Raw genomic sequence first — 67,689 nt, 5'->3', positions numbered from 1 at the left:
GAAACTTTACAGTCACACATGAGAACTCACACAGGAGAGAAACCTTTCAGCTGCTCAGTCTGTAAAAAATCTTTTACACAGAGAGGAGATTTACAGAAACACATGAGAGTCCACACAAGAGAAAAACCTTTCAGCTGCTCAGTCTGTAAGACATCTTTTACACAGAGAGGAAGTCTACGGTCACACATGGCCGTATTCCACACAGGAGAGAAAATATTCAGCTGCAGTGTTTGTAACAAAAGATTTGCCTGGCGTTCTGATGTCAAAACACATAAATGTGTTGGTCGTATAAACACAGAAGCTGATGTAGAGGACTGTGGAAGACCAGAACCAGCCAGGAACTCGCATCCACATCCACTTTTACAACCAGAGACTGAAGACCAGACTGGAGACTCTTCTGATCCTGAGACTGATGACAGTGCTGATTGGAAGGAGACCAGAGAACCTCAGTCAGCTTTAAACTCTCTGAAACATGATTCAAGATGTAAGAAAACATTCAGCTGCTAATAGTACTGTCTAAACATTTGAAGTAGTTAGCTGAAAGTACTGACTAAACAGTTGAAATAGTTAGTTAAAAGTATTGACTAAACAGTTGAAATAGCTGAAAGTATTGACTAAACAGTTGAAATAGCAGCTCAAAGTACTGACTAAACAGTTGAAATAGCAGCTCAAAGTACTGACCAACAGTTGAAATAGTTAGTTAAAGTACTGACTAAACAGTTGGTTTAGTTATCTAAAAGTCTGACAAAACAGTTGAATTAGCTGAAAGTACTGACTAAGTTGAAATAGCTGAATGTATTGACTAAACATTTGAAATATTAGCTCAAAGCACTGACTAAACAGTTGAAATAGTTAGCTAAAAGAACTGACTAGAGTTGAAATAATTATCTAAAAGTACTGTCTAAACAGCTGAAATCGTTATCTAAAAGTACTGTCTAAATAGCTGAAATAGTTATCTAAAAGTACTGACTAAATAGTTGAAATAGTTGGTTAATTGTACTGAAAAAAACAGTTGAAATAGTTAGCTAAAAGTACTGACCAACAGTTGAAATAGTTAGTTAAAATTACTGAATAAACAGTTGAAATAGTTATCTAAAAGTACTGTCTAAACAGTTGAAATAGTAGCTAAAAGTACTGACTAAGCAGATGAAATAGTTAGCTAAAAGCAATGTCTAAATGGTTGAAATAGTTAGCTACCAGTATTGACTAAACAGTTGTCTGTATTTGATTTTGTTTCCTGCAGATGTTGAGCAGCTGTTGGTGGTTAAAGAAGAGGTTCCCCCTGAGCAGCAGGAGTGTAGCTCCAGTGTGGACCAGCAGGAGTCAGAGCCCCCCCCACACATTAAAGAGGAACAGGAGGAACTGTGGAGCAGTCAGGAGGGAGAGCAGCTTCAAGGGCTGGAGGAGGCTGATATCACCAAGTTCCCATTCACTCCTGTCCCTGTGAAGAGTGAAGATGATGAAGAGAGAGGTCAGTCCCAGGGATTAAAGTGAAAAAAATCTTTTGACTGAACTTTTTACAAAACTTTTTTTCAGGCCAAGTCATAAGCTGTTCACATCTACCTATACAGATAGCACCCCTTTTGCGATCGCGCCCTATTGGTTTTTAATGTACAAGATGCAAACGGCAAAATAAAGGGAGTATTGCGAGTGTTCTCTTTTCCTGATTAACAAAACAATATTTCAGTGCCATCCCACGACTAACCATTGCTGTTCTTTTCTACTGCAGCATTCATATTGTAGAAAGGCTTTACCTTATACTCTATTTCATTACTTCAGGCCAAAAATGTTTAAAGGGAGATTTTTTTTATTGTCAATATGCAATTCAACACCAAGTCAAATCTATAAGACAAGCAAGACTACACTGTTTTTATTCAAGGGCTACTAATAATGAAACATAGCATATATACTTTTCAGTGAAAGCTTTTTTATTATTTAAATTCTAACTAAAAAAATGTTTTTACAATAACAATAAATAAACACTGTTTTATCTATCTCAGACACGTCTGTGCCTTCTGTTAGCAACAACGCATCCATGACGGCTAGTGGCCTTGCCAAATAGTGGTTACCATTAGACGCATACAAATTATGACGCTAATATGCGAGGAAACTGGTTCCGGGTTTTGTGCTATAAATTAATATTTCATAGCAAAGGTAGAAGTTGACTATTTTAATTGCATGATTATTTTATGTCAACATACAGTCATAACCTACTGTCGTTATAAGTGAAACCAAAATAGGCTATAAGGCTGTCTGTGCATCAAAGCACAAACATGATTGACCCTCTTACACAACGGTTCGCGATAATGACAAATAGTCTGTTGCATGATTGTATTATTATTTTTATTATTATTATTTTATGTTAACACCATCCATCCATCCATCCTCTTCCGCTTATCCGGTAACGGGTCGCGGGGGTAGCAGCTCCAGCAGGGGACCCCAAACTTCCCTTTCCCGAGCCACATTAACCAGCTCCGACTGGGGGATCCCGAGGCGTTCCCAGGCCAGGTTGGAGATATAATCCCTCCACCTAGTCCTGGGTCTTCCCCGAGGCCTCCTCCCAGCTGGACGTGCCTGGAAAACCTCCCTAGGGAGGCGCCCAGGGGGCATCCTTACCAGATGCCCGAACCACCTCAACTGGCTCCTTTCGACGCGAAGGAGCAGCGGCTCTACTTAACACGCTCAGTCAAAACCTTCCGTCGTGAAATTGTGAAAGATTGTGGACATGTCTTAACAGACGGGATAATAAATTGCATTCGGTACGGTTTAACAGGGTACCCCCAGGATTCTTCAAGTTAAATTCAAGACTTTTTAAAACCTTTTTAATACCAACTAGGATGAAATGTAATGCCACCTTCACAGCCATATAATGAAAAATTGGTGTGGATTTTAGGCCTGAGAAAAGAATGATTCACCTTAATTTAATAAAACATTTTATTATAAAACTTAACAATCATATTTAGTTCACAATAGCTTTATAAGGCGTGTTTGTACTCTGATAATATCAAATAATCAAGTATTTGTTGCATGAATCGCTCTTATACTATGAAAAACCAAAATAAATAGGATGATAAAAAATAAAATGTGTGCATTATGGAGATGTCACAATTAGTTCCACCTTGTCTAGATAAGATAATATATAACGTAATATAATATGCCAATGTAAATGCCAATTACTTCAGTGATTGTTTCATCCCGTTCTGCTTATACATATAAAGGCTGCTGCAGCAGGAATAAAGAGTTGGGCACCGGGTTTTTTTTTTCTCACCCCGGCACATCTGGGTGATACCGTCAAATGTGCGTTAGCATGTTGGCTGCATTTCAAACATACCCTACCAAAGGTGGAGCACCGCCAAAAAACGTTTTCGTCTTATTCACAACCATCTCTCCGTTGCTAGCTGATCAGGAACTGGCAGGCGGGTCTTCCAGCTCCCCCGTTTCATTAGCGCTAGACTGACTGGCACACTGATCCACTTGTTGTGCTAACCTCAGCCACATTGCTCTCAGCCTCGTCCGCCAGCTGGTCCGCATCTCTGGCCAGACCTTCAGACACTTGCCCATTTTAACCAACGAGCTAACGTTAGCTTGTTAGTAGCACGGTGTGAGACGTTTTGTTTTCTTTCCTGACAACTGATTGATTAGCACCTGAGCTTGGATGTTGGATGTTATAGCCTAGCTACATGTGTGTGTTGAGTACTCACAATCGATCATACCCCAAAATGTTTAACAGTTTGGTCTACTTTATCAGCTGTCTCAATTGTGTCACTATAATCCAAAAACTTTTAGACCGTTTTTAGTCCTCCAGACGTGTGTTTTTAAGCAAACGGGCTAATGAGACAAGCGTGTAGCTAGGCTACAGCATAAACAAAGCAAAACTCATGGCTGACACATCTTATTGAGCTGTCACTGATTGAGAGGAGATTGAGACACAGAAAGTTCTCAAAAACACTATTAGGTCTGTAAACATTAAACATCACAAAATTCACATTCATTCAACGGACCTAATATTTGTAGTTGCCTTACAAAAAGATTTTATTTTTTTTTCTCATCGGATCTGCATCGATCTCAGATATGGCATTTCTAAAATCAAATTGACGGAAATCCGTCGTAGCGACGGATAACTTTAATCCCTGCAGTCTCAAAAGTACTGTCTAAACAGTTGAAATATTTTGCTAAAAGTACTAACTAAACAGTTGACATAGTTTTTTATTTTTTAAGATAATTTTTTGGGCTGTTCCGCCTGTAATGGACAGGACAGCTAGGTGAGAAAGAAGAGGAAGACATGCAGGAAATCGTCACAGGTCGGACTCGAACCCTGGACCTCTGCGTCGAGGCATATACCTCTATGTATATGTGCGCCTGCCTTACCAACTGAGCCAACCTGGCCACAATAGTTGACATAGTTAGCTAAAAGTACTGTCTAAACAGTTGTCTGTATTTGATTCTGTTTCCTGCAGATGTTGAGCAGCTGTTGGTGGTTAAAGAAGAGGTTCCCCCTGAGCAGCAGGAGTGTAGCTCCAGTGTGGACCAGCAGGAGCCAGAGCCCCCCCCACACATTAAAGAGGAACAGGAGGAACTGTGGAGCAGTCAGGAGGGAGAGCAGCTTCAAGGGCTGGAGGAGGCTGATATCACCAAGTTCCCATTCACTCCTGTCCCTGTGAAGAGTGAAGATGATGAAGAGGAAGCTCAGTCCTCACAGCTTCATCAAAGACAGACTCAACACATGGAAACAGAAGCTGATGGAGAGGACTGTGGAGGACCAGAACCAGCCAGGAACTCACATCCACTTTTACAACCAGAGACTGAAGACCAGACTGGAGACTCTTCTGATCCTGAGACTGGTGACAGTGCTGATTGGAAGGAGACCAGAGAACCTCAGTCAGCTCTAAACTCTCTGAAACATGATTCAAGATGTAAGAAAACATTCAGCTGCTCTGAGTGTGGGAGAAGATTTAGCTTCAAGTCAAATCTGAAGCAACACATGATAACTCACACAGGAGAAAAGCCTTTCAGCTGCTCAGTTTGTAAGAAAAGATTTGGCCTCAACTCAATTCTTAAAAAACACATGTTAACTCATACAGGAGAGAAACGTTTCAGCTGCTCACGTTGTGATAAAAGATTTGGCAACGAGTATAATCTGAAGAAACACATGAGAACTCACACAGGAGAGAAACCTTTCAGCTGCTCAGTCTGTAAAAAATCTTTCTCAGAGAATGGAAGTTTAAAGAAACACATGAGAATCCACACAGGAGAGAAGCCTTTCAGCTGTTCTGAGTGTGGTAAAGCTTTCACTGTTGGTGAATACCTGAAGACACACATGAGAACTCATACAGGAGAAAAACCTTTCAGCTGCTCAGTCTGTAAGAAATCTTTTTCACACAGTGGAGCTTTAAAGTCACACATGGCGGTCCACACAGGAGAAAAACCTTTTAGCTGCTCAGATTGTAAAAAATCATTTACACAGAGCGTATATTTAAAGGCACACATGAGAAGCCACACAGGAGAGAAACCTTTCAGATGCTCTGAGTGTGATAAACAATTTGGCCAGAAGGAACATCTGAAGAGACACATGATAACTCACACAGGAGAAAAACCTTTCAGCTGCTCAGTTTGTGATAAAAGATTTGGCAACGAGTATAATCTGAAGACACACATGAAAACTCACACAGGAGAGAAACCTTTCAGCTGCTCTGTTTGTGATAAAAGATTTGGCCTCAAATCAACGCTTAAAAAACACATGTTAACTCATACATGGGAAAAACCTCAGCTCAGCCTGTAAGAAATCTTTTACACAGAAAGAAAATGTATAGAAACACATAAGAACTCATATGGGAGAGAAAAGATATAGCTGCCCAATGTGAGTGTTAAAAGATTTATTCAGAAGAGACAACTGACACGCCAAATGGCAGTAGAGTTTAGATTCTCTGCCCGAGTCCGAACTTGACCCGACCCACAGGCCGGTTCGGGCCGATATTTTTCGCCGCTATCCTCGGGCCAAGCCCTTGATCAAGCATCTGTGTTTTTTTAATCATTACTTAATTAGCCTAATTGGTTGGGGAGAAAGCTATGCCTCTCCAGCTTCTCCAGTAGCTCTGGGTATATGTCCTGCAGACCAGAACCAGCCAGGAACTCACATCCACATCCACTTTTACAACCAGAGACTGAAGACCAGACTGGAGACTCTTCTGAACCTGAGACTGATGACAGTGCTGATTGGAAGGAGACCAGAGAACCTCAGTCAGCTTTAAACTCTCTGAAACATGATTCAAGATGTAAGAAAACATTCAGCTGCTCTGAGTGTGATAAAGCTTTCATTGAAAGTGGACACCTGAAGAGACACATGATGACTCACACAGGAGAAAAACCTTTCAGCTGCTCTGAGTGAGATTTAGCAATAAGACAAATCTTAAGGTACATATGATAATTCACTCAACAGACAAACCGTTCAGCTGCACAGTTTGTGGTGAAAGGTTTCTCAGAAGGGGAAGTTAGTTCGTCACATGCAACGTCACACCTGAGAGAAAATCTACAGCTGTACGGTTTGCGAGAGACGTTTTAAATTCAAAGGAGATGTCTGGAGACACATGACGATCCTCACACAAGACAAACGATCGGAGAAAGAAGTCAGCGATGATTCGAAAGAGAGCAGAGAACCGCAGTCAGGTTGAAAGTCTCAGAAAAATACAGAAGTCCCGGATTAGTGGATTAGTTGTCAACTATTAATAATATAAGATAATTGATCAATAAATAATGTGTAAACAGTGAAACTTGTGTGATGTCAGCTTGTTAAATGTGAATATGCTCTAGTTTCTTCTCCTCTGGGACAGTAAACTGAATATCTTTTGAGTTGTGGACAAAACAAGACATTTGAGGACGTCATCTTGGACTTTTAGGGAACACTGATCCACATTTTAGAGACAGAACTACTAAGATTGTTTATCTCGGGAAGAATCTAATCTAATTTGTTCAGCTGTCGGGTTCTTCGGGACTCATTTCAGTTTGGAGTTTTTCTTCCTTCAACAGACTGATGAAATGATGAAATGTTGAGAACTGTTGGATGTTGGATACGTGTAATTATTATTGATTTGACGATTGTTTCAGGACCATCAGACCTGCAGCAAGAATAATTTTTATTGTTCAATATATTCTTCTATTGTTCTGTTTCTTATTAATTTATATTTCTATGAGAAAGTGCTGAGAACATGTCACCAACCCAGGCTGGGAACTCTGAAGCGTGGGCTTCAACTACAGCTGAACAATTAATCAGAATATAATCAGAATCACAACATGGCCGACTGGCAGGAGCCACCCTATTTGTTAAGAGGCTACATGTGTCAAAATACCATTTAAATCAAATATTTCGGTGCTGCACAGAGGTTGTTTGGTACAAATCTCACACTATGATCTTTTAAATGTTTTCCAATGAAAATAAAAACAATGGTGTGAAAATAATCGTTCTCTCTGAAGCGATTTATACTTCTGTGTTAAATCTACACCGTGGCTACGTACGTAGGTACGTGGACATACCGACCCTACGCTGTAGCCGACATACTATACTATGACTTTATCAATTTTTTCGACAGACTGTACTATGACTTTTTTTTTTACTTTTTCGACATACTATACTATGACTTTTTTTCAACTTTTGTCGACATACTATACTATGACTTTGGTATCACTTTTTTCGATATACGGTACTATGACTTTTTATTTCTTTTTTTGACATACTATGACTTTTTTTATTTCTTTTTTTGACATACTATGACTTTTTTATTTCTTTTTTTGACATACTATGACTTTTTTCGACATACTATGACTTTTCTATCACTTTTTTCATCATTGTACTATGACGTTTTATTTCTTTTTTCGACTTTTAAAACAAATTTTTGGGGGGCTTTTCCCTTTATTGAATAGTGACAGTGGATAGACAGGAAAGGGGGAGAGAGATGGGGGATGACACACAGCAAAGACCAGCAGGTCGGAGTCAAACCTGCACCGCTGCAAAGGACTCAGCCTACGTGGGGCGAACGCTCTTACTGGGTGAGCTAGAGGCCGCCCCTACTAAGACTTTTTTCGACATACTATACTATGACTTTTCTATCACTTTTTTCATCATTGTACTATGACTTTATTTCTTTTTTCGACTTTTAAAACAAATTTCGACATACTACACAATGACTTTTTAAACTTTTTTTCGACATACTATACTGTGACTTTTTTTTAGTACTTTTTTCGACATACATACTATGACTTTTTTGTACGTTTTCGACATATACTATGAATTTAGCACTTTTTCAACATACTATACTATGAGTTTTTATTACTTTTTTCAACATACTATATACTAATACTTTTTTGTACTTTTTCGACATACTATACTATGACTTTTTTATAATTTTTTTCGACATACTATACTATGACTTTTTTTAAAAACTTTTGTTGACATACTATACTATGACTTTTTATTACTTTTTACGACATACTATACTATGACTTTTTATTACTTTTTACGACATACTATACTATGACTTTTTTGTACTTTTTCGACATACTATACTATGACATTTTTGTACTTTTTTCGACATAATATACTGACTTTTTTCGACATACTATACTATGACTTTTTTTATTACTTTTTTCGACATACTATGACTTTTCTATTACTTTTTCATCATTGTACTATGGCTTTTTATTTCTTTTTTCGACTTTTAAAACAAATCTCGACATACTACACAATGACTTTTTAAACTTCTTTCGACATACTATACTGTGACTTTTTTTTAGTACTTTTTTCGACATACATACTATGACTTTTTTGTACATTTTCAACATATATACTCTGAATTTAGCACCTTTTCAACATACTATACTATGAGTTTTTATTACTTTTTTCAACATACTATATACTATACTTTTTATTACTTTTTACGACATACTATACTATGACTTTTTTTTACTTTTTTCGACATACTATACTATTATTTTTTATTACTTTTTACGACATACTATACTATGACTTTTCTATTACTTTTTACGACATACTATACTATGACTTTTTTTTAACTTTTTTCGACATACTATACTATGACTTTTTTGTACTTTTTCGACATACTATACTATGACATTTCTTTACTTTTTTCGATATAATATGCTATGACTTTTTTATTACTTTTTTCAACATACTATGACTTTTCTATTACTTTTTTCATCATTGTACTATGACTTTTTATTTCTTTTTTCGACTTTTAAAACAAATTTCGACATACTATACTATGACTTTTTATTACTTTTTACGACATACTATACTATGACTTTTTATATTCTTTTTCGACATACTATACTATGACTTTTTTGTACGTTTTCGACATACTATACTATGACTTTTTTATTACTTTTTTCGACATACTATGCTATGATTTTTTTTTACCTTTTTCGACATACTATACTATGACTTTTTATTTACTTTTTTGACATACAATACTATGACTTTTTTTTTTACTTTTTTTGACATATCATACTATGACTTTTTTTTATACTTTTTTGACATACAATACTATGACTTTTTTTTTTTACTTTTTTTGACATATACTATGACTTTTTTGTACTTTTTCGACATACTATACTATGACGTTTTTAAAAACTTTTTTCGACATACTAAACTTTTTTCGACATACTATACTATGACTTTTCTATTACTTTTTTCATCATTGTACTATGACTTTATTTCTTTTTTCGACTTTTAAAACAAATTTCGACATACTACACAATGACTTTTTAAACTTTTTTCGACATACTATACTGTGACTTTTTTTTAGTACTTTTTTCGACATACATACTATGACTTTTTTTACGTTTTCGACATATATACTATGAATTTAGCACTTTTTCAACATACTATACTATGAGTTTTTATTACTTTTTTCAACATACTATATACTAATACTTTTTTATAATTTTTTTCGACATACTATACTATGACTTTTTTATAATTTTTTTCGACATACTATACTATGACTTTTTTTAAAAACTTTTGTTGACATACTATACTATGACTTTTTATTACTTTTTACGACATACTATACTATGACTTTTTATTACTTTTTACGACATACTATACTATGACTTTTTTGTACTTTTTCGACATACTATACTATGACATTTTTGTACTTTTTTCGACATAATATACTGACTTTTTTCGACATACTATACTATGACTTTTTTTATTACTTTTTTCGACATACTATGACTTTTCTATTACTTTTTTCATCATTGTACTATGGCTTTTTATTTCTTTTTTCGACTTTTAAAACAAATCTCGACATACTACACAATGACTTTTTAAACTTCTTTCGACATACTATACTGTGACTTTTTTTTAGTACTTTTTTCGACATACATACTATGACTTTTTTGTACATTTTCAACATATATACTCTGAATTTAGCACCTTTTCAACATACTATACTATGAGTTTTTATTACTTTTTTCAACATACTATATACTATTACTTTTTATTACTTTTTACGACATACTATACTATGACTTTTTTTTACTTTTTTCGACATACTATACTATTATTTTTTATTACTTTTTACGACATACTATACTATGACTTTTCTATTACTTTTTACGACATACTATACTATGACTTTTTTTTAACTTTTTTCGACATACTATACTATGACTTTTTTGTACTTTTTCGACATACTATACTATGACATTTCTTTACTTTTTTCGATATAATATGCTATGACTTTTTTATTACTTTTTTCAACATACTATGACTTTTCTATTACTTTTTTCATCATTGTACTATGACTTTTTATTTCTTTTTTCGACTTTTAAAACAAATTTCGACATACTATACTATGACTTTTTATTACTTTTTACGACATACTATACTATGACTTTTTATATTCTTTTTCGACATACTATACTATGACTTTTTTGTACGTTTTCGACATACTATACTATGACTTTTTTATTACTTTTTTCGACATACTATGCTATGATTTTTTTTTACCTTTTTCGACATACTATACTATGACTTTTTATTTACTTTTTTGACATACAATACTATGACTTTTTTTTTTACTTTTTTTGACATATCATACTATGACTTTTTTTATACTTTTTTGACATACAATACTATGACTTTTTTTTTTACTTTTTTTGACATATACTATGACTTTTTTGTACTTTTTCGACATACTATACTATGACGTTTTTAAAAACTTTTTTCGACATACTAAACTTTTTTCGACATACTATACTATGACTTTTCTATTACTTTTTTCATCATTGTACTATGACTTTATTTCTTTTTTCGACTTTTAAAACAAATTTCGACATACTACACAATGACTTTTTAAACTTTTTTCGACATACTATACTGTGACTTTTTTTTAGTACTTTTTTCGACATACATACTATGACTTTTTTTACGTTTTCGACATATATACTATGAATTTAGCACTTTTTCAACATACTATACTATGAGTTTTTATTACTTTTTTCAACATACTATATACTAATACTTTTTTATAATTTTTTTCGACATACTATACTATGACTTTTTTGTACGTTTTCGACATACTATGCTATGATTTTTTATTTACTTTTTTGACATACAATACTATGACTTTTTTTTTAAACTTTTTTTGACATATACTATGACTTTTTTGTACTTTTTCGACATACTATACTATGACGTTTTTAAAAACTTTTTTCGACATACCATACTATGACTTTTTTATTAAGATTATTTTTTGGGGGGCTTTTCCCTTTATTGAATAGTGACAGTGGATAGACAGGAAAGGGGGAGAGAGATGGGGGATGACACGCAGCAAAGAGCAGCAGGTCGGAGTCAAACCTGCACCGCTGCAAAGGACTCAGCCTACGTGGGGTGAACGCTCTTACTGGGTGAGCTAGAGGCCGCCCCTACTAAGACTTTTTTCGACATACTATACTATGACTTTTTATCACTTTTTTCGGCATACTATACTATGACTTTTCTATTACTTTTTTCATCATTGTACTATGACTTTATTTCTTTTTTCGACTTTTTAAACAAATTTCGACATACTACACAATGACTTTTTAAACTTTTTTCGACATACTATACTGTGACTTTTTTTTAGTACTTTTTTCGACATACTATGACTTTTTTTACGTTTTCGACATATATACTATGAATTTAGCACTTTTTCAACATACTATACTATGAGTTTTTATTACTTTTTTCAACATACTATATACTAATACTTTTTTGTACTTTTTCGACATACTATACTATGACTTTTTTATAATTTTTTTCGACATACTATGACTTTTTTGTACGTTTTCGACACACTATACTATGACTTTTTTTTAAAACTTTTTTCGACATACTATACTATGACTTTTTTTAACTTTTGTTGACATACTATACTATGACTTTTTATTACTTTTTACGACATACTATACTATAACTTTTTTGTACTTTTTCGACATACTATACTATGACATTTTTGTACTTTTTTCGACATAATATACTGACTTTTTTCGACATACTATATTATGACTTTTTTTATTACTTTTTTCGACATACTATGACATTTCTTTACTTTTTCGATATAATATGCTATGACTTTTTATTACTTTTTTCAACATACTATGACTTTTCTATTACTTTTTTCATCATTGTACTATGACTTTTATTTCTTTTTTCGACTTTTAAAACAAATTTCGACATACTACACAATGACTTTTTAAACTTCTTTTGACATACTATACTGTGACTTTTTTTTAGTACTTTTTTCGACATACATACTATGACTTTTTGTACATTTTCGACATATATACTATGAATTTAGCACTTTTTCAACATACTATACTATGAGTTTTTATTACTTTTTTCAACATACTATATACTATTACTTTTTATTACTTTTTACGACATACTATACTATGACTTTTTTTTTTAACTTTTTTCGACATACTATACTATGACTTTTTTTTAAACTTTTTTCGACATACTATACTATGACTTTTTTGTACTTTTTCGACATACTATACTATGACTTTTTTGTACTTTTTCGACATACTATACTATGACATTTCTTTACTTTTTTCGATATAATATGCTATGACTTTTTTATTACTTTTTTCAACATACTATGACTTTTCTATTACTTTTTTCATCATTGTACTATGACTTTTTATTTCTTTTTTCGACTTTTAAAACAAATTTCGACATACTATACTATGACTTTTTATTACTTTTTACGACATACTATACTATGACTTTTTATATTCTTTTTCGACATACTATACTATGACTTTTTTGTACGTTTTCGACATACTATACTATGACTTTTTATTTACTTTTTTGACATACAATACTATGACTTTTTTTTTTTAACTTTTTTTGACATATACTATGACTTTTTTTTATACTTTTTCGACATACTATACTATGACGTTTTTAAAAACTTTTTTCGACATACCATACTATGACTTTTTTATTAAGATTATTTTTTGGGGGGCTTTTCCCTTTATTGAATAGTGACAGTGGATAGACAGGAAAGGGGGAGAGAGATGGGGGATGACACGCAGCAAAGAGCAGCAGGTCGGATTCAAACCTGCACCGCTGCAAAGGACTCAGCCTACGTGGGGCGAACGCTCTTACTAGGTGAGCTAGAGGCCGCCCCTACTAAGACTTTTTTCGACATACTATACTATGACTTTTTATTACTTTTTACGACATACTATACTATGACTTTTTATTACTTTTCACGACATACTATACTATGACTTTTTATTACTTTTCACGACATACTATACTATGACTTTTTATTACTTTTTACGACATACTATGCTATGACTTTTTTGTACTTTTTTCGACATACTATACTATGACTTTTTTTGTACTTTTTACGACATACTATACTATGACTTTTCTTTACTTTTTTCGACATACTAAACTTTTTTCGACATACTATACTATGACTTTTCTATTACTTTTTTCATCATTGTATTATGACTTTTTATTACTTTTTTCGACATACTATACTATGACTTTTTATTTAATTTTTTCGACATACTATACTATGACTTTTTATTACTTTTTACGACATACTATGCTATAACTTTTTTGTACTTTTTTCGACATACTATACTATGACTTTTTTTCAACTTTTTTCGACATACTATACTATGACTTTGGTATCACTTTTTTCGATATACGGTACTATGACTTTTTATTTCTTTTTTTGACATACTATGAATTTTTTATTTCTTTTTTTGACATACTATGACTTTTTCATTTCTTTTTTTGACATACTATGACTTTTTTCGACATACTATGACTTTTCTATTACTTTTTTCATCATTGTACTATGACGTTTTATTTCTTTTTTCGACTTTTAAAACAAATTTTTGGGGGGCTTTTCCCTTTATTGAATAGTGACAGTGGATAGACAGGAAAGGGGGAGAGAGATGGGGGATGACACACAGCAAAGACCAGCAGGTCGGATTCAAACCTGCACCGCTGCAAAGGACTCAGCCTACGTGGGGCGAACGCTCTTACTGGGTGAGCTAGAGGCCGCCCCTACTAAGACTTTTTTCGACATACTATACTATGACTTTTTATCACTTTTTTCGACGTACTATACTATGACATTTTTTTACTTTTTTCGACATAATATACTGACTTTTTTCGACATACTATACTATGACTTTTTTATTACTTTTTTCGGCATACTATACTATGACTTTTCTATTACTTTTTTCATCATTGTACTATGACTTTATTTCTTTTTTCGACTTTTAAAACAAATTTCGACATACTACACAATGACTTTTTAAACTTTTTTCGACATACTATACTGTGACTTTTTTTTAGTACTTTTTTCGACATACATACTATGACTTTTTTTACGTTTTCGACATATATACTATGAATTTAGCACTTTTTCAACATACTATACTATGAGTTTTTATTACTTTTTTCAACATACTATATACTAATACTTTTTTGTACTTTTTCGACATACTATACTATGACTTTTTTGTACGTTTTCGACATACTATACTATGACTTTTTTTTAAACTTTTTTCGACATACTATACTATGACTTTTTTTAACTTTTGTTGACATACTATACTATGACTTTTTTGTACTTTTTCGACATACTATACTATGACATTTTATTACTTTTTACGACATACTATACTATGACTTTTTATTACTTTTTACGACATACTATACTATGACTTTTTTGTACTTTTTCGACATACTATACTATGACATTTTTGTACTTTTTTCGACATAATATACCGACTTTTTTGACATACTATACTATGACTTTTTTTATTACTTTTTTCGACATACTATGACTTTTCTATTACTTTTTTCATCATTGTACTATGACTTTTTATTTCTTTTTTCGACTTTTAAAACAAATTTCGACATACTACACAATGACTTTTTAAACTTCTTTCGACATACTATACTGTGACTTTTTTTTAGTACTTTTTTCGACATACATACTATGACTTTTTTGTACATTTTCGACATATATACTATGAATTTAGCACTTTTTCAACATACTATCCTATGAGTTTTTATTACTTTTTACGACATACTATACTATGACTTTTTTTTACTTTTTTCGACATACTATACTATGACTTTTTATTACTTTTTACGACATACTATACTATGACATTTCTTTACTGTTTTCGACATACTAAACTTTTTTCGACATACTATACTATGACTTTTTTTTAACTTTTTTCAACATACTATACTATGACTTTTTTGTACTTTTTCGACATACTATACTATGACATTTCTTTACTTTTTTCGATATAATATGCTATGACTTTTTTATTACTTTTTTCAACATACTATGACTTTTCTATTACTTTTTTCATCATTGTACTATGACTTTTTATTTCTTTTTTCGACTTTTAAAACAAATTTCGACATACTATACTATGACTTTTTATTACTTTTTACGACATACTATACTATGACTTTTTATATTCTTTTTCGACATACTATACTATGACTTTTTTGTACGTTTTCGACATACTATACTATGACTTTTTTATTACTTTTTTCGACATACTATGCTATGATTTTTTTTTACCTTTTTCGACATACTATACTATGACTTTTTATTTACTTTTTTTGACATATCATACTATGACTTTTTTTTTTACTTTTTTTGACATATCATACTATGACTTTTTTTTTTTAAACTTTTTTTGACATATACTATGACTTTTTTGTACTTTTTCGACATACTATACTATGACGTTTTTAAAAACTTTTTTCGACATACCATACTATGACTTTTTTATTAAGATTATTTTTTGGGGGGCTTTTCCCTTTATTGAATAGTGACAGTGGATAGACAGGAAAGGGGGAGAGAGATGGGGGATGACACGCAGCAAAGAGCAGCAGGTCGGATTCAAACCTGCACCGCTGCAAAGGACTCAGCCTACGTGGGGCGAACGCTCTTACTGGGTGAGCTAGAGGCCGCCCCTACTAAGACTTTTTTCGACATACTATACTATGACTTTTTATTACTTTTTACGACATACTATACTATGACTTTTTATTACTTTTTACGACATACTATACTATGACTTTTTATTACTTTTTACGACATACAACGCTATGACTTTTTATTACTTTTTTCGACATACTATACTATGACTTTTTTGTACTTTTTTCGACATACTATACTATGACTTTTTATTACTTTTTACGACATACTATACTATGACTTTTCTTTACTTTTTTCGACATACTAAACTTTTTTCGACATACTATACTATGACTTTTCTATTACTTTTTTCATCATTGTATTATGACCTTTTATTACTTTTTATTACTTTTTACGACATACTATACTATGACTTTTTTTTTAAACTTTTTTCGACATACTATACTATGACTTTTTTTTACTTTTTTCGACATACTATACTATGACTTTTTTATTAAGATTATTTTTTGGGGGGCTTTTCCCTTTATTGAATAGTGACAGTGGATAGACAGGAAAGGGGGAGAGAGATGGGGGATGACACGCAGCAAAGAGCAGCAGGTCGGAGTCAAACCTGCACCGCTGCAAAGGACTCAGCCTACGTGGGGCGAACGCTCTTACTGGGTGAGCTAGAGGCCGCCCCTACTAAGACTTTTTTCGACATACTATACTATGACTTTTTATCACTTTTTTCGACATACTATACTATGACATTTTTTTACTTTTTTCGACATAATATACTGACTTTTTTCGACATACTAAACTTTTTTCGACATACTATACTATGACTTTTTTATTACTTTTTTCGGCATACTATACTATGACTTTTCTATTACTTTTTTCATCATTGTACTATGACTTTATTTCTTTTTTCGACTTTTTAAACAAATTTCGACATACTACACAATGACTTTTTAAACTTTTTTCGACATACTATACTGTGACTTTTTTTTAGTACTTTTTTCGACATACTATGACTTTTTTTACGTTTTCGACATATATACTATGAATTTAGCACTTTTTCAACATACTATACTATGAGTTTTTATTACTTTTTTCAACATACTATATACTAATACTTTTTTGTACTTTTTCGACATACTATACTATGACTTTTTTATAATTTTTTTCGACATACTATGACTTTTTTGTACGTTTTCGACATACTATACTATGACTTTTTTTTAAAACTTTTTTCGACATACTATACTATGACTTTTTTTAACTTTTGTTGACATACTATACTATGACTTTTTATTACTTTTTACGACATACTATACTATAACTTTTTTGTACTTTTTCGACATACTATACTATGACATTTTTGTACTTTTTTCGACATAATATACTGACTTTTTTCGACATACTATATTATGACTTTTTTTATTACTTTTTTCGACATACTATGACATTTCTTTACTTTTTTCGATATAATATGCTATGACTTTTTTATTACTTTTTTCAACATATTATGACTTTTCTATTACTTTTTTCATCATTGTACTATGACTTTTTATTTCTTTTTTCGACTTTTAAAACAAATTTCGACATACTACACAATGACTTTTTAAACTTCTTTTGACATACTATACTGTGACTTTTTTTTAGTACTTTTTTCGACATACATACTATGACTTTTTTGTACATTTTCGACATATATACTATGAATTTAGCACTTTTTCAACATACTATACTATGAGTTTTTATTACTTTTTTCAACATACTATATACTATTACTTTTTATTACTTTTTACGACATACTATACTATGACTTTTTTTTTTAACTTTTTTCGACATACTATACTATGACTTTTTTTTAAACTTTTTTCGACATACTATACTATGACTTTTTTGTACTTTTTCGACATACTATACTATGACTTTTTTGTACTTTTTCGACATACTATACTATGACATTTCTTTACTTTTTTCGATATAATATGCTATGACTTTTTTATTACTTTTTTCAACATACTATGACTTTTCTATTACTTTTTTCATCATTGTACTATGACTTTTTATTTCTTTTTTCGACTTTTAAAACAAATTTCGACATACTATACTATGACTTTTTATTACTTTTTACGACATACTATACTATGACTTTTTATATTCTTTTTCGACATACTATACTATGACTTTTTTGTACGTTTTCGACATACTATACTATGACTTTTTATTTACTTTTTTGACATATAATACTATGACTTTTTTTTTTTTAACTTTTTTTGACATATACTATGACTTTTTTTTATACTTTTTCGACATACTATACTATGACGTTTTTAAAAACTTTTTTCGACATACCATACTATGACTTTTTTATTAAGATTATTTTTTGGGGGGCTTTTCCCTTTATTGAATAGTGACAGTGGATAGACAGGAAAGGGGGAGAGAGATGGGGGATGACACGCAGCAAAGAGCAGCAGGTCGGAGTCAAACCTGCACCGCTGCAAAGGACTCAGCCTACGTGGGGTGAACGCTCTTACTGGGTGAGCTAGAGGCCGCCCCTACTAAGACTTTTTTCGACATACTATACTATGACTTTTTATCACTTTTTACGACATACTATACTATGACTTTTTATTACTTTTTACGACATACTATACTATGACTTTTTATTACTTTTTACGACATACTATGCTATGACTTTTTTGTACTTTTTTCGACATACTATACTATGACTTTTTTTGTACTTTTTTCGACATACTATACTATGACTTTTTATTACTTTTTACGACATACTATACTATGACTTTTCTTTACTTTTTTCGACATACTAAACTTTTTTCGACATACTATACTATGACTTTTCTATTACTTTTTTCATCATTGTATTATGACCTTTTATTACTTTTTTCAACATACTATATACTATTACTTTTTATTACTTTTTACGACATACTATACTATGACTTTTTTTTAAAACTTTTTTCGACATACTATACTATGACTTTTTTTTACTTTTTTCGACATACTATACTATGACTTTTTTTTAAAACTTTTTTCGACATACTATACTATGACTTTTTTTTAAAACTTTTTTCGACATACTATACTATGACATTTCTTTACTTTTTTCGACATACTAAACTTTTTTCGACATACTATACTATGACTTTTCTATTACTTTTTACGACATACTATACTATGACTTTTTTTTAACTTTTTTCGACATACTATACTATGACTTTTTATTACTTTTTACGACATACTATACTATGACTTTTTATATTCTTTTTCGACATACTATACTATGACTTTTTTGTACGTTTTCGACATACTATACTATGACTTTTTATTTACTTTTTTGACATATAATACTATGACTTTTTTTTTTTTAACTTTTTTTGACATATACTATGACTTTTTTTTATACTTTTTCGACATACTATACTATGACGTTTTTAAAAACTTTTTTCGACATACCATACTATGACTTTTTTATTAAGATTATTTTTTGGGGGGCTTTTCCCTTTATTGAATAGTGACAGTGGATAGACAGGAAAGGGGGAGAGAGATGGGGGATGACACGCAGCAAAGAGCAGCAGGTCGGAGTCAAACCTGCACCGCTGCAAAGGACTCAGCCTACGTGGGGTGAACGCTCTTACTGGGTGAGCTAGAGGCCGCCCCTACTAAGACTTTTTTCGACATACTATACTATGACTTTTTATTACTTTTTACGACATACTATACTATGACTTTTTATTACTTTTTACGACATACTATACTATGACTTTTTATTACTTTTTACGACATACTATGCTATGACTTTTTTGTACTTTTTTCGACATACTATACTATGACTTTTTTTGTACTTTTTCGACATACTATACTATGACTTTTTATTACTTTTTACGACATACTATACTATGACTTTTCTTTACTTTTTTCGACATACTAAACTTTTTTCGACATACTATACTATGACTTTTCTATTACTTTTTTCATCATTGTATTATGACCTTTTATTACTTTTTTCAACATACTATATACTATTACTTTTTATTACTTTTTACGACATACTATACTATGACTTTTTTTTAACTTTTTTCGACATACTATACTATGACTTTTTTTTACTTTTTTCGACATACTATACTATTACTTTTTATTACTTTTTACGACATACTATACTATGACTTTTTTTTAAAACTTTTTTCGACATACTATACTATGACATTTCTTTACTTTTTTCGACATACTAAACTTTTTTCGACATACTATACTATGACTTTTCTATTACTTTTTACGACATACTATACTATGACTTTTTTTTAACTTTTTTCGACATACTATACTATGACTTTTTTGTACTTTTTCGACATACTATACTATGACATTTCTTTACTTTTTTCGATATAATATGCTATGACTTTTTTATTACTTTTTTCAACATACTATGACTTTTCTATTACTTTTTTCATCATTGTACTATGACTTTTTATTTCTTTTTTCGACTTTTAAAACAAATTTCGACATACTATACTATGACTTTTTATTACTTTTTACGACATACTATACTATGACTTTTTATATTCTTTTTCGACATACTATACTATGACTTTTTTATTAAGATTATTTTTTGGGGGGCTTTTCCCTTTATTGAATAGTGACAGTGGATAGACAGGAAAGGGGGAGAGAGATGGGGGATGACACGCAGCAAAGAGCAGCAGGCCGGATTCAAACCTGCACCGCTGCAAAGGACTCAGCCTACGTGGGGCGAACGCTCTTACTAGGTGAGCTAGAGGCCGCCCCTACTAAGACTTTTTTCGACATACTATACTATGACTTTTTATTACTTTTTACGACATACTATACTATGACTTTTTATTACTTTTTACGACATACTATGCTATGACTTTTTTGTACTTTTTTCAACATACTATACTATGACTTTTTATTACTTTTTACGACATACTATACTATGACTTTTTATTACTTTTTACGACATACTATACTATGACTTTTTTGTACTTTTTTCGACATACTATACTATGACTTTTTTATAATTTTTTTCGACATACTATACTATGACTTTTTTGTACGTTTTCGACATACTATACTATGACTTTTTTATCATTTTTTTCGACATACTATACTATGACTTTTTTATCATTTTTTTCGACATACTATACTATGATTTTTTATTTACTTTTTTGACATACTATACTATGACTTTTTTATTACTTTTTTCGACATACTATGATATGATTTTTTATTTACTTTTTTGACATACAATACTATGACTTTTTTTTAAACTTTTTTTGACATATACTATGACTTTTTTGTACTTTTTCGACATACTATACTATGACGTTTTTAAAAACTTTTTTCGACATACCATACTATGACTTTTTTATTAAAATTATTTTTTGGGGGGCTTTTCCTTTTATTGAATAGTGACAGTGGATAGACAGGAAAGGGGGAGAGAGATGGGGGATGACACGCAGCAAAGACCAGCAGGTCGGAGTCAAACCTGCACCGCTGCAAAGGACTCAGCCTACGTGGGGCGAACGCTCTTACTGGGTGAGCTAGAGGCCGCCCCTACTAAGACTTTTTTCGACATACTATACTATGACTTTTCTATTACTTTTTTCGACATACTATACTATGACTTTTTTTTTAAACTTTTTTCGACATACTATACTATGACTTTTTTGTACTTTTTTCGACATACTATACTATGACTTTTTATTTACTTTTTTCGACATACTATACTATGACTTTTTTGTACTTTTTCGACATACTATACTATGACTTTTTTGTACATTTTCGACATACTATACTATGACTTTTTATTACTTTTTACGACATACTATACTATGACTTTTTTGTACTTTTTTCGACATACTATACTATGACTTTTTATTACTTTTTTCGACATACTATACTATGACTTTTCTATTACTTTTTTCATCATTGTACTATGACTTTTTATTACTTTTTACGACATACTATACTATGACTTTTTTTCGACATTCTATACCATGACTTTTTTCGACATACTATACTATGACTTTTTATTACTTTTTTTGACATACTATACTATGACTTTTTATTACTTTTTACGACATACTATACTATGACTTTTTTTTTAAACTTTTTACGACATACTATACTATGACTTTTTTGTACTTTTTTCGACATACTATACTTTGACTTTTTTGTACGTTTTCGACATACTATACTTTGACTTTTTATTACTTTTTACGACATACTATACTATGACTTTTTTAATCACTTTTTTCGACATACTATACTATGACTTTTTTGTACTTTTTTGACATAGTATACTATGACTTCTTTTAATCTTTTTTCGACATCTATACTATGACTTTTTTAAATTTTTTCGATATACTAAACTATGACCTTTTTTATCACTTTTTTCGAAAAACTATACTATGACTTTTTTTTGACGTACTATACTATGACTTTTTTCGACATACTATACTACGACTTTTTTATCACTTTTTTCGACATACTATATTGTTTTTTTTCGACATACTATGACTTTTTTCGACATACTATACTATGGTTTTAAACCTTAAACCTATACTTACCTACTGTGTTTATGTGACAGCTACAATTACTGGTTACTTTACAAATGACAGCTATCACCCCCATGACACTTTATTTGCATATAGTAAAATGTGTGTTGTGTCAGATGGAGTGTGAGTCGTCTGGTCCATCAGTCAGCATGACAGATCCTCCTCCTCCTCCATCGCCGCAGGGTAAAGAAGACGGTTGGACGGTGGTGCAGAAGAAGTGAAGATGAAGAGCGTTATGAACTGATAAACTCAGACTCAGACTCAGACGGGACTATGTGTGTGAGACACTGACAGACTTACAGAGTGTCTTTAATGGACGTAAGGGAGAAGCTTCATTAAAACTCAGTCTGGTTTCTGTGGTTTTTATATTAAAGCTGTTGAGTCTTGTGGGAAATGAACATTTTTAGACTGTAGATTGATGTTGTATAGTGTACAGCCAAAATGTCAACATTGTCATGAGGTTAGCATTTGTTCCTTTGTTTTACTTGAGGATAGAGTTCAAGAGAAATGTCTCAGACAAGTGTTCAGTCATCTTTATTTTCACAGAAGAAACAATCACACAAACGGACACATGTAAAAAAAACTGGTGCTGTCACTGTGACTGGAGGAGGGGGCGGGGTTGGGGCTCCAACTTATATATATATATAATAAATAGTGCCTTTAAATAGGCACTATTTATTATATGAACATAGAAACAGGTGAACAGGTCAGAGGCGATTCACTTTGAGCTACAGAGATCAATACTGTGATCAGAGGCAGTGAGAGGGTCGGGTGGTGCGGGACGCTACAGTGCGCTCGTCTAAATCAAAACTCATCGGGGAGGTTTAGGAGTCTTAGAAGTCTATGATCAATAATCAATGAACAATACGGTTTAATAAAGGGAGGGAAGAAAGAGTCAGTTCAATATCAACTCAGTTATAGTCAAAAGGAACTGACAGCATTCAGCAGAATCAGAAAAAACAAAAAATCACAAACGGTTTAAAGAGCAGAAGCAAACAGAAACCTGCAGAAACTGAGCAAATGTCAGAGAGAATAACTTAAATCAACCAATCAATCAATTTATCCATACTATCAGACCGTGACACATAAAATTAAAACAGAGATTTCTAACACTCCTAAACATAACATGTGTGCGTGTCTGTGTGCATCAGCTGTGTGTTTATGTGTGCAGCCATGCGTGTTGCAGACACTGCGCTGACGTCGATCTGCATTCAGACTGCAGCTCCAACATGGTCGACGGGAAGTCGCTGAACTGCGCCGCCTGGTCCAGTGGCCACTCGTACTTCTCCAGCAGAACCTCAAACAGAGCCCACAGCTTCAGGCTGGAGATGTGACGCAGCTCACCTGAGACAGATTAGACAGGCGCAGCGAGGGAAGACAGAATGTCATAAAAAGTTTTTTAAAAAGTCAAAGTATAGTATGTTGAAAAAAGTAATAAAAAAAGTCATAGTATAGTATGTCGAAAAAAGTAAAAAAAAAAGTCATAGTATAGTATGTCAAGAGAAGTTTTAAAAAAGTCATTGTATAGTATGTCAAAAAAGTGATTAAAAAGTCATAATATAGTATGTCGAAGAAAAAGTTATAAAAAATTCATACTATAGTATGTTGAAAAAAGTAAAAAAAAGTCATAGTATCGTACGTCGGAAAAAGTTTAAAAAAAGTCATAGTATTGTTGTCGAAAAAGTAAGTAAAAAGTCATAGTACAGTATGTCGAAAAAAGTTTTAAAAAAAGTCATAGTATAGTATGTCGAAAAATGTAAAAAAAAAAAAATTCATAGTATAGTACGTCAAAAAAGTGATAAAAAGTCATTGTACAGTATGTCTAAAAAATTGATAAAAAAGTCATAGTATAGTATGTCGAAAAAAGTTTAAAAAAAGTCATAGTATAGTATGTAAAGACAAGTTTTAAAAAGGTCATTGTGTAGTATGTCGAAAGAAGTGATAAAGAAGTCGTAGTATAGCATGTTGAAAAAAGTCATAAAAAAGTCAGTGTAGTATGTCGAAAAAAGTAAAAAAAAGTCATAGTATACTATGTCGAAAAAAGTGATTAAAAATCGTAGTATAGTATGTCGAAAAGAATAAATAAAAAAGTAATTGTATAATATGTCGAAAAAAGTTTTAAAAAAGTCATAGTATAGTATGTCGAAAAAAGTTTTAAAAAGTCATAGTATAGTATGTCGAAAAAAGTAAAAAAAAAAGTCATAGTATAGTATGTCGAAAAAAGTTTTAAAAAAAGTCATAGTATAGTATGTCAAGAGAAGTTTTAAAAAAGTCATAGTATAGTATGTCAAAAAAGTGATAAAAAGTCAGTATAGTATGTCGAAAAAAGTGATAAAAAGTCATAGTATAGTATGTCGAAAAATGTAAAAAAAAAAAGTCATAGTATAGTATGTCAAAAAAGTGATAAAAAGTCATAGTATAGTATGTCAAGAGAAGTTTTAAAAAAGTCATAGTATAGTATGTCGAAAAAGTAAATAAAAAGTAATAGTATAGTATGTCGAAAAAGGTTTTAAAAAAAGTCATAGTATAGTATGTCGAAAAGAGTAAATAAAAAGTCATAGTATAGTATGTCGAAAAAAGTTTTAAAAAGTCATAGTATAGTATGTCGAAAAAAGTTTAAAAAAAGTCATAGTATAGTATGTCGAAAAAAGTTTAAAAAAAGTCACAGTATAGTATGTCGAAAAAAGTAAAAAAAGTCATAGTATAGTATGTCGAAAAGAGTAAATAAAAAGTCATAGTATAGTATGTCGAAAAGAGTAAATAAAAAGTCATAGTATAGTATGTCGAAAAAAGTTTAAAAAAAGTCATAGTATAGTATGTCGAAAAAAGTAAAAAAAAGTCATAGTATAGTATGTCGAAAAAAGTAAAAAAGTATAGTAGTCAAAAAAGTTTAAAAAAAGTCATAGTATAGTATGTCGAAAAAAGTAAAAAAAAGTCATAGTATAGTATGTCGAAAAAAGTAAAAAAAAAGTCATAGTATAGTATGTCGAAAAAAGTGATTAAAAATCGTAGTATAGTATGTCGAAAAGAATAAATAAAAAAGTAATTGTATAATATGTCGAAAAAAGTTTTAAAAAAGTCATAGTATAGTACGTCGAAAAAAGTTTTAAAAAAGTCATAGTATAGTATGTCGAAAAAAGTAAAAAAAGTCATAGTACAGTATGTCGGAAAAAGTTTAAAAAAAGTCATAGTATAGTATGTCGAAAAAAGTGATTAAAAATCGTAGTACAGTATGTCGAAAAAAGTAATAAAAAATTCATACTATAGTATGTTGAAAAAAGTAATTAAAAAGTCATAGTATAGTACGTCAAAAAAGTGATAAAAAGTCATAGTACAGTATGTTGAAAAAAGTAATAAAAAGTTATAGTATACGATGTCGAAAAAAGTTTTAAAAAAGTCATAATATAGTACGTCGAAAAAGTAAATAAAAAGTAATAGTATAGTATGTCAAAAAAGTGATAAAAAGTCATAGTACAGTATGTCGAAAAAAGTCAAAAAAGTCATAGTATAGTATGTCAAAAAAGTGATAAAAAAATCGTAGTATAGTATGTCGAAAAAAGTAAAAAAAGTCGTAGTATAGCATGTTGAAAAAAGTCATAAAAAAAGTCACAGTATAGTATGTCGAAAAAAGTGATAAAAAGTCATAGTATAGTATGTCTAAAAAAGTTTTAAAAAGTCATAGTATAGTATGTCTAAAAAGTTTTAAAAAGTCATAGTATAGTATGTCTAAAAAAGTTTTAAAAAGTCATAGTATAGTATGTCTAAAAAGTTTTAAAAAGTCATAGTATAGTATGTCTAAAAAAGTGATAAAAAAAGTCATAGTATAGTATGTCGAAAAAAGTTTTAAAAAAGTCATAGTATAGTAGGTCGAAAAAAGTTTAAAAAAAAGTCATAGTATAGTATGTCGAAAAAAGTAAAAAAAAGTCATAGTATAGTATGTCGAAAAAAGTTTAAAAAAAAGTCATAGTATAGTATGTCGAAAAAAGTAAAAAAAAAAGTCAGTATAGTATGTCGAAAAAAGTAAAAAAAAGTCATAGTATAGTATGTCGAAAAAAGTTTAAAAAAAAGTCATAGTATAGTATGTTGAAAAAAGTAATTAAAAAGTCATAGTATAGTATGTCAAGAGAAGTTTTAAAAAGGTCATTGTGTAGTATGTCGAAAGAAGTGATAAAGAAGTCGTAGTATAGCATGTTGAAAAAAGTCATAAAAAAAGTCATAGTATAGCATGTCGAAAAGTAAATAAAAGTCATAGTATAGTATGTCGAAAAAAGTAAAAAAAGTCATAGTATAGTATGTCGAAAAAAGTAATAAAAAAGTCATAGTACAGTATGTCGGAAAAAGTTTTAAAAAACTCATAGTATAGTATGTCGAAAAGTGATTAAAAATCGTAGTACAGTATGTCGAAAAAAGTAATAAAAAATTCATACTATAGTATGTTGAAAAAAGTAATTAAAAAGTCATAGTATAGTACGTCAAAAAAGTGATAAAAAGTCATAGTACAGTATGTTGAAAAAAGTAATAAAAAGTTATAGTATAGTATGTCTAAAAAAGTTTTAAAAAGTCATAGTATAGTATGTCTAAAGAAGTTTTAAAAAGTCATAGTATAGTATGTTGAAAAAAGTTTTAAAAAGTCATAGTATAGTATGTCTAAAAAAGTTATAAAAAATTCATACTATAGCATGTTGAAAAAAAGTCATAAAAAAAGTCATAGTATAGTATGTCAAAAAAGTGATAAAAAGTCATAGTACAGTATGTCGAAAAAAGTGATAAAAAGTCATAGTATAGTATGTCTAAAAAAGTTTTAAAAAGTCATAGTATAGTATGTCTAAAAAGTTTTAAAAAGTCATAGTATAGTATGTCGAAAAAAGTAATAAAAAAAGTCATAGTATAGTATGTCGAAAAATGTAAAAAAAAAAAGTCATAGTATAGTATGTCGAAAAAAGTAATAAAAAATTCATACTATAGCATGTTGAAAAAAGTAATTAAAAAGTCATAGTATAGTACGTCGAAAAGAGTAAATAAAAAGTCATAGTATAGTACGTCGAAAAAAGTAAATAAAAAGTCATAGTATAGTATGTCTAAAAAAGTTTTAAAAAAGTCATAGTATAGTATGTCGAAAAAAGTTTAAAAAAATCATAGTATAGTAGGTCGAAAAAAGTTTAAAAAAAGTCATAGTATAGTATGTCGAAAAAAGTAAAAAAAAAGTCATAGTATAGTATGTCGAAAAAAGTAAAAAAAAAAGTCATAGTATAGTATGTCGAAAAAAGTAAAAAAAAGTCATAGTATAGTATGTCGAAAAAAGTAAAAAAAAAGTCATAGTATAGTATGTCGAAAAAAGTTTAAAAAAAAGTCATAGTATAGTATGTTGAAAAAAGTAATTAAAAAGTCATAGTATAGTATGTCAAGAGAAGTTTTAAAAAGGTCATTGTGTAGTATGTCGAAAGAAGTGATAAAGAAGTCGTAGTATAGCATGTTGAAAAAAGTCATAAAAAAAGTCATAGTATAGCATGTCGAAAAGTAAATAAAAGTCATAGTATAGTATGTCGAAAAAAGTAAAAAAAAGTCATAGTATAGTATGTCGAAAAAAGTAAAAAAAAAGTCATAGTATAGTATGTCGAAAAAAGTTTAAAAAAAAGTTATAGTATGTTGAAAAAAGTAATTAAAAAGTCATAGTATAGTATGTCAAGAGAAGTTTTAAAAAGGTCATTGTGTAGTATGTCGAAAGAAGTGATAAAGAAGTCGTAGTATAGCATGTTGAAAAAAGTCATAAAAAAAGTCATAGTATAGCATGTCGAAAAGTAAATAAAAGTCATAGTATAGTATGTCGAAAAAAGTAAAAAAAGTCATAGTACAGTATGTCGGAAAAAGTTTAAAAAAACTCATAGTATAGTATGTCGACAAAAGTGATTAAAAATCGTAGTACAGTATGTCGAAAAAAGTAATAAGAAATTCATACTATAGTATGTTGAAAAAAGTAATTAAAAAGTCATAGTATAGTACGTCAAAAAAGTGATAAAAAGTCATAGTACAGTATGTTGAAAAAAGTAATAAAAAGTTATAGTATACGATGTCGAAAAAAGTTTTAAAAAAGTCATAATATAGTACGTCGAAAAAGTAAATAAAAAGTAATAGTATAGTATGTCAAAAAAGTGATAAAAAGTCATAGTACAGTATGTCGAAAAAAGTAAAAAAAGTCATAGTATAGTATGTCAAAAAAGTGATAAAAAAATCGTAGTATAGTATGTCGAAAAAAGTAAAAAAAGTCGTAGTATAGTATGTCGAAAAAAGTTTAAAAAAAAGTCGTAGTACAGCATGTTGAAAAAAGTCATAAAAAAAGTCACAGTATAGTATGTCTAAAAAAGTGATAAAAAGTCATAGTATAGTATGTCTAAAAAAGTTTTAAAAAGTCATAGTATAGTATGTCTAAAAAAGTTTTAAAAAGTCATAGTATAGTATGTCTAAAAAAGTTTTAAAAAGTCATAGTATAGTATGTCAAAAAAGTTTTAAAAAAGTCATAGTATAGTACGTCGAAAAAAGTAAATAAAAAGTCATAGTATAGTATGTCAAAAAAGTTTTAAAAAAGTCATAGTATAGTATGTCGAAAAAAGTGATAAAAAAGTCATAGTATAGTATGTTGAAAAAAGTTTTAAAAAGTCATAGTATAGTACGTCAAAAAAGTGACAAAAAGTCATAGTATAGTATGTTGAAAAAAGTGATAAAAAAGTCATAGTATAGTATGTTGAAAAAAGTTTTAAAAAGTCATAGTATAGTATGTCTAAAAAAGTGATAAAAAAAAGTCATAGTATAGTATGTCTAAAAAAGTTATAAAAAATTCATACTATAGTATGTTGAAAAAAGTAATAAAAAAAGTCATAGTACAGTATGTCGAAAAAAGTAAAAAAAGTCATAGTATAGTATGTTGAAAAAAGTAATTAAAAAGTCATAGTATAGTACGTCAAAAAAGTGACAAAAAGTCATAGTATAGTATGTTGAAAAAAGTAATTAAAAAGTCATAGTATAGTATGTCAAAAAAGTGATAAAAAGTCATAGTATAGTATGTCAAGAGAAGTTTTAAAAAGGTCATTGTGTAGTATGTCGAAAGAAGTGATAAAGAAGTCGTAGTATAGCATGTTGAAAAAAGTCATAAAAAAAGTCATAGTATAGTATGTCGAAAAAAGTAAAAAAAGTCATAGTATAGTATGTCGAAAAAAGTAAAAAAAAAAGTCATAGTATAGTATGTCGAAAAAAGTAAAAAAAAGTCATAGTATAGTATGTCGAAAAAAGTAAATAAAAGTCATAGTATAGTATGTCGAAAAAAGTGATAAAAAGTCATAGTAAAGTATGTCGAAAAAAGTAAATAAAAAGTCATAGTATAGTATGTCAAGAGAAGTTTTAAAAAGGTCATTGTGTAGTATGTCGAAAGAAGTGATAAAGAAGTCGTAGTATAGCATGTTGAAAAAAGTCATAAAAAAAGTCATAGTATAGCATGTCGAAAAGTAAATAAAAGTCATAGTATAGTATGTCGAAAAAAGTAAAAAAAGTCATAGTATAGCATGTCGAAAAAAGTAATAAAAAAGTCATAGTATAGTATGTCGAAAAAAGTAAAAAAATTCATAGTACAGTATGTCGGAAAAAGTTTTAAAAAACTCATAGTATAGTATGTCGAAAAAAGTGATTAAAAATCGTAGTACAGTATGTCGAAAAAAGTAATAAAAAATTCATACTATAGTATGTTGAAAAAAGTAATTAAAAAGTCATAGTATAGTACGTCAAAAAAGTGATAAAAAGTCATAGTACAGTATGTTGAAAAAAGTAATAAAAAGTTATAGTATACGATGTCGAAAAAAGTTTTAAAAAAGTCATAATATAGTACGTCGAAAAAGTAAATAAAAAGTAATAGTATAGTATGTCAAAAAAGTGATAAAAAGTCATAGTACAGTATGTCGAAAAAAGTCAAAAAAGTCATAGTATAGTATGTCAAAAAAGTGATAAAAAAATCGTAGTATAGTATGTCGAAAAAAGTAAAAAAAGTCGTAGTATAGTATGTCGAAAAAAGTATAAAAAAAAAGTCGTAGTACAGCATGTTGAAAAAAGTCATAAAAAAAGTCACAGTATAGTATGTCGAAAAAAGTGATAAAAAGTCATAGTATAGTATGTCTAAAAAAGTTTTAAAAAGTCATAGTATAGTATATCTAAAAAAGTTTTAAAAAGTCATAGTATAGTATGTCTAAAAAAGTTTTAAAAAGTCATAGTATAGTATGTCTAAAAAAGTTTTAAAAAGTCATAGTATAGTATATCTAAAAAAGTTTTAAAAAGTCATAGTATAGTATGTCTAAAAAAGTTTTAAAAAGTCATAGTATAGTATGTCTAAAAAAGTTTTAAAAAGTCATAGTATAGTATGTCGAAAAAAGTGATAAAAAATTCATAGTATAGTATGTCGAAAAAAGTTTAAAAAAAAAAGTCATAGTATAGTACGTCGAAAAAAGTAAATAAAAAGTCATAGTATAGTATGTCTAAAAAAGTTTTAAAAAAGTCATAGTATAGTATGTTGAAAAAAGTGATAAAAAAGTCATAGTATAGTATGTTGAAAAAAGTTTTAAAAAGTCATAGTATAGTATGTCTAAAAAAGTGATAAAAAAAGTCATAGTATAGTATGTCTAAAAAAGTTTTAAAAAGTCATAGTATAGTATGTTGAAAAAAGTTTTAAAAAGTCATAGTATAGTATATCTAAAAAAGTTTTAAAAAGTCATAGTATAGTATGTCTAAAAAAGTTTTAAAAAGTCATAGTATAGTATGTCGAAAAAAGTGATAAAAAATTCATAGTATAGTATGTCGAAAAAAGTTAAAAAAAAAAGTCATAGTATAGTATGTTGAAAAAAGTAATTAAAAAGTCATAGTATAGTATGTCAAAAAAGTGATAAAAAGTCATAGTATAGTATGTCAAGAGAAGTTTTAAAAAGGTCATTGTGTAGTATGTCGAAAGAAGTGATAAAGAAGTCGTAGTATAGTATGTTGAAAAAAAGTCATAAAAAAAGTCATAGTATAGTATGTCGAAAAAAGTAAAAAAAGTCATAGTATAGTATGTCGAAAAAAGTGATTAAAAATCATAGTACAGTATGTCGAAAAAAGTAATAAAAAATTCATACTATAGCATGTTGAAAAAAGTAATTAAAAAGTCATAGTACAGTATGTCGAAAAAAGTAAAAAAAGTCATAGTATAGTATGTCGAAAAAAAGTAAAAAAAAAAAGTCGTAGTACAGCTTGTTGAAAAAAGTCAAAAAAAGTCACAGTATAGTATGTCGAAAAAGTAAATAAAAGTCATAGTATAGTATGTCGAAAAAAGTGATAAAAAGTCATAGTAAAGTATGTCGAAAAAAGTAAATAAAAAGTCATAGTATAGTATGTCTAAAAAAGTTTTAAAAAAGTCATAGTATAGTATGTCAAGAGAAGTTTTAATAAGGTCATTGTGTAGTATGTCGAAAGAAGTGATAAAGAAGTCATAGTATAGCATGTTGAAAAAAGTCATAAAAAAAGTCAGTATAGTATGTCGAAAAGTAAATAAAAGTCATAGTATAGTATGTCAAAAAAGTGATAAAAAGTAATAGTACAGTATGTCGAAAAAAGTGATAAAAAGGTAATAGTATAGTATGTTGAAAAGTGAATAAAAGTCATAGTATAGTATGTCAAAAAAGTGATAAAACGTCATAGTACAGTATGTCGAAAAAAGGCACAAATGTTATTCCATGTCATCAGTCTCAGGTTCAGAAGAGTCTCCAGTCTGGTCTTCAGTCTCTGGTTGTAAAAGTGGATGTGAGTTCCTGGCTGGTTCTGGTCCTCCACAGTCCTCTCCATCAGCTTCTGTTTCCATCTGACCAACACATTTATGTCTTTTGACACGAGAACGCCAGGCAAATCTTTTGTTACAAACACTGCAGCTGAATCTTTTCTCTCTTGTGTGGACTACCATGTGTGACTGTAAACTTCCTCTCCGTGTAAAAGATTTTTTACAGACTGAGCAGCTGAAAGGTTTTTCTCCTGTGTGAGTTCTCATGTGTCTCTGTAAATTTCCACTCTGTGTAAAAGATTTCTTACAGACTGAGCAGCTGAAAGGTTTTTCTCCTGTGTGGATTCTCATGTGTTTCTTCAGGTGTCCACTTTCGGTGAAAGCTTTATCACACGAAGAGCAGCTGAACAGTTTTTCTCCTGTGTGGATTGTCATGTGTTTCTGTAAACTTCCACTATATGTAAAATATTTCTTACAAACTGAGCAGTTAAAAGGTTTTTCTCCTGTGTGAATTCTCATGTGTTTCTGTAAATTTCCACTCTGTGTAAAAGATTTCTCACAGACTGAGCAGCTGAAAGGTTTTTCTCCTGTGTGAGTTATCATGTGTTTCTTCAGGTGTCCACTTTCGGTGAAAGCTCTATCACACTCAGAGCAGCTGAAATGCTTTTCTCCTGTGTGGATTCTCATATGTTTCTTCAGATTTGACTTGCGATCAAATCTTTTACCACACTCAGAACAGCTGAATCGTTTCTTACATCTTGAATCATGTTTCAGAGAGTTTAAAGCTGACTGAGGTTCTCTGGTCTCCTTCCAATCAGCACTGTCATCAGTCTCAGGTTCAGAAGAGTCTCCAGTCTGGTCTTCAGTCTCTGGTTGTAAAAGTGGATGAGACTTCCTGGCTGGTTCTGGTCCTCCACAGTCCTCTCCATCAGCTTCTGTTTCCATGTGTTGAGTTTGTTTCTGATGAAGCTGTGAGGACTGAGCTTCCTCTTCATCATCTTCACTCTTCACAGGGACAGGAGTGAACGGGAACTTGGTGATATCAGCCTCCTCCAGCCCTTGAAGCTGCTCTCCCTCCTGACTGCTCCACAGTTCCTCCTGTTCCTCTTTAATGTGTGGGGGGGGTTCTGGCTCCTGCTGGTCCACACTGGAGCTACACTCCTGCTGCTCAGGGGGAACCTCTTCTTTAACCACCAACAGCTGCTCAACATCTGCAGGAAACAGGAAACACAGAGAAAGATGTTAACACAGACACAGAGAGACAGCATTAACAGTACAGAGTCTCTTTTCAAATCTCTTTACGTGGTATTTTATGTTTCTGCTTTCTAACTTTCAGCCCGAGTGCTGTAAAGACAATTATACCGGAGGCTTATCTTGTTATTATTTAATTTTCTGGTCTGGTTTGAATCCTACTTAAAGAACAGAGACTGTTCTATAGATAAACATCTGAGTGGACAAATATGAAATGCGGAATTCCCCAAGGCTCCATTCTGGGGCCTCTTCTGTTTAACATCTACATGCTTCCACTGGCTCAGATAACAGAAGACAGTTGCACTGATTATTTGTCTATAAGCGTTAATGTTTGCTGTGTGATCACATCAACACACAGTCACATGACTTCTCAAACCTGACGGAGGTTCTCCGCTCTGACTGCTCCACAGTTTCTCCTGTTCCTCTTTAATGTGTGGGGGGGGCTCTGGCTCCTGTTGATCCACACTGGAGCTACACTCCTGCTGCTCTTCTTCAGCAACAATCACTTCCAGAACATCTTGAGGTAAAGCTGAAACACAGTGTGATTATTTGTACAATTTTACATCTACAATTCCATTAAACATGGCAAAATCCAACACTGAAAATTATTCAGCAACAATTTTAAGAAGACGGTTCCTCAAATTTAAGGATATGTTGATTTTGTTTGTCTTCAATGACTGTAGACTAAAAATATCTGGGTTTTTGTTAGTAGTTAACAAGCTTCTGTTGTTAGTCCGAAGGAAGCGTAGCTCTAAGACGAAGCCCACGGTTCACCGAAGGCTGCATTCACATGTCCTGCATTGCTGCTTCTGAGTAGATTCAACACCAGGTCAGGTTCTAGCCTGCTATATTAGGGTGGGCAGGTAGAAGAAATAGCTGGGCTGAATGCTTATTAGCTAAAACAATGGGAGTGCATTTGGACAATGAGCCGACCGTTATTATTATACATCCAGGGAAGCGACGCACGGAACGGGCGTCCACTCGTCTCTCACACACACACACACACACACACACACACACACAGTCTATGTTTTTATCGCTTGTTTTGACGTTTTTGTTGGTTATTCAACATTTGTTGTTGTTTTCAACTTTTGTCACTTTTTCTTTTCTTATTTTTTGGCACTTCTTTCGAGGTTTTTCAGTTTTGTTGCTCAAAGATTTTCAGTTTTGTTGCAAAAAACATACATTGTAACCAGGCGCGGATTAATCCAGAATCTGTGGCAGGCCGATGAGTGTGAGAAGGACAGGGAATGGCCACTGTAAGTGGCTAATGTGCGGAGGGGGAGGGTCCTAGAGATAATCAAGCGTGCGTAAACGTCTGTGGGAAGGAGAAAGATATCACAACCTGCTCCATGCGTCTGAACAATGAGCAAGCGAACTATTAACTCGTTCTTCCGACCTGCGGCTAGTGTGCTAGTACCAGAGTCTACACTGTCACCGTCGGATGATGATTCAGGTTTGTGTGGCGAAAAAGGCTCAAACCCACCATTTTCGGGAAGACTGGCTGCAAGAATTCAGCTGGTTGAGGTACTGTAAGGAGACAAACTCCATGAATTGCGAATGTTGCAGTCGCTACCCCAGAACTGCGGGGAACACGACAGTGCAGGCATTTTGCAGTTCACAATACGCTAGTTAAACACAATCTTAGCCTCAAGCATAGAGTATGCCGTGACATGTTGCACAGTGCTGTTGTTACCATGTTTCCGTGAAAATGATGATGTTGCCATCCACAATACATAGCATTAGCATTGCCATTACCAGGAACATACACTTTTTCAATGCCATAACACGTTTTCTGGGAGCAACAGTCCCAGTCCTCCTGGACAAGCAGCTACTGCAGTCTCTCTCCTCCTCCACAACTCGGGTGATAATACATGTGGCCAACAACGACATGGCACGTTGGGAATCTGAGCTGACAAAGAAGGATTTTATCGACCTTTTTAGCCTTTTAGAGCGCTGCGGGAAATCTGTGTTTATCAGTGGTCCCCTGCCAACGGTCTCCCGCAGCGCAGGACCCTTCAGCAGACTACTCAGCCTAAACACCTGGCTCCAGTCCACCTACTGTGCCCATAACTTCAGATTCATTGACAATTTTAACCTGTTTTGGAACCGCTCCTCCTTTTACAGGAACGATGGTGTCCACCCAAACAAGCTGGATAGCTCAATGCTAGTGGCTAACATACAGCACGCAGTACAGTCCGCCCCAAGTGATTAACACCACACACCCCCTCCGCAGAGTCTTCTTCTTTCACTACCACCTCTTTCTCTCAGGATAATGTTAATAGAATAGTGTTAACCCCACCTACAGCCCAGCATTGGTAATTACACATTCTCTACTCTATTCTCCTATACAGACTATCTTAACATTTAGGACGCCTTTGTCCACCAGACTGTTGTTTCACCAGTACTCCCAGGTCTTCAGGCCGGGGTGGAGGGCTCACGGTTGTGTATAAAAATTGCTTTCAAAGTCGGACAGTACCCGTTGGGTTTTTTCCTCATTTGAACTGCAGGTGACCAAAGTTGGTAGTTCTAATCTGTTGTATTGTATTTTAATCTACCGACCTCCTGGTTGAAACAGTGATGTTTTTGTCTGAATTCAGTGATTGTTTTTATCATCTATTATTAGGTTTGGATAAAGTGGTTATTTTAATACTCACGTCGATGACGTGTCTTGCACTTTTGCTGCTGATTTTCTTAATGTCACTGAATCCAACATGTGTCTGGTCCCACACACGCCAGGGGCCATACTTTGGACCTTGTTTTTACTCTTGGTCTTAATCTTGACTCTGTTTGCTCTGAAGAGCTGCATATTACTGACCATGACTGCGTTTTGTTCAACCTGTCTTTTCCTTTAGAGTTAATGCCCAGTAAACATGTAAGATGTTCTCGCATTTAAAATCACTTCTCAGCGGAGAAGTTTTCTGCAGCTTTTGACCAAAGCGCAGTGTTGCTTTCTCATGCTGATATTAATTGTCTGGTCCACTCATTCAACACATATTGCTTATCAATTTTGGATAAAGTGGCTCCAAGTAATGCGACGTGTTTACACCGTCAACTCATCCCCATGGCTAAAGGATGTCATTCACTGTTTCTGGCTTACATGTCGGAGGGCGGAACGGCAGTGGAAATCCTCCAAGCTTCATGTTCACCGACTGTATTACAAAGACCTTTTGACTGAATACAACAACATGGTTAAGGAGGAGAGGACATCTTACTTTGCTAACCTCATCTCTTCCAGTAAACGTAACCCTAAAGTCCTCTTTGAAACCATCAACAATATTGTCAATCCTGCTCCTCCTGAAGTGCCACTGTTTTCAAATAAGGACTGCAGCGACTTTCTCTATTTCTTTGTAAATAAAATTAGTGATGTCAGAAATGGCATTATCCCCTGTTCTACACCCTATTCGGTTCACACGAGCCGGCCTCCAATCTTCAACTGTTTTGCTCCGATTTCGCTACAGGAACTCACTGATCTGGTTAGCAGTATGAAATCTTCCTAGAGCCCAGTAGATATTAGGGCTGTCCTCGACTAAAGAAATTCTTAGTCGACTAACACTTATATGATTTTGTCGATTAATGGATTAGTTGATGTAATCGACAGAGCTGTGCTCTTTGAGAGGTGGTTAAGACTAGGAAAGCACAATATAAATGTAGTTAATGAACCATCTGTAAAACTGACTTTCTCCACAATTAATCCTGCAAAAGCACCACTTTAAATCTTGTGTTTACCAGAAATGTGCTCATAAGTTTCTTGGAAATGAGTAATTAAGCATGAATAACCATAAAAAATGACTCATCAACTAAAGAAATCTTAGTCGACTAAGACCAAAATGACCGATTAGTCGACTAATCGACTAAGAGGTGGCAGCCCTAGTAGATATTATACCAACTTCCTTTTTTAAAAATGTTCTTGGGTCTGTGAGTACTTGGGTTCTCTCTATACTCAACAGCTCTCTGCAATCTGGTTGTGTCCCTTCGTATTTTAAACATGCAGTTGTTCAGCCACTACTAAAGAAAACCAACCGGGATATATCAATTCCTGCAAATTATAGGCCCATTTCCAAGATGCCTTTTATTTCCAAAATTTTAGAAAAGGTTGTTGCTAAACAGCTCACTGCTGTCTTGAATACACACATTTTAGACAAATTTCAATCAAACTGAAACCGCTCTTCTTAGAGTGGCCAATGATTTATTAATGTCCTCTGACATGGGTGAATGCTCGGTTTTGGTGCTGCTGGACCTTAGCGCAGCTTTTGATACAGTGGATCATAACATCTTGCTTGATAGACTTAAGCACTGGGTTGCTTCACCTCTTACCTTTCAGATAGAAGTTTTTCTGTGTTACTTGGTCCCTATTGTTCAGAAACGGCTGCCCTTTCCTGTGGGGTGCCTCAGGGTTCTGCGTTAGGTACGATTTTATTTGCATTGTATATAATTCCCCTAGGACATATAGCCTAATTAGCCAATTTGGAGATATCCGCTATCACTTATATGCAGATGACATCCAGCTATATGTCTCTTTTAACCCGGATGAGACTGACAAAGTGTTGGAACTGCTCAAATGTTTGACTTCCATCAAGGATTGGCAGGCAGTAGGCAGGGCCTTGTTGAATATTCACTGATTTTATGCAAATATCACCAGTTAACATGATCACCAGCTAAACTGGCACATTTATTTATTTGTTGTTGGTTTTTTTTTTTTTTTTTTTTTGGGGGGGGGGGGGCACCAAAATTGTTGCTGCATAACCCTCTGACACTGGGTGGTTGCGCCCCTGAGCTTCTATATACATGTACACACATAGCTTCTATATCCATGTATACACACATAGCTTCTATATCCATGTATACACACATAGCTTCTATATACACTACCGGTCAAAAGTTTGGGGTCACTTAGAAATTTCCATTCCAGACAGAATACCAGCTGAGATCAGTTGCATTGTTTTTATAATCAGGGCAGCAGTTTTCAGATTACATTATGTGTTTACATAATTGCAAAAGGGTTCTCGACTGTTGTAGACATTATTTGCACTATTTGCACATTAACATTGTACATTTCATATTGTATATATTATTTCTGTATATTTGTTTTCAATATATATGTTAAAAGTCTGAATAATATATGTTGTTTGTATATGTTGTTTGTATACCTGGAGTGGTAACAAAAATAATTTCCCCCTGGGATTGTTAAAGTATTTCTGATTCTGAAGTGGCTGAAGAAACGCTTGAAATCCCATACTTTTTGGTCTAAACGTCATACCCAAATTAAAAGTGGTACAGCTCCCAGATACTCTGACACTCTGGGATGTGTCTGATATCACTGGAAAGGAAATACTCTCAAGTTTTTGTTCCAAGTGTCAGAGTGATTCTAGGTCTTACTGACACAGAGTTACAGAGACTAGAATGGAGGGGTTTTATTTCCGTCCAAGTCATACATCTGTAAAATGATTAGAATACACTGCTGTGAACACATCTGACAGCTGACAGACAACACAGGACATTAGCCACATGTCTCAGCTCACTGCAGAAAAAATGAAGAAAAAAGACTCAAAAATGGATTTTATATGATTTTTTTTCTACAGATTTATCTGTGCGTTTTTTTTTATTTCCATTTGAAAAGTGCAAAGAAAAAATACAACACTTCTCAAATACACAAACACACCCACATCAATCACCTTTCACACACACACACACACACACACACACACACACACACCCCCACATCAATCACCTTTCACACACACACACACACACACACCCACACACACACATCAATCACCTTTCACACACACACACACACACACACACACACACACACACACACACACACACACACACACACACACACACCAATCACCTTTCACACACACACACACACACACACACACACACACACAAATCACCTTTCCAGTGGTATCAGGCTCACCCCAGAGAGTCAGAGTATACGGGAGCTGTACCAATTTAATTTGGGTATGACGTTTAGACCAAAAAGCATGGATTTCAAGCGTTTCTTCAGCCACTTCTGTCTACAACAGTCGAGAACCCTTTTGCAATTATGTAAACACATAATGTCATCTGAAAACTGCTGCCCTGATTATAAAAACAATGCAACTGATCTCAGCTGGTATTCTGTCTATAATGGAGTGGAATGGACATTTATAAGTGACCCCAAACTTTTGACTAGTAGTGTACATGTCCACACATAGCTTCCATATACATGTACACACACACACACACACACACACACACACACACACACACACACACACACACACACACACACACACACACACACATAGCTTCTATATCCATGTATATACACATAGCTTGTATATATATTTCTATATATTTCAGATGTAAACGTGTCCCACCTGTCCCCTGGTCCGCTGACAGCTTCCTCTCAGACTTCATGTTAAAGTTCCTCGCGGCTCTGCTCCTCTTCTCCCCGACCTGTTTCAGGAAATACAACAACACGTTAGCTTAGCAGGAGCTAGCTGCTAGCGGCTAACCTTAGCTTTAGCACCGACTCCCTGCGACATTAAAAGAGAAAACCAACCTGCTCTGTGTAGCTTTGTTCCAGCTTTTAAAACCACATCCAGCAGTTTGGGACCTTTCTTTCTTCTTAAGAAACTAAACACTGGCGCCTTTTACTCCGCCGTCCTCACCACGATGTGACACACAAACAGTTACCGTTAGTTCCGGGGACGGACGCTATTCCGGGTCGTACCAACAACTTCCGGGCAGATGTTTGTTTACTAATGTAACCGAGGGTTTCTTCTGTTGCCTAGACTCAGGTCTGACTATAAAATAAAGAAACACGGGCGTCCAATGGAACAGAGACGGCACTGCACGGCTCACTTTATTCACCCACAACACAGTCAATACTACACTTTATCCACTTCCGCTTTTCACAATAAAAGCTCTATGGTTTACTGTAACGTCCTCTTAACCCTCAACTGAGAGGTAAGACATTAAAATACCTTACACTTAAACAACATTTAAGCTCTTCTGTGTTTAAATAAATAATGTTACAGCTGTAACACTGCTAGAATCAGATATCTTATTAAAATACAGCAGAGGACTCAAGGAGGCAATTTAAGCGACATGAGATGCAGCTACAGTGATTTGGAACTCGGCTTACCTTTCAGAAAACCAAACAGAATCTAAGCTACGGTGGGATCAAAAATGCTCCGCACTACGGAAATCCTTCTTCTTCTTTATTTAATGGCAAGCTACACACTAAGTTTTAAGGTGTATGCTGCAAACTACTGTATTGAGTACACAACAACATTACACATTTTAATTTGGCAGTGGTGGCCTAAAGGTTAGAGATGCGAGCTTGTGACCGGAAGGTTGCCGGTTCAATCCCCAGACCGACAGGATAAAAATCTGGATGGGGAAAGGGATAGAGCAGCGCTTGTCCCTCCCTCATCACCACCACTGAGGTGCCCTTGAGCAAGGCACTTAACCTCCAGCTGCTCCAGTGGAGCTGCTCAGTGGCAGCAGATCTGACTGTGGTTGTACTGGGCAGCTTCCAGGTATGAATGTGATCAGGGTGTTCCTGCAAAAGAGAGGCTGCCTCTCAGTGAACCTTCCCTAAATAAATAAAGGTTAAAAAAAAAATAATTACCTTTTCGTCTCGGTTTGATTTTGTCCTGTTTCTAATATTCCCTTGATACTCCATTCCTTCCTTATTTCTACCACTTTGTCTTTCATCTTTACTATGGCAAGCCAAGAGGAACAGGAGCACTCAAAATAGGACAAGGGTGCCATCTGCTGGCCAGTATTTAGCACTCCCTTACCTAAAAACTAAACCAGTATCTGCTGTGTTAAAATGAATAATGTCACAGCTGTAATGCTGCTAGAATCACATATTTAACCCTCCCGTCACAATAAAAGCTCTATGGTTTACTGTAACTTCCTCTTAACCCTCCTGTTTCCTCGGGTCAAATTTGACCCATTTTTTTCAAAAACTTTCTATATCAGAAATATGGGTTTCTTTCAACCAAACTGTACCAAAGTAAAATCAATTCTATTCAAATGCTGAAATTACTATTCGAATGTGACTATTTTTAATAAATATGTTGGCTAACGTTAGCTAATCTCCCTTTTCTCACCTTGGCCGACCCACATGTGTCACGTCTTATGAACAATAAGTTAGCAGGACTGAGAAACACAAGGCATTGTGAGGTCTAAGCTAACGTTATGTACTGAGTAACGTTAGTACAGGGGGGAGTGACAGGCTGCGGCTGGAAATCGGAAGGAGGACGGGAAATAGTTTTAACATGACTTTCAAATCCTAACTGAGTCGTGAGTTATACGCTTCAGATGTAAAGGTATTCGCTGTCAAAGTGACGTATATGTATATATAAATAAATAGTTTTATAGAGGAAGATTGACAGCTCGACTTTCTAACCATTTTATTTCTATGCGAGGACACCAGAAGACTCCAGAGACAGTTATTATTCAGTCCATGCAGATTTATTTGTTACATTTTTTTAAGATCAATTTTTTATTTATTTTTTAATAAACAAACAGAACAGACAAACACGCTTGAACAAGAACAACCACCCTCTCCCACTCCCCACCCTCCGCGGTCTCGAGGAAAAGAAAGAAAAAACCAACAAACAAACAAATAAACAAAAACAGAAATCACACCTTGCCTAGTTGCCCTCCTTTACTTCTTGTGATGCTGAGGTCATTAGGACTGATACTTGTGCTGTTGCACCTTTCCATAGGTCTATAGTAGATGATTTGGCTTTGTTAATCCTTGCTGTAGAGAGCTCCAGCATAACTATGTCCAGAAAATACACCAACCACTGTTTATACAAAGCGATTGAGGGGGGAGTCAGCGCTGAGCTATCATTTTCTTGGTCGCGTTTGAGCCTTTTGTCTCCCAAGCAGATGTAATGTCCCAAACTGTCTCCCAAACAATTACGTTCCCCTACGGGCTCAGCTCTCGCTCCCATTTCCTTAATATTAGGAGTTCTCCTATGGATACTTGCATCAATTCAGCATAAATCCCAGACACTAATCCTCTCGCAGGAGAATCAACAAGCTATTTAATGATTGGGTGGGTCTCAAGACTGTTTCCCCATGGTACTCCATAACATTTTAGGGCTGACCTTAAGCGAAGATAAAGGAAAAAGGATGTCCTAGGGATCTCAAAGCTAGTTCTCAGGTCCTCAAAACTCAACATACCTTCCCCATTGAATAACTGGTCTAGAGTAAAAATACCTCTGTCACTCCACTGGTTATAAACAAAAGGTTTGTTACTAGACATTAAGTGCATGTTGTGCAAGATTGGGGTGCTCAAATGCCACTTATTGGTGTAGTGTAGTTGCTCCTCCACCTGTTTAAAGTTGGTCAATGTGTTGGTGATTTTATTTCAGTTAACGACAATGTTTTTTCCCACCTAGTTTTCGTTATTTCGTTCGTTTTCGTTAACGATTATAACCTTGCAACGCACGTGTCAAACTCAAGGCCTGCGGGCCAAATCCTGTCCCTTGCAAGTTTTGATCAGGCCCGCATATCAGTTTAGGTTCACAATAGATTTTGGCCCACGTAGTTGTGCGCAGAAACCAAAAAGACGGAAAACTCTTTTCTAACTGTAATTACGCGACACTCAAAGCAGAATTTGACAGATTTGCCGACTTTGAGACTCAGGAATTCCCACAGAAGCAGAGAGTTTTCATATTCAGGCTGTGAAACAGGTTGCTGTAAAAAATGTAATCATTATTTTGCTTGATTTGCAAAACTCTATGATGGCTAAGGAACTTTTAAGGCTTTATGTCGACATAACTGTAAGTGAGAAAGCTATATGAGACATGCAATAATACAGTCAAATATGTTTGACTTCCATTAAATAAAAGCATGTCAATAAACTCTACATGTCTGGCCCCTGATGTGATTTTTATTTCCAACTGTGGCCCTTAGTGAAGTTGAGTTTGACACCCCTGCTCTAACGTAATAAGTTGACCCAGTTCTTCTGCCTCGTCTGGGTCAAGAAGAGGCAGGTTTAGCTCTTTTAAAGACTTTGGGCACTGCGTCGGATCTGGATTGCAGGAGGATTCATACATCTTTGAATAAAAGGATTGGAAAGTGGCAGTGATCTCTTTAGGATTCGTTGAGATACCTCAGTCCGTGCGGATGCTGTTGATAGCAGCTCTGGACTTGCTTTGTTTTAATTTCAGAGTATTTGGTACATTTTAACAAACAAACCGAGCTGCCTCGGACACATCATCTGACCACCGGCGATAGTCAGTCAAATAGACAACTGAATCTAAGTTACATATGACTCTCTTCTTATACAGCGTTTTGGGTGGTGTCAGTTGGACACATTCACGACCACAGTTACCTCATGTTGGTTACATCTTTAGATGGACCTGAACTGGTGATATTTTTACTTCTAACAGTCCTCTCATCTTCCTTTTCTTAAGTACACCTACAGTAGGTCCTTGTGACCCAGACAATAACTACTAATGTACATGCTAGTCAACAGATGGTTTACTTCAAATGAGTACTGTGTGGACTACGGCACACGTGTAACCGTAAATTTCCTTTCTGTCTAAAAGATTTCTTACAAACTGAGCAGCTATAAGGCTTCTCTCCTGTGTGGATTCTCATGTGTTTCTTTAAACTTCCTCTCTGTGTAAAAGATTTATTACAAACTGAGCAGTTGAAAGGTTTTTCTCCAGAATGAGTCATCATGTGGCTCTTCAGGTTTCTACGTTCAGTGAAAGCTCTACCACACTCAGAGCAGCTATAAGGCTTCTCTCCTGTGTGGATTCTCATGTGTTTCTTTAAACTTCCTCTCTGTGTAAAAGATTTATTACAAACTGAGCAGCTAAAAGGTTTTTCTCCTGTGTGAGTTCTCATGTGTGTCTTCAGATGTGACTTGAAGCCAAATCTTCTCCCACACACAGATTGACAACACTTTGATGATTGTAATTATAATAATTTTCCCAGTAACGGACAAACGAGCCGTGGAGTAGTAATGTTACGTGGCAGAGAGCCAGCCGCTGAATGAGTCAAATTAACTTCATGCTTCATCCACACAAAGTACGTTGCTATCTCCCCGAGGGACAGCTTCATTCGGCTCATTTTCTGTGAACGATGTGGCGAGGGGGTAACGTAAAGCGGGGTTAGCAAGCTGACGTTAACCAACTAACACCGGCTGGCTGGCTGGTTCTGCTGTGCTTTTGTGCTGCATCGATTACAGAGAATGAGCTGAACAGCGGGCTGAATGTTTTCTTACATGTTGAATCATGTTTCAGAGAGTTTAAAGCTGACTGAGGTTCTCTGGTCTCCTTCCAATCAGCACTGTCATCAGTCTCAGGATCAGAAGAGTCTCCAGTCTGGTCTTCAGTCTCTGGTTGTAAAAGTGGATTTGAGATCCTGGCTGGTTCTGGTCCTCCACAGTCCTCTCCATCAGCTTCTGTTTCCATGTGTTGAGTTTGTCTTTGATGAAGCTGTGAGGACGGAGCTTCTTCTTCATCATCTTCACTCTTCACAGGGACAGGAGTGAATGGGAACTTGGTGATATCAGCCTCCTCCAGCCCTTGAAGCTGCTCTCCCTCCTGACTGCTCCACAGTTCCTCCTGTTCCTCTTTAATGTGTGGGGGGGGCTCTGGCTCCTGCTGGTCCACACTGGAGCTACACTCCTGCTGCTCAGGGGGAACCTCTTCTTTAACCACCGACAGCTGCTCAACATCTGCAGGAGAAACATACAGAGAAATGTTGTGGGACTGTATCTTATCACCTGGATTGTGATTGTTATACACACATATAAACACAAAATGAGGAAAACTGAGACGTCAGACAAAACCAAGACAACTGCACCATTCAAAAACTTGCCTCAGTTTAGTAACAATCACAACCCCTGACATTCTCATAACTCACAGTTAGAGATGCACTGATTGGCTGGCCGGTGACCGGACTTGGCCAATTTTCACGACATCGGCCATGACCGGCGACCTGCCGGTCAGTCTGACATATGCCAATTTTATGCCGGTCGAATGCACTCGGGCACCGCATGATTTACATCGCGCAACAGCAACACTACACGTGCACATGCAGGGTTTCCGCTGTATGCATCTCAATCAGCTGTTTATGAAATGTCATACAGTCGTAATTATACACGGCTCGAACAGTCAGCCACTCTCTCTCTCTCTCTCTCCCCTCTGAGGCTGAAAAACTGGAACATGGAACGTTAGCAAACGCTGTGGTCCCTCTGCCTGACGCCCCGCTGGCCGCTGTAGGAGACACTATAAACAAACCAAAAAGAAAAAAAGAGACGCTGTATTCCTCCGACACGCTGTATTAACGTTACTGTTTAAAACGCTTTCCAGGTTTGTGGGGATGCATACCGTTCAAAACCAACATTAAAAACGTAGTAATCTTCCCTCAGCGTTTAGTTTTGTTGTTAAACTGTGTGTAAAATGAGCGGTGACGTTAAATCATCTGTTTCAGGTAACGGCACTCTAGGGTACCGTCTATTTGCTGGATTGTTCCGAGGTAACCATCGTAACTAACGTTAGCAGATAAGCCTGTTGACAGCAACGGTAGTGTTCACATTTATGCACAATGACACATAAAGCAAACTTGCTAAAAAAAGGAACTACACGCTGTTTTCAGGTAACATTACTGTTGATGTTCAAACAGGCCTGTGTGTGTGTGTGTTTTGAGAAATATCTTTATACTGCATTAAGGCTATATTTATTTTATTTTTATTTGTTATTTATATATTATTCTATTGCCATTACCTGTTTTCCCTGTTTTCATACATACAGAAGTTTAGTTTGCTAAATATATCACTTTTTTTTTTGTTGGATATTGGATGTGAAAAGAAGGAAATGGTTCTTCCGTAACATTGCACTTTAGATGTGTGTTCATTTCCCACACCAGGAGTAATTTATATAGTTGTATTTTATAGCAATTAATTATCTATTTAAAAAATGTTCTATGTTCTATGCAAACTGTAAAATTTTCTATTAAAGACAAGATAGAAAATAAATATTTGTGTGTGCTGTAAAGTGGTTAGAAAAAATGAAATCGGAATCGGCTAAAATCGGTATCAGCTGGCGTAACTCAAAGAAAATCGGTATTGAAAGAAAGTTGTGATCGGTGCATCTCTACTCACAGTGGCCCTCATTTATTAACCTAACGTAGAAACCAGCGCAGATATGAGCGCAGAAATCATCTTACGACAGGCTTCACGTGTGATTCATGAAACGTTGGTATCACACCAATCAGAGCGTAAGAATGGTCGTACATTGATAAATGCAGCGGCTGGAAAAGATTGTAATTTAAATATCACGCCCCAATATATTCTGGGTTTTGAGGCCTCGCCCCTACAATTTACGACATGGCGAGACGTAATCTGGCTGAGAAGCGGCACTTTTCAGAGGTGGAGATTGAAACCCTGATATCTCAGGTTCACTATTTGTCAGCCTGAGAACTGGTATTAAAGGCTGGAGAAAGAATGGGGAATGGAAAGAGATCACTGATGCAGTGAACAGTGTTGCCGTGGTAAATCGGACTCCAGCTGAAGTTTATTTAATTTATACATCCTTGACATATGTATGCTATAGTCCCCATACTAATATACAGGCTTATATTGCAATCTCTTAGGCCTATATGGTTTACCTATATTTAAATAAACACACAGTAGCGGAGTTTATGCAGTGTCTTTTATTTTACTTGTGTTTTTTTTCATGAGACAGAACCAGGCAACAGCTGTGAGGGAGAGTGTGAGTCATTCCCCCCCCGTGCTCGACCACCACCCCGACCCTGTCTCCTGACAGCAGAGGGGCTGGAAATACAAGCCGAAATATCTCGGTCAATGGTAGAAATAAATCGTTCACTTGTGGCCATTAACGACACTTTAAAAGAGAAACGAAAACCTGAAGAATAAATAATTCTGTATTGAGTAGGCTATCATTGCCAAACATAACACTATACCTTTTAAAAGCGAGGAATAATATCCTGTCTCGTTCGTATAGTCCCACTTGGGGCTGTGCTGGACACTGCTCTCTGGGCATCGGGTCATCTGGCTCCAGAACCCCACAGGCTAAAACAATGTTGCAGAATTTTTCTGCCGTGTATAGTATGGTCCCCCCCCCGCTGATGCAAGACCATGAGCCATCTGCCCTTAACCAATCCGATGGAGCGCTCCACCGTGGCCCATGCGTGTACGTGTGCACTGTTGTACCGGTGAATAGAGGTCTTCTAAAAGAGCCAGATCTGCCATTGCTGATAAGTGATCAACTGATGACTTCTCCTTCTCTTGATAAACTTTTTATATGCTGCACCGCAAGTCCACACTGACTCGAAAACTTGCGTACACGAGTTCAGACCAGACGTGAGATTTTATTGCAGCCTCACGTTCAAATTGATAAATCCCTTGCTTTGCGTAGAAATCGGCGTATGCCCGTCCTATGCCTGTTTTTGGTCGTACGCACGTTTCATAAATGAGGGCCAGTGTAACTGACCGTGGTGAGACCACAACTTAAACTTAACAGGAAGGTCTGGAGGTCATTGAAAGTGGACTATAACCTGGAGAAGGCCTGGCTGGTTTGTGGTGAACAGAATGCTATCATCTGAATAAAAATGAGCATTTCTACACTGAGCCAGAACATATACAGTATATGATTTCAGGGGATCTAAAATTGAACAGTTACGATCAATCAACCATCAACCTTGGGTTGCATCGCCTCAGCCACCAGCTTCATGGTCTTCGTGTCTTTTAAAGAGAACTTCACTATTTTTGTGGCTGGGACTTCATGAAGGGATGCATAGATTCTGGTCTGTTTTTTCCACGAGTGGGCTCTGCAAAGCTCAAGAAAAAAAGTAGGCCAATCGGGTGAAATGCATCAGGTTTTGTTAATCCACACTCCCTAAATGGTTCCCTACTCCTGCTGACGTGAAGGAGGAGGTGCTGAGGGCTCACCGTATAGGACCAGAGCACAGTACAGGTGGGTACCCGAACATTGATCTGCAAGAAGCTACGGTACACAGACAGTGAGCAGATCTGAAGGCAGCCAGAGGCTCTCAGCTGGAGGTGAACGGCAGAGAAGATATTCAAATTCATTCAAACCTCTGTTTTTTTTAAGGAATATTCAAATGCCATTTTTGGCCATTTTTGACAGCCTTAATATAAACCAATGTAACCTTATCACACTCTTACCGACAGGGCTACCCTTTAAAATGGTCAGTGCCCCCTGAAAATTCACCAAAACCTATCTATCGCCCCCGTCACTTTTAATAACACCACTCATGTGATATTGTTGTATGCTGATTAGGGCTGTCCCTAACGATTATATTATGTCATGGATTAATCAAACCTAAACCTAATAATCTAATGATTAATTTGCATATTATTGTAAAGATTTTTTTTTATTACTTCATAAGTATAACAATTAACCCAAAATGATTATAAAAAACATCATTAATATTTCAATATTTTATTATTAATGTTCAAATGACTGGCACACACAAGACCGCCTTCATTTTTCATCTCATCTGATCAATCACATAGAGCTGTCAAAACTGTTAAAAAATGACATTTAAATGTTCCTTCTAAAAAATACATAACAGGTTTGAACTATTGGAATATCTATCTTTGAACATTAAGTCCTGTAATAGGAAATCACATATTTCTCTTTTAACATATCTTACTATTGACTTGTTTTTTTAGTTTTTAGCAGCATGAACTCTTTACCCCTATATTGATGTATGGATCCTGATAGCCAAACGTTATGTTCTTCTGTTTATCTAAAGTGCAGAGACTGGTTTTTCTCTACCTCCCATTTCAGTCCCAGATTTGGAGGTCAGATGTCAGATGGAATGATAGTCAGAAGGGCTAGTAATTCACCCCCTCCCAGGTGCTGTCAGCTGGTCAGGGCTGTTAATCTTACGCCCCTACCCTGTCTGCTAGCTTGTGAGAGGGGTTTTTAAGTGAGTGATTCTTTTGTACCTTTGTTCATTCTTCCAGACCTTGTGCTGTGATGTATTGAACCTTTCTTGCAAGAAATAAGCTCTTAAAAGACTTTGTTGACCAAAGCGTTATTTCAGATCTCACCTAGAACTTCTACCACAGTCCATATGAAGGCAAACGTCCAACAAGATATAGCTAGGCTATATACTGTAACTACTTGTGGAGGTATTTTTATTGCAACAATAACATGTATTTTAAAAGATCTCTATATACCTACATATTACAAAATAAACTAACGTTAATAAACTAATATCCTATATCGTGATGTTTAATATAAAGACCTTAATAGACCTCTCTCTCTTAATTCACACGCTGTTGTCAAATGGAAGGATAGCAATGTTATCCAGTTTTTGTACTGCGTGCGCAAAAAGTATGTTGTACTTGGCCGTCGGCTGTAGTCTCTGCGGTATGTTAGAAGTGCTACTTTTTGGCCAAGACGACCGGCGACGCGTGCCGACCACAGTACAAGTTATGCAAATCAACGTATTTTTGCAAATCGATAACGTTGATGAATCGTGCCAGCCCTAATGCTGATGATATTTTGTTATACTTAAACAAAGCTGCCACATCAGTACCTCATATTTTAGATAATTCAGTTCCCTGTCCGGTTATAAAACTTAACCCAACAAAGTCACAACTATTTCCGTTAAATTCAAAACAGGACCCTAGCTCATTACTCCAACGTATTCCTATTGTCAAACAATTTAAGCAATTGGGGATTAGTCTCGCTTTACCAGACCTTCCTCCACAGCGCTGCGGAGGAAGGTCTAGCTAGTCCACACAGCATTCCAGGATGGGAGACAAACGTGCTCTGGTTTATTGGCATTTCGGAGCTAACCTCCGGACGCAGCCACGGTGCCTCTGCAAAATAGCCTCAGGAAGGAACTTGTTTTGGTGGAACGTGTACATTCAAAAGTAGTTTAAGTCGTGCAACAGAAAACTCAGATTGGACAGATAGTCTAGCTAGCTGTCTGGATTTACCCTGCAGAGATCTGAGGACCATAGTCCTCATAAATCCACGGGAGTTTAGAACGTCAACACAAAGGAAGAGGAAGGTGACGGATATCTGGGCTAAATGAGGGACATCAGGCGGAATTTCCATCGGCACCGGAGCAATCCCGTAAGTGGAACGTCGAGGATATAGACTACTTAGGGATGGACATTTTGCCCTCATTAATTAGTATTGCTAATAAAAAATTCCAGGACATCTATAATCTATAATTTAATTGAACCTGATCTTGATCGATGGTCTTACTTCCCAAAATCACTACAAGCTTGGTTGTCAATAGTTAAGATGGACATACTACCACAAATTATCTTCTTCTCCATGTTACTTTTACCACCTCCAACTGATTACTGGGACAAAATGTATTTGGGGTGGGAAAACAACCGTGCATAAAGCTGACAACTCTCCAACATCACAAATCAGAGAGTGGACTTTTAATTCATAATTTTAAACATGGTCATTATTTTGGACATTTGCCTTGAGATCATTATCAGATTGACTTAATCCTGACTCTGTTACTTGTTGGAAACCTATAGAGTGTACTTTAGCATACCCACACAGATTGGACAACTCATTCTTTGTTTGTATGATACCACATGAAATAAGCGACCGCCGGCTGGTCCCGTGACGCCGGGTACTGAGCACCGGGAGGTGACAGTCCTCTTAGAGGCCTTTACCTTTAAGTTTAGCCGACAAAAGGTGAGCATCATGCAGCGAAGACAGTTAAGTTTAGACACCAATACAACTTGTTAAAAACGACTGATTAGTCGACTAATCCACTCAGAAGGGGTAGCCCTAGACTTCTGCAGAGTTTCCCCCTTCCCCTAAAATCACGTTAAATAAACACGTCCAAGTTGTTCCTACCTTTCTCTTCATCATCTTCACTCTTCACAGGGACAGGAGTGAATGGGAACTTGGTGATATCAGCCTCCTCCAGCCCTTGAAGCTGCTCTCCCTCCTGACTGCTCCACAGTTCCTCCTGTTCCTCTTTAATGTGTGGGGGGGGCTCTGGCTCCTCCTGGTCCACACTGGAGCTACACTCCTGCTGCTCAGGAGGAACCTCTTCTTTAACTACCAACAGCTGCTGCACATCTGCAGGAAACAGGGAAACACACATTGATGAAAACCAGGACTACATGCTTCTGCATACTAACTTCCAGAGTGTTCAAGCTGTAAAGACCGTGGATGTATTAAGAGAACTGGATACACAGTGTTCGACGCAAAGCCCCGTTAATTCTAGCTGCCGCTGAAGATTGCTAGCCCTGGCAGTTTGGGAACAGAGACGTTTATAACATTGCATCCACGTTACAGGCATTACAGCATAGAACGCTCGGATGTGTCATTAGATAATACACACGATGAATTACAGATATTATATCAATTTTTATAGCTATAGGATCTCAGGAGAACCGTCATGAGCATGCAGTGCAGGGCGATGTGGGCGCAGTCCCTTGGGTCTGCTCGTGTTCTATAAGTGCATTAAATAATTCTGGATTTGGCTATTAGTGCAATTGAAAACATGATGGTTTGAACAAGGACCATTTAAGTCTAAAGACTGTTAAGTTGATGTACCCCCCAAAAGAATTATCCGCTGACATATAGGCATTTCTTGTGGTATAGAGACAGAACTGCTCAGGACAGGAAGGCTCTCCAGTGTGTTATAGAAACAGCACAACTCATCTGTGGAGCAGCCTTCAAATCACTACAGGACATATATATCACTAGGGTCACCAGGAGGACCCACAACAGACACCGTCACCACATTTATAAGTAAACTTAAAACTCTCCTCTTTGATAAAGCTTATAGTTATGGATTGAGGAGTTGCAGTGTTCACCTAGACCGGCAGGGGAGAGTGTATAGCTTCAGACACGGCACCCCTTCTCTTCTCTGCTTCTCTTCATAGTCGTCAAATTAGTCTACAATAACATGAAAATAGAGGGAGGCAGGCCAGTACAGCACGATCCAGCAGGGGAGAGTTCTAGCCCGACCAGGCTCCTCTCCTTAACCTGTCTCTCTTAATTATGCTGCTATAGTTTTAGACTGCCGGGGGACTTCCTTTAACACACTGAGTTTATCTCTTCTCTCTCTTTCCATCTGTGTGCATCCTTGTCCCAAAAATGCTTGTTACTAACTCAGCTCTGGGGAGCTTATTCCCCGGAGTCCTTAAGTGTTTTTTTTGCCCAGCATGCTTCCTTGGACTAAGGTGGCACCTATATCATGGTTGCAGCTGTCCCGGTGGTCCTGCTCCGTGCCCTGCTATGCCCTGTTACACCCTGCTACGCTCTGCAGTGCCCTGCTACGTCCTGTAACGCCCTGCAGTGCCCTACTATGCCAGGAACTACTACAACTATTATTTCTGGTCATTTTTCCAGTATATTTATTGTGACTATTATTGCCATTGTTGATCACACCCCCAACCGGCACCGTCAGACACCACCTACCGAGAGCCTGGGTCTGTCCGAGGTTTTTCTCACCACCCGAGTTTCTTCATAAAAGGAGTTTTTCCTCGCCACTGTCACACTAAATGCTTGCTCTTGGGGGAATTACTGGAATTGTTGGGTCTTTGTAAATTATAGTGTGGTCTAGACCTACTCTATCTGCAAGGTGTCCTGAGATAATTCTTGTTATGATTTCATACTATAAATACAATTGAACATCATTAAAAACAACACACACCCACAACACAGTCTCTTCACTCTCCTGCCCTCAGGAAGGCACTACAGGACAACAAGACTCACAACCAGCTTCTATCCACAGGCCATCAAACTCCTGAACACTGCAATATCTCCCCACACACACTCCATCCTCCCCTCCTAAACTCCTGGACTCACACCACATACAGACAATGTTGACATTCTCCTACGTAAATGGCATGGATGTCTATTTTTATTGCAACTTAATGGAGAAAGCAGTGTAATTTCTTTCCAGATAATGATAAATCGACTATCATTGCTAGAAATAAGCCATTTAAGCTAAATATATGGTTACTTGAATTTCATTATGTTTTTCTATCTTGTATTTGTTCTTGTTATACACACACACACAGATGCAGACACACACACACACACACACACACACACACAGAGATGCAGAGACACACATACACACAGAGACACACACACACACACACACACACACACACACAAATGCACACACATAGATGCAGAGACACACACATACACACAGAGCCACTCACACAGAGACACACATACACAGAGACACACACACACACACACTAATGCTGCGTTCATGCCACCTAGGAATAACAGGGACCGCCCCCGTGATTACGTTGTTTTTCCGACTGCCACATGGTCGGGATGTGTGTTCTTCTTCTTCTGTTATATTGGAGTTTGGCATTACAACTTGTTGCATGACTTTCACCGTTGGCTGTAGCCTAGAGCATCAGGTGTGTGAAAACATGGAGGCTACAATAACAACAGATTTGCTGCTGTTTTCTTATACGTTCATAGAAACAGCACATGGACAGGTGTTTGTTTGTGTTATCTGCAGGACAACGAACGGGAAAGGGCACGGATAAGGTGTTTTTTTATACATGGGCCTATTTATGAATAATCTGAAACATGTTATGTCTGTGTATGTTTCTTGCCAGAGGCATTCGTCCACAATAAACAGTTTATTGTCAGTGAAATATGTTCAGTGAACCAAAGTCGCCTCCATCAAACATCAGCTGTCAACAACGCGTCACCAACTGGGAAACTCGGTTAGCAAAATCCAGCCCCAGTTTCCCCCCTCTGATTCCCACAGGAAGGGACGTGAATGATGACGTTTTCACTCGGAAATTTTTTTTTCTATGAACGCAGCATAAGCCTCAGTGGCAGGGCCGGCGATACTGAGATTTGCAACCTACAACCTAGGGCCACTCTAAACCACATCCACTCCATGTAATCATTCTGATATACATTATAGGTACACTATGTTGTATGTATTATGCTGTACATTTATATTTGATACATGAACTACAGGCAATATAATGGTCTCAGAACATTTTTATTTTTAGTAACTTTGGAACTTTACAAACTCCAACAACAACTGAATTAGCTATGTGGCTTTAATGTGCCCCTCATTTATACATTCTGCGCTGTCCCTGCCAATTAAATGAAAATAAGATGTATCCTTCGTCCATCCTGTCATTTGGGAAAGGTGAAATCTGGATTGGTATGATATGGTCCTCTACTGACTAATTCAGTCCTCACCATGTCAGACAGGGTTGGCCAGTCAGCAGGATCAATAGGTTCTCCCCTGACAGACTCATGGATATCAGATCTTGTTGTGGAGGATAGGGTGTCTGCAGGCTGTAGTGTAGAAGCAGGGCCGGTTGCGTCTGTTGCTCCTTCACCTGAAGGCAAATACATACAATTGATGTTAATCTTTTAATACAGATACATGATGGCAATAGGCAATACTAATTCTCTCTCACTCTGATCACACTGATCTTGTGAGTCATAAGTAAATACATCTAAATCATAATTTTTTTTAACAAGATCAGTGGTGTTTAATGGAGTGAACAATTATTAAAACTTTTCAATACAGAATTCAATACATTACATCTATGTTATTTTGTCTTAGGAAAGTAATGATTAGTTAAGAAAGTCTGGTGCCTATAGTCTCTTCCACATGGTGGAAGGAAGCTATAAGGTGGAAGGTATACAGTTTATTATTAATTCAACAACGGTATCAGATCGGTACTGGGTATCAACAGATACACAAAGCCCTGGCATCGGTATCGGGACTGAAAAAGTTGGATTGGTGCATCCCCAAGTATAACCAGATCAGTTGAGTTCAATACAATTAATGAAATGATCGAGAATGAGGTTGAAAGTCGTAGTTTTACAATACATGGAAGTGTGAGGTCATATTTTGAGTGTACATAATCTTGAACTATAACAGATGATTATAGCTTTATTAATATGCATTTATAGCACCCTTCTACTACTAAAACTAATAATATTACTACCACCAATAACTATAATAAATACATAATAAATAAATAAACAAACTTACAAGGTTCAGAGAGAGGTGAACCTGGGGGATCAGCTGAGCTTTCTTCAGGAGGTGAGGGTCTCTGCAAACATTTCTGGAGTGCATCTGGACATTTTAAAATATAAAATAATATTAGCATGACATAACACCACTCATCACCAACACCATTACATTAACTATGTGTATTCACATGTATCTACTATTTACATGACCGTAAATACAATCCAGGCAATGTATCATGTGGAATACATACGTAGCAGATTCTACATTAAGATATAATAGAATTTGTCAGCAAAATCTTTCAATAGCCTGACGTCTCCCAAGCATGCCACAGCTTTCCACCTCATAGCACCATCACTACCAAAGCCATATATATACTTATATATATAAGTATATATATATATATATATATATATATATATATATATATATATATATATATATATATATATATATATATATATATATATATATATATATATATATATATAAGTAAGTGGGATTGTCTGGAATCTGGCAATATAATAACCATTATGGTGGGATACACTGGCTAAGCAGTTTACAAAAATTATATATATATATATATATATATATATATATATATATATATATATATATATATATATATATATATATATATATATATATATCCACTTACAAATACGAATATATATTTCTACTGGTATGCTTCCTAGTGACATTAATGCAAAAATATGAAGAACAAACTATTCCACCTGTGTGTGCATGGTTATAATTCTGAAGTGCAAAATAGGCTACAGCACAAATATTCCCATCCATAGATAAGAATAATCAAGTCTAACCTCTGAATTTCTTTTCAAAGTGCACCAGATTGATGTATTTAAACGTTAAAATAGACAAAATTGTCTTACAGGGGAGCATGCCAATGAACCCCCCTAGGGGGGCTTGTGCCCCAGTGCAGCTCTAGGTCTAGTGACCCCCCTGGAGCAGTGTCCCCGTTTTAAGTTTACACAGATAAAAACATGACCTTTTTTGGAGGTATTTACGCTTCTGAGCTGAAAATGTCCCTGGATTTGTCTAGAAATCTGGTCCCCTTACTTTGGATAGAATCATTCGATAGACACACAAGCTCAAACACTGTATTGCAAACACAGAGGTATGTTTTACTATTCAATATACCTAGTCTACACAGAATGACACTTTACTGTAAATCATTACGTCCATGCCTTCAGAACTTGTGGGTAGAATATCACCATTTGTATTTGACTTTTCCTGGCTCAGTGGCTCGCTCGGCTCGTACTGTATGTTTACAGTTTTATCAGTAGAGTTAGACCGTCACTATTTAAAAAACGTTTTTTTTTTTACCATAGACCTGTGTAGTGTCGTAGGGGGCTGTAATGTAGGCTACATGGTCAATATAGCCGTAGCCGCGAGGACAGAAACGTGATAAATACGTTCGGGTATTTTCTAAACTAAACCCAGGTAACCAGTTGGTTCAGATCAACTCAAGACAACATGTTACCTGGCTGCTGACGTAGTTCATTAATACTTACCTGGCTGCTGACGTAGTTCATTAATACTTACCTGGCTGCTGACGTAGTTCATTAATACTTACCTGGCTGCTGACGTAGTTCATTAATACTTACCTGGCTGCTGACGTAGTTCATTAATACTTACCTGGCTGCTGACGTAGTTCATTAATACTTACCTGGCTGCTGACGTAGTTCATTAATACATAACTGGAAAGCAGGAGCTCCATGAGCTTCGTAGCTCACAGCGTAGAGCTGCTGTTAACAGGTGATTATATGTTTTTGCCCTTGTGAGATCGAAACTACCTCGACATAATCTTGCAATCATTATATTTTCTTAAATTTTTTTTTTGTATGTGGCTGTGATGTAGTGCTCACTTATACCATCATATTTGCCGCAGTAGATCTGGGAATTGATTTCAAAATCGCCAGTAATGTGTTTGTGATTGTGTGACGAATGTGGCGATAGAAGCAGCAACAGCTGCTGCTGTTAGGTAAACACAATATACAGAAACCAGTTAGTGTGGAAACCAGTAGGGACATAACACCGGCCTGTTAAAGAGCGAAGATTACAATAGATCTTATGAATAAATGCTTATTTACATACGTCCTATCGTCATATGGTTGCTGAGAGAAGAGATGACAGGAAGGAGAGAAAGATCAACTGAAGGTTTAATGACCAAACCTGCTCTGTGTAGCCGAAGCTGAGGGTTGTAAACAGCGTCCAGTAGCTCCCGTTGTCGCTCGTTCTCCTCTTTTGAACGACAAAGTTCCTCCTCGTACTCTGCTATCGTTCTTTCAAACAGCCCAAATATCTCTTCAGCAGCCGCAGTTAGTCGCTGCTCCACCAACGCTCTCAGCATCTGGACTTTACACATTTTACCTCTTTCTCAACACAACTAAGACACTCTGCTAACACACCTTCCTGCTAGACGCCATCTCGTTCAAAGTGTGAAGTTAGCCGCAGTGAAGACTACAGCTTCCGGTGCAGATTAGTTGCTGAGCTTCAAAATAAAAGTCCGGAAGTGTTACGTTTTAGTACGTAGTAGTGGTCTCCTCCTGTTTCTATGGAACATTTTCTGATTTTACTGTTTTCTATGTTTCATTCTTTTATTGTATGATATGTTGTTTTATTCTTGGTTCCTGATGTAAAGCACTTTGGTTGCTGTAAAGTGCTATATAAATAAATGTTGATCGATTGTTGATTTAGTTTAAAACACAGCAAGATAAATGATTAAAATACACGTTCATAGTTCACAGTGTAATATTTCAGTATGCACTCATTAAAGTTAATTTGACTGGCAAAACAGTTAAAGTCCTTCTGACTTTACACAATATTAAAAGTCATAATTTGTAAGAAGTAAAAAGTTTTGGATCAATTTTTATTCTTCCAACCATATGTTACATTAAGAATCAATGTAGATTTACATATTGCAATAATATCATAATCCCACAATGAATCATTGTGAAAACTAAACTTTACTACTTTGACAGGTCATCATCAAAACAGAGAATTAATACATTCATGATTTTGTCCATATTGATATTAGCTGCTTTATTTACATTTCTTAAAAACGTCTCATTGTTTATCTTTTCATATATCTAGAGGTCTAGACTGTGGGACGAGGCCGTGATGTTTAAATACCTGCCATGCTGTAAAACAGACAGCGTCAGGGCAGTTTGGGCTTCAGATAGCTTTTACACAGCGGCCATCGTTAATGACAAATCATGTTCCGCTATGAACGCACACACGGATTGTTTGTATCACAAACACGGTCGGTGAGTGAAGGTGAAGTCGCAGCGGTAGCCGTCGTTGCCGGTAACTTACTCGTATGACAGAGTGCACGGACCGGAGCTTTGTGACTAGCATCTAATGACTAGCAGCCCTTTCTTACCGCTGCTGTCGTCCAGTATCTTCCTTCAACATGCGCTGCAGAAGCAGCCGGCTCCCTCAATCTGAGGCAAAGTGCTGAACAGCTTCCCGTCTCCACCATAGACATATATAATATATAATATATAAGATATATCTCCACCCGTCTCCTCTTGTCCTCTATTCACGCCCAGCGCCATTTGTTTTAACTCCTTTCTCAACGAAAGCTGTAGCCTATCTAAATGCTACCAAGTTTGATAAACTTTGCCTCCGTTTTTTTTTTGCCGCGTTACCACAGAGACACACTGGCACCACCATAGATATCCGGCACCGCACGCTCACATTTCGGCAAAGACCCGCCCTACTTTGCATCTGATTGGCTAGAACTAGTTTCATTGGTAGGTGGAAGTTCGATGGTTGGTTAAATCCAGCGCATCATAAACAGATCCCATGTGGACTATTTCATTTATTTACTTTTTCTAAAATAGTCATATGCCAGAAATCAGGCACCAGGCCGAGTACTTCAGCCCTGCGTTAGTTAGAGCTGCGATCTCTCATATGATTGGTAGGTGAAATCAATTGACTCGAAAATAATAAACCGCATGCAAGTTCCCAATTTTATTTTTTCCTCACGGCCGCATGCCGGAGATCCGGCGGTACCGGAATATTTTAAGCCCTGAAAACTACTTTAAACCTACCCGTTTCCCACTTTTCCAAATATTCTAACAACTTCACCTCCTTTTAAATTTCAGACATCAATCCAGTTTAGCATTTCAGCTTTCAGCATTCACACACATTTTCTGCAGGAAATCCATTTTCTATTTTCAGTTACTTTCATCCAGCCGAATTAACTGGATCCCAGTTACATGAAAGTTTATTTTAGACTAGAAACTATTCTCATAGAAATATGGAGAAATTTCTCTCAACTCCAGTCCATTATCCTCAGATTTGTCAATTGGAACCTGCTAGAAGATTTTTGCTTCAGCATTCACACTCATTTTCAGCAGGTTATGCATTTTCACAACTTTTTGTCTATACAAACTCCGTCAGACACACTGTTGACTCTCCATCAAACTAGTCACTTCATTCAGACAGGATTCTCCGGACACACAAGCTGCATTTCATGCCGCTTGAATTGCCTCCTCGTCTCCTCCACTTGCTAACATGATCCTTACCTAGCTACTGCGCATGTGCCACTACAAACAAAGATAGTACAGAAGAAGCGATGTCTCACTCTGTAGCTGAAACAGAGACCTGAACACAGAGTGAAAAGAGGATCTGCAGCAGTGAGAGACAGCTGTGCAGTAAAACAAAAATATGCTTTTTGAAAATTAAACCATGTAAACCTATTCTGGTACAACCTTAAAATACAATTATGAACCTGAAAAAGAGCTGAATATGGGAGCTTTAAACTTGGTTTGCGAACCGCTAATTAACGCACAGACGAAGACATCGACGACATTGATCTTTTTCCCCGCAGAGAAAACGGCTAGAGTCAATCCGGAGTTTAATGATTAGTATTATTACCTGTATTTATTCAGGGTTTATACTGCATAGAGAAAGTTTTGGCACCCCTTAAAGAGGTTTTAGCCAGCGCCAGAGGAATACTACGAGCACCAAAATGTCTGATTTTCAGCAGCCAGTGTTTGCAGAGTCAGACTGTACCGATCTCTCCAGGTGACCATGCTGCTCTGGGGACCAGCGACGCAGCGAGAAAACGCTGCTGACGGACGCAGAGATCTCCGTCTGCCAGAGCTCCGACTGCTGTTGCCACGCCACGCTTAACACCTGATGCGAGCCATTTGGGAGTAGCCTACGCATGGCACTCAAAGTTGTGAGTGCTTTAGCGGCATTGACCTGACTCCCTGAATATGCTGCAAAGACGTCGTCTCGCTCCCCCTCTCTGCTGAGCCCCGTTCACGGAACAGCAGCAGCTAAACTTGATTTCACACTATGATGGTTACATTTGCAACAATCTGCGGTTCACATGCCTGCCGAACTGTAGGGCGGTCGGTTACTCAACGTCACGGACAATTTATTTATCGATATTTCAAAATAGAAAATATTACACTTCATAATGTTTTGTATTCATAACACTATTGTGTTATTGTACAAATTAGCTACCACAGTAATAGCAGTTACCTTATGTAAGTCACTCCTACATTTTTCAACTGAGGAGCAAAACGTGCTCCTAGGGAAAAAGATACGGTTATGCCCTGTTCATATTAATCAAATTAACTGACTTTGTTGTCAGATGTGAAAGCCCCCTTCCATAATTTGAATTGTTACCTGCAGAATTCTGTATACAAATATTTGCAGTACAATTAATATAAGAAGTCTGCACCTCCTTCCACGCGTGTACCCCCCCACCCCAGGTCAGCTACCACCACAAATGGAATCTAATACTGTGGGAAACACTGACTGTCCTCTCCATCAGCTTCTGTCTCCATCGGACCAACACATTTATGTGTTTTGACATCAGAACGCTGGGATGTCTTACAAACTGAGCAGCTGAAAGGTTTTTCACCTGTGTGAGTTATCATGTGTTGCTTCAAACTATCGCTCCGTGTAAAAGATGTCTTACAAACTGAGCAGCTGAAAGGCTTCTCTCCTGTGTGAGTCCTCATGTGTCTCTTCAGATGTCCATTATCAGAGAAAGCTTTATCACACTCAGAGCAGCGGAAAGGTTTCTCCCCTGTGTGGCTTCTCATGTGTCTCTTCAAATCTGTCTTTTGGCTAAAAATTTTCCCACACTCAGAGCAGCTCAAATGTTTTTCTCCTGTGTGAGTCATCATGTGTCTGTTCAGATGTCGCCTTTCACCAAATCTTTTATCACACTCAGAGCAGCGGAAAGGTTTCTCCCCTGTGTGGCTTCTCATGTGTCTCTTCAGATCTGCCTTTTGGCTAAATATTTTCTCACACTCAGAACAGTTAAAAGATTTTTCTCCTGTGTGAGTCATCATGTGTCTGTTCAGACTATACTTGAAGCCAAATCTTTTCCCACACTCAGAGCAGCTGAATGGTTTCTTACATCTTGAATCATGTTTCAGAGAGTTTAAAGCTGACTGAGGTTCTCTGGTCTCCTTCCAATCAGCACTGTCATCAGTCTCAGGATCAGAAGAGACTCCAGTCTGGTCTTCAGTCTCTGGTTGTAAAAGTGGATGTGGATGTGAGTTCCTGGCTGGTTCTGGTCCTCCACAGTCCTCTCCATCAGCATCTGTTTTCATGTATTGAGTTTGTCTGTGATGAAGCTGTGAGGACTGAGCTTCCTCTTCATCATCGTCACTCTTCACAGGGACAGGAGTGAATGGGAACTTGGTGATATCAGCCTCCTCCAGCCCTTGAAGCTGCTCTCCCTCCTGACTGCTCCACAGTTCCTCCTGTTCCTCTTTAATGTGTGGGGGGGGCTCTGGCTCCTGCTGGTCCACACTGGAGCTACACTCCTGCTGCTCAGGGGGAACCTCTTCTTTAACCACCAACAGCTGCTGAACATCTGCAGGAAACAGGAAACAGAATCAAGTACAGACAACTGTTTAGTCAGTACTTTTAGCCAACTATTACATTACATTTCATTTATTTATTTATTTATTTATCTCTTAACAATCAACAATGTTGCAAGACAAAACTAAAAACCACAAAATAAAACATAATCAGAATTTAACAAAAAAAAAAAAAAATACAGTATATATACACAGGATTAGTTCAAGAAGGAGCAACTGTTTAGTCACTACTTTTAGCTACTATTTCAACTGTTTATTGTGATAAAGGTGACATTGACATGTGAAATATATTGTGATAATGTGGTTTAGCTGTTGGCTAATGTTAGCTTGCTGGTTCTCTAGCTAACTGGTCAACTACCAATACAAATTGAATAAAGAAAAACATAATTATGTTGGTGAAACTGCAGCTATTTTATTAGAATGACATGAATAAATGTTACTAAACGTAACGTAACGTAACGAAGAGAGCACACAGGAGACGGTAGAAGAGAGCACTCAGGAGATAGTAGAAGAGAGCACTCAGGAGACGGTAGAAGAGAGCACACAGGAGACGGTAGAAGAGAGCATACAGGAGACGGTAGAAGAGAGCATACAGGAGACAGTAGAAGGAGATATTAGAAGAGAACACTCAGGAGACAGTAGAAGAGAGCACACAGGAGACAGTAGAAGAGAGCACACAGGAGACAGTAGAAGAGAGCATACAGGAGACGGTAGAAGAGAGCACTCAGGAGACGGTAGAAGAGAGCACACAGGAGACGGTAGAAGAGAGCATACAGGAGACGGTAGAAGAGAGCACACAGGAGACAGTAGAAGAGAGCATACAGGAGACGGTAGAAGAGAGCACTCAGGAGACGGTAGAAGAGAGCACACAGGAGACGGTAGAAGAGAGCACACAGGAGACGGTAGAAGAGAGCATACAGGAGACGGTAGAAGAGAGCACTCAGGAGACGGTAGAAGAGAGCACACAGGAGACGGTAGAAGAGAGCATACAGGAGACGGTAGAAGAGAGCACACAGGAGACGGTAGAAGAGAGCACACAGGAGACGGTAGAAGAGAGCACACAGGAGACAGTAGAAGAGAGCATACAGGAGACGGTAGAAGAGAGCACTCAGGAGACGGTAGAAGAGAGCATACAGGAGACGGTAGAAGAGAGCACGCAGGAGACGGTAGAAGAGAGCACACAGGAGACGGTAGAAGAGAGCACACAGGAGACGGTAGAAGAGAGCATACAGGAGACGGTAGAAGAGAGCACACAGGAGACGGTAGAAGAGAGCATACAGGAGACGGTAGAAGAGAGCACACAGGAGACAGTAGAAGAGAGCATACAGGAGACGGTAGAAGAGAGCACTCAGGAGACGGTAGAAGAGAGCATACAGGAGACGGTAGAAGAGAGCACACAGGAGACAGTAGAAGAGAGCATACAGGAGACGGTAGAAGAGAGCACTCAGGAGACGGTAGAAGAGAGCATACAGGAGACGGTAGAAGAGAGCACGCAGGAGACGGTAGAAGAGAGCATGCAGGAGACGGTAGAAGAGAGCACACAGGAGACAGTAGAAGAGAGCATACAGGAGACGGTAGAAGAGAGCACTCAGGAGACGGTAGAAGAGAGCACACAGGAGACGGTAGAAGAGAGCACGCAGGAGACGGTAGAAGAGAGCACACAGGAGACGGTAGAAGAGAGCACACAGGAGACGGTAGAAGAGAGCATACAGGAGACAGTAGAAGGAGATATTAGAAGAGAACACTCAGGAGACAGTAGAAGAGAGCATACAGGAGACAGTAGAAGAGAGCATACAGGAGACAGTAGAAGAGAGCACACAGGAGACAGTAGAAGAGAGCTTACAGGAGACAGTAGAAGAGAGCACACAGGAGACAGTAGAAGAGAGCTTACAGGAGACAGTAGAAGAGAGCTTACAGGAGACAGTAGAAGAGAGCACACAGGAGACAGTAGAAGAGAGCTTACAGGAGACAGTAGAAGAGAGCATACAGGAGACAGTAGAAGAGAGCACACAGGAGACAGTAGAAGAGAGCACACAGGAGACAGTAGAAGAGAGCATACAGGAGACAGTAGAAGAGAGCACACAGGAGACAGTAGAAGAGAGCATACAGGAGACGGTAGAAGAGAGCACACAGGAGACGGTAGAAGAGAGCATACAGGAGACAGTAGAAGGAGATAGTAGAAGAACACTCAGGAGTCAGTAGAAGAGAGCATACAGGAGACGGTAGAAGAGAGCATACAGGAGACAGTAGAAGGAGATATTAGAAGAGAACACTCAGGAGTCAGTAGAAGAGAGCATACAGGAGACGGTAGAAGAGAGCACACAGGAGACAGTAGAAGAGAGCATACAGGAGACGGTAGAAGAGAGCACTCAGGAGACGGTAGAAGAGAGCACACAGGAGACGGTAGAAGAGAGCACACAGGAGACGGTAGAAGAGAGCATACAGGAGACGGTAGAAGAGAGCACTCAGGAGACGGTAGAAGAGAGCACACAGGAGACGGTAGAAGAGAGCATACAGGAGACGGTAGAAGAGAGCACACAGGAGACGGTAGAAGAGAGCATACAGGAGACGGTAGAAGAGAGCACACAGGAGACAGTAGAAGAGAGCATACAGGAGACGGTAGAAGAGAGCACTCAGGAGACGGTAGAAGAGAGCATACAGGAGACGGTAGAAGAGAGCACGCAGGAGACGGTAGAAGAGAGCACACAGGAGACGGTAGAAGAGAGCACACAGGAGACGGTAGAAGAGAGCATACAGGAGACGGTAGAAGAGAGCACTCAGGAGACGGTAGAAGAGAGCACACAGGAGACGGTAGAAGAGAGCATACAGGAGACGGTAGAAGAGAGCACACAGGAGACAGTAGAAGAGAGCACACAGGAGACGGTAGAAGAGAGCACTCAGGAGACGGTAGAAGAGAGCACACAGGAGACGGTAGAAGAGAGCACGCAGGAGACGGTAGAAGAGAGCACACAGGAGACAGTAGAAGAGAGCATACAGGAGACGGTAGAAGAGAGCACTCAGGAGACGGTAGAAGAGAGCATACAGGAGACGGTAGAAGAGAGCACGCAGGAGACGGTAGAAGAGAGCATGCAGGAGACGGTAGAAGAGAGCACACAGGAGACAGTAGAAGAGAGCATACAGGAGACGGTAGAAGAGAGCACTCAGGAGACGGTAGAAGAGAGCACACAGGAGACGGTAGAAGAGAGCACGCAGGAGACAGTAGAAGAGAGCACACAGGAGACGGTAGAAGAGAGCACACAGGAGACGGTAGAAGAGAGCATACAGGAGACAGTAGAAGGAGATATTAGAAGAGAACACTCAGGAGACAGTAGAAGAGAGCATACAGGAGACAGCAGAAGAGAGCATACAGGAGACAGTAGAAGAGAGCACACAGGAGACAGTAGAAGAGAGCTTACAGGAGACAGTAGAAGAGAGCACACAGGAGACAGTAGAAGAGAGCACACAGGAGACAGTAGAAGAGAGCTTACAGGAGACAGTAGAAGAGAGCATACAGGAGACAGTAGAAGAGAGCACACAGGAGACAGTAGAAGAGAGCACACAGGAGACAGTAGAAGAGAGCATACAGGAGACAGTAGAAGAGAGCACACAGGAGACAGTAGAAGAGAGCATACAGGAGACGGTAGAAGAGAGCACACAGGAGACGGTAGAAGAGAGCATACAGGAGACAGTAGAAGGAGATATTAGAAGAGAACACTCAGGAGTCAGTAGAAGAGAGCATACAGGAGACGGTAGAAGAGAGCATACAGGAGACAGTAGAAGGAGATATTAGAAGAGAACACTCAGGAGTCAGTAGAAGAGAGCATACAGGAGACAGTAGAAGAAAGCATACAGGAGACAGTAGAAGAGAGCATACAGGAGACAGGAGACAGTAGAAGAGAGCATACAGGAGACAGTAGAAGAGAGCACACAGGAGACAGTAGAAGAGAGCATACAGGAGACAGTAGAAGAGAGCATACAGGAGACAGGAGACAGTAGAAGAGAGCATACAGGAGACAGTAGAAGAGAGCATTAAGGAGACAGTAGAAGAGAGCATACAGGAGACAGTAGAAGAGAGCATACAGGAGACAGTAGAAGAGAGCATACAGGAGACGGTAGAAGAGAGCATACAGGAGACGGTAGAAGAGAGCATACAGGAGACGGTAGAAGAGAGCATACAGGAGACAGTAGAAGAGAGCATACAGGAGACGGTAGAAGAGAGCATACAGGAGACAGTAGAAGAGAGCATACAGGAGACGGTAGAAGAGAGCACACAGGAGACGGCAGAAGAGAGCATACAGGAGACGGTAGAAGAGAGCATACAGGAGACGGTAGGAGAGAGCACTCAGGAGACTAGGCCTGTCGTGATAGTCAATAAATCAATTAATCGCATGATAAATAAAAATGAGCTCGATAATTTTTTCAGCCGCGATAATTTCCATCTGCATGCTGAACATGGGAGACTAGTATGAAAGGAACCCTACTCCTAAAATAAAATAAAACTTTTATGCTCTCGACTTCTGCAAATTTTCCCTCCCGTTATTTGCCCTAAAAACCCTGTTAACGTTGGTCCTACCTTCGTCTTCATCATCTTCACTCTTGACAGGGATTTTAAAATATGACTATGTCTAAGTACCGGTTAAGATGACTTGAATTGTCATTATGTTTTTGTAACTGTATTTGTTCTT

The 67,689-nt window shown here is 36.3% G+C and overlaps 1 protein-coding gene and 1 pseudogene across 1 annotated transcript; one reads left to right on the top strand and one right to left on the bottom strand.

The window, feature by feature from the left end:
- The first annotated feature begins 4,245 nt into the window (after positions 1-4,245).
- On the top strand, positions 4,246-5,858 carry LOC116062720 (gastrula zinc finger protein XlCGF8.2DB-like). The gene is made up of 2 exons (XM_031317361.1): positions 4,246-4,262; positions 4,828-5,858. The coding sequence occupies exons 1-2, from the start codon at positions 4,246-4,248 to the stop codon at positions 5,777-5,779; spliced, it is 969 nt and encodes a 322-aa protein (XP_031173221.1). The 3' UTR covers positions 5,780-5,858.
- A 26,964-nt stretch (positions 5,859-32,822) lies between these two features.
- Positions 32,823-58,658, bottom strand: LOC116060845 (annotated as a pseudogene).
- Positions 58,659-67,689: the final 9,031 nt, after the last annotated feature.

This window comes from Sander lucioperca, chromosome 16 (genome assembly GCF_008315115.2).
Source record: "Sander lucioperca isolate FBNREF2018 chromosome 16, SLUC_FBN_1.2, whole genome shotgun sequence".
NCBI lineage: Eukaryota > Metazoa > Chordata > Actinopteri > Perciformes > Percidae > Sander > Sander lucioperca.
This window is presented reverse-complemented; position numbering and strand designations above follow the sequence as displayed.